At 35.1% G+C, this 70,116-nt stretch overlaps 8 protein-coding genes and 3 pseudogenes across 13 annotated transcripts in view; 6 read left to right on the top strand and 5 right to left on the bottom strand.

Moving 5' to 3' along the window:
- The window catches only part of LOC108660624 (putative DNA helicase MCM9), a 6,613-nt pseudogene extending 4,482 nt beyond the window's left edge, over positions 1-2,131 (top strand). The window contains exons 9-14 of the transcript XR_016024545.1: positions 125-247; positions 362-429; positions 660-769; positions 853-900; positions 1,012-1,164; positions 1,645-2,131. The product of XR_016024545.1 is annotated as a putative DNA helicase MCM9 (transcript). The remainder of the gene's footprint in view (positions 1-124; positions 248-361; positions 430-659; positions 770-852; positions 901-1,011; positions 1,165-1,644) is intronic.
- Positions 2,132-2,474: 343 nt separating this feature from the next.
- On the bottom strand, positions 2,475-4,272 carry LOC108660623 (phytosulfokine receptor 1-like; annotated as a pseudogene).
- Positions 4,272-9,734, top strand: LOC108660622 (uncharacterized). The gene is made up of 11 exons (XM_088803351.1): positions 4,272-4,286; positions 4,457-4,543; positions 4,629-4,767; positions 5,243-5,333; positions 6,571-6,635; positions 7,085-7,260; positions 7,700-7,830; positions 7,923-8,010; positions 8,680-8,893; positions 8,983-9,089; positions 9,243-9,734. Exons 1-11 carry the CDS (start codon positions 4,272-4,274, stop codon positions 9,705-9,707), a joined length of 1,578 nt encoding a protein of 525 aa, XP_088659477.1. The 3' UTR covers positions 9,708-9,734.
- A 7,110-nt stretch (positions 9,735-16,844) lies between these two features.
- On the bottom strand, positions 16,845-20,341 carry LOC108660894 (putative serine/threonine-protein kinase PBL1). Its single transcript, XM_088803350.1, has 6 exons — positions 20,071-20,341; positions 19,017-19,258; positions 18,789-18,933; positions 17,858-17,985; positions 17,716-17,767; positions 16,845-17,200 (listed from the first exon to the last, which is right to left on the bottom strand). The coding sequence occupies exons 1-6, from the start codon at positions 20,339-20,341 to the stop codon at positions 16,845-16,847; spliced, it is 1,194 nt and encodes a 397-aa protein (XP_088659476.1).
- A 3,441-nt stretch (positions 20,342-23,782) lies between these two features.
- MCM9 (minichromosome maintenance 9) lies at positions 23,783-34,630 on the top strand. Of its 3 annotated transcripts, none has more exons than XM_007042838.3 (20): positions 23,783-23,954; positions 24,052-24,154; positions 24,469-24,568; positions 24,671-24,809; positions 25,870-25,936; positions 26,107-26,281; positions 27,623-27,722; positions 28,678-28,775; positions 28,959-29,024; positions 29,120-29,212; positions 29,790-29,906; positions 30,903-30,975; positions 31,364-31,430; positions 32,259-32,340; positions 32,623-32,744; positions 32,863-32,930; positions 33,161-33,270; positions 33,354-33,401; positions 33,513-33,665; positions 34,146-34,630. In XM_007042838.3, exons 1-20 carry the CDS (start codon positions 23,818-23,820, stop codon positions 34,226-34,228), a joined length of 2,001 nt encoding a protein of 666 aa, XP_007042900.1. In that variant the 5' UTR covers positions 23,783-23,817; the 3' UTR covers positions 34,229-34,630. The 3 variants fall into 3 exon arrangements, 2 of the variants coding, with proteins under 2 accessions (XP_007042900.1, XP_088659947.1); XM_088803821.1 differs by having other exon boundaries at positions 23,909-23,954; positions 24,052-24,293; XR_016024680.1 differs by lacking the exons at positions 33,513-33,665; positions 34,146-34,630 and having other exon boundaries at positions 33,150-33,270.
- A 291-nt stretch (positions 34,631-34,921) lies between these two features.
- Positions 34,922-37,359, bottom strand: LOC18608251 (phytosulfokine receptor 1-like). Of its 3 annotated transcripts, none has more exons than XM_018114669.2 (2): positions 35,267-37,359; positions 34,922-35,157 (listed from the first exon to the last, which is right to left on the bottom strand). In XM_018114669.2, exons 1-2 carry the CDS (start codon positions 37,319-37,321, stop codon positions 35,065-35,067), a joined length of 2,148 nt encoding a protein of 715 aa, XP_017970158.1. In that variant the 5' UTR covers positions 37,322-37,359; the 3' UTR covers positions 34,922-35,064. The 3 variants fall into 3 exon arrangements, with proteins under 3 accessions (XP_017970158.1, XP_017970159.1, XP_007042898.2); XM_018114670.2 differs by having other exon boundaries at positions 35,245-37,358; XM_007042836.3 differs by having other exon boundaries at positions 34,922-37,355.
- Positions 37,360-49,918: 12,559 nt separating this feature from the next.
- Positions 49,919-53,100, bottom strand: LOC18608249 (phytosulfokine receptor 1 pseudogene; annotated as a pseudogene).
- A 144-nt stretch (positions 53,101-53,244) lies between these two features.
- On the bottom strand, positions 53,245-56,707 carry DIT2.1 (dicarboxylate transport 2.1). The gene is made up of 4 exons (XM_007042833.3): positions 55,754-56,707; positions 55,184-55,497; positions 53,984-54,432; positions 53,245-53,562 (listed from the first exon to the last, which is right to left on the bottom strand). Exons 1-4 carry the CDS (start codon positions 56,663-56,665, stop codon positions 53,447-53,449), a joined length of 1,791 nt encoding a protein of 596 aa, XP_007042895.3. The 5' UTR covers positions 56,666-56,707; the 3' UTR covers positions 53,245-53,446.
- A 3,346-nt stretch (positions 56,708-60,053) lies between these two features.
- GCH (GTP cyclohydrolase II) lies at positions 60,054-64,658 on the top strand. The gene is made up of 7 exons (XM_007042830.3): positions 60,054-60,213; positions 61,112-61,508; positions 61,620-61,841; positions 62,225-62,547; positions 62,713-62,842; positions 63,087-63,383; positions 64,042-64,658. The coding sequence occupies exons 1-7, from the start codon at positions 60,161-60,163 to the stop codon at positions 64,303-64,305; spliced, it is 1,686 nt and encodes a 561-aa protein (XP_007042892.2). The 5' UTR covers positions 60,054-60,160; the 3' UTR covers positions 64,306-64,658.
- Positions 64,659-65,133: 475 nt separating this feature from the next.
- AGP1 (arabinogalactan protein 1) lies at positions 65,134-65,760 on the top strand. The gene has a single exon (XM_018115963.2). It carries the CDS (start codon positions 65,191-65,193, stop codon positions 65,563-65,565), a length of 375 nt encoding a protein of 124 aa, XP_017971452.1. The 5' UTR covers positions 65,134-65,190; the 3' UTR covers positions 65,566-65,760.
- A 1,024-nt stretch (positions 65,761-66,784) lies between these two features.
- Positions 66,785-67,462, top strand: LOC18608245 (uncharacterized). The gene has a single exon (XM_018114862.2). The coding sequence runs from the start codon at positions 66,926-66,928 to the stop codon at positions 67,316-67,318; it is 393 nt and encodes a 130-aa protein (XP_017970351.1). The 5' UTR covers positions 66,785-66,925; the 3' UTR covers positions 67,319-67,462.
- The last annotated feature ends 2,654 nt before the right edge of the window (positions 67,463-70,116 follow it).

Raw genomic sequence — 70,116 nt, 5'->3', positions numbered from 1 at the left:
CTGTTCGGAACTCTGCTCTCTCAACAGTTCTTTCCCCCAAGACCCTTTTCTCTGGCTTTCACAGTCTTCCCTAAATGTTTCTCTTATTTATGTTTAGACTGTATTTATTCTTAACCAAATCTAGCTTTCGCTGTCAATACGGCACTCTCTGGTCCTTTACTAAGCAGATTTGATATTGTCCTAGTCCTCTTGGATACAAAAAAACCCTGAATGGGATGCAGTTGTATCATCGCATATTCTGGCTGAGGTAATGTGTTCACAAAGTTGTAAATCTCTGACCACAAAAAAGGGAAGAGAGGGAGGGGGGGAGGTGTTGGATTTGACTATAATTGTCCTGATTGCCATTTGAAATTAATTTCAGGGAGAATCTGAAGCAGGCAAGAGGGATGAAGATGTAGCAAATATCTGGCCTCTTCCTATCCTTCGGAGGTAAATATACCTTGGTTACAAGGAACTATTAGATCACTCTGTAAAAGTTTTTTTAAATTTTAAACTATCATCTGTTAGCAACGTCTTATTATTATTTTGGGATGAGGGTTGGTTGGGGTTTCTAGATAATTCTTGTTCGAAGAAAATTTATCCTCAACCACCAAGCACTCAGCAATCTTATGTGTCTACTTGGATCACTTGATTTTGTAGCTTTTGTAGATGTCTTGCAGGTATATTCACTATGTAAAAAAGCACTTTAAACCAGTGCTCAAAAAAGAGGCTGAAAAGGTTATCTCAAGCTATTATCAACTCCCAAGAAGATCAGGAACACATAATGCAGGTTTCTCCTTTAGAAATCCCTTCAACTTGATGATGATTGCCATTATTCTATTCACTTTGATCATACCATAATGGATTATGCAGCAAGAACAACGGTGCGCATGCTTGAAAGCTTGATACGCCTGGCTCAAGGTATGTTGGAGAATTTGTTGATTTATTATCCCTATGAGCCAAAACTCTTGTTTGCAATGTTGCTGCAGTATCCAATCATCAATGCGGGTGTTGACACTTATAATGTTGCAGCACATGCAAGGCTTATGTTCAGAAATGAGGTCACAAGATTAGATGCCATAACAGCCATTTCATGCATTGAATCGTCCATGACTATCTCAGCCATTGTAGACAGCATAGGGAATGCCCTGCACTCCAATTTCACTGAGAACCCTGATCAGGAATGTATCCTTGCGAGCTTTCTGCTTGCTTTATAAATAATCCATGATGAATACATGATATGCATATACATGCCAAAAGTGTGATAGGGTGTTTAATGCTTATAGCCACTAAAGCAATATAATTTTTTCAAGCAACAAACAAACGGTGCAATTACATAACTTAAATTTGGGGAGTTAATTCTATCACAATCTGGATACCTATTTTAGACATATCCGGAAACTAATGCTTATAGAAATTTTCTGCAAATAAGTAGAGCCACTTAGCCATATTTTTATCTAAAATTTTCCATTAAGAGGACAAATATCTGATGCTCTTACTGAAGTGTTACTTTGGAACTTTGTAGTTTGGAATTCTTAAAAATTATGGTAGAGCCATAACTTGGTTATTGCAGTGTCTCTGCGTGAATGATTAATGTTTAGTTCATACCCTTGAAAATTTATTTCATAGAGAAGATTTTTTGATTTCTTGACTTCAATGGAATAGATGCCAAGCAAGAAAGGTTAATTCTTGAAAAGTTGAGTTCAGTTGATGGGATCCAAGAATCAAATGGCTCGGAAGGTTTGTGATGATGAAAATGAGCAGGAAAACAGAAGCATCCTGGTTGAACGAGCTCTTTTGAGGTTTCAGCTAACAGCCATAACCGTTCACTATAGAAATTTTATTATTTTGCTTTTTGATAGGACATGTAAATGCTATTTATATTTAATGCAATCAGCCTTAAGTAGATGTTCTGAAAGTTTAGAGGACAGAACTTTTGAACGGGGCTTTATTTGAAAAGCCTTGTTGATGGTGATCTGATGGGATATCGGGATTATTTGTCTGTAAATTTAGAAGGATTTGTTTGTAATTATCAAACACTTGAAGCATCTCTTTATGCCTTTGGAGGCTTGAAGCCCATGCTTGTCCCGCTTTATTCTAATGCAGGGATACGGGTATGGGAGACATTTTAAATATATTTTTCTCTTTTTTCTTTCTTGGATGATGAGGCATTTTCTTCTGTACTATTATACAAGAATATGGACACTATTGTACCTCCAACTATTTTACCCCAGTGCAATGCTTAAGCTGTGTCTTGAATGCTTATAGTTGCTTTTTGATAGCAGAATATAATTGTTGGGCAGCGTTCAAAAATATATTGACAGATGTAATAAGACATTTTATTTTTTCTGCTCTTGGAGTTTCAGACTAATAGATATTGAAGGCTTGAAGCTGAAAAGATCCGGACGGTGTTGCTGTTAAAAAAAAATGTCTCATCTCTGTTTTTAAACTTCATAAACTAGAAGTATATTAGAACTTTGATAGTATGCTTTATGGTTTTTCATTGATCATTACATTCCATTTAAAAGAAACTAAAGTAAGAAGAAAGAACCGTGGGGAGGAGCTAAAAAAAAAAGATTGTCCAAATCTAATTTAACAAGCTTGTCAATAGCTAGCACTATGGAACACCCAGTTCTGGATTTAGTATTTGTTGCATCTTTGATATGCTTCTCATTCTTTGGGAAGACCCAGCCTGATTTTAAGCAAAAGCTGACAGTGAGAACAAAACCAATTGCCGCTCCAACGCTAAATTTCCAATCCACAATCATCAATTTTTCACCTGGAGTTACACGTGGAGGTACCTGTTCTATTTGGCATGGTCTTAACATTCTAGAGCAAAGAGCCTCGTTCCCCTCCAAGCTTGATCGTAAACTGACCTCCTGAAGGTATATCCCCATAGAGCTCATTGTATGATGCATTGAATTTTGACAAAAAGCTGAGATGTATCAGGGAATTAGGTATTTCGCCTGAGAGCTTGTTACGTGACAAATCCAACTGTTCTAAGCTTGTCATCTCCGACATACTATCTGGAATGGTTCCTGAAAGGTCGTTCCCATTCAGACTCAAAACATGGAGGTTTTTCAAATTCCCAAAGCTTGGCCAGATTGGTCCTGTAAGCTTGTTGCAACTTAAGGCGATAGTCGGTGGAAAGCTCCATATATTTTTATACAGCAAGCGCCCACCGTGCTCCGTGCCTTTCACCAGTCGCAAATCTGCAGGGAGTTCTTTCAGTAGAACAGTATTGTGAACAAGACTTTCTAGTCCAGTTAAACTTTCTGGTATCTCTCCCGAAAAGGTATTATTAGACAAGTCCAAGTAAAAGAGATAGATGAAGTTGCCTAGCCAGAATGGAATGGACCCGCCCAAAGAATTCCAAGACAGATCCAGCAATTGCAACATGTTGCAACCACTCAACCAAAGTGGAAGGGAACCTCTAAGGTGACAATTTGGAATAATAAGTGCCTTGAGACTTCTGAACTTCAAATTCACGTTGCTAGGCATCTCTTCGTGATAAAAGTTCAAACCAAGGACCAATATAGTCAAGTTCTTGCAGTGTTGTAGAATCTCAAGTGCTGTGGATATATTAATAATGCCAGAGTCTTGGAGAGTGAGGAATTTCAGTGCCTGGAGATTTTTAAAGTGGAATGGAACCTCACCACCAAGTTTGTTGCGTGCAAGATCCAGAGTTCTCAAGCTCTGGCAAGAGGATAGATCAGAAACTGGCCCCTGAAAATTATTGGAAGCAAGACGAAGCGAAGCGATACGGGTCATTGCAGAACAATTTATATTGATCGGACCATCCAAACTATTGTTGCGCAGATCAACTATGGAAAGCGAAGGAGAATTCACCAAAGAAATAGGCAATAAGCCAGTTAATCTATTTGAGCCGGCAGAGAAGGAATCCAGCTTTCTCAGTCTCCCAACAACATCTGGGAGACTTCCATTGAACCCATTGGAGGAGATATCCAGTTCAACAAGGTTAGGGAGGTTACTAATTCCGTAATGCAGAGGCCCTGAAAACCTATTTTCTTGAAGGTGCAGTATTCTAAGATGTTGTAACCGGAATAAATTCTCAGGGAAAGTTCCTGACAGTCCATTGCCATTAAGGTGAACATAATGCAATGAAGTACAGTTCTCCAAATGTAGTAAAGCTTCTCCAAAGAAGTTATTGGCAAGATTAATACACCGGATATGGGATGAAGTTTTACAAAGCTCTAAACTAAGCAAGCTAGAAAAATGATTCTTCGAGAGCGCAAAATACTTTATTGAGGGTAACCATAACAAATACGGATATGTTATTGATGCTTGTCTGAAAGCAAAAATTTCAAGACTTGTGTCAAATATCTCCAGAATTGTTTTATTATTGGAACATTATTCTCTCTCATATTCCAGTTTATTATTTCTAATTCAGGTTGCTAGAGATAACTTTGAGTTATTATCTTTTTCCCTTCACAGCTAATGAAGGTGCATTTGACAGGTTGCTCAGGCCACGTCAAATCAGATATCGAAGCGTGATCCTTTACGACCGTACATGAATATTATTGATAGCATGTTGCATCAAATGGTGCTCCACTTCTGTCTATGGTCTGTTTAGTCTCAAAGTGGAATTTTATGTGATTTCCTCCAATATTTTATTTCCTATTTTGCAGTTAAAAGAAGATCCCTCCTTCAAACCTCAAGGTGGGAGGTTTGGGGAGAATGATATGGGCTATGACACTGATGAGAAATCAATGGCGACACTTAGACGCTGGCTTAGGATAGCAAGAGAGGAGTACTGTCGGTATCGAAGTTACACTGTAATGTGGTTAGTTAAAATTTTTAATGGCTGGTATAGTACTATATTTCAGAATCAAAGGAGTACTGTTGTTTGATTGTGTGTCATTATGCTAAATTTTTCATGGCAATAATGTACTTTTAAGACATTTTGTATTGGCGTTGTGAAATTAACTGCCTAAATGTTTGCATTGCTCGGAAGAAACCTGCAGATTCATGTGAATTTGTCTATTGATATGTAATTTGCACATGATGAAAAACAATGCTAAACTTAGTTTCTGCTCCTTGTATTTTTAGAAGAACTGCTGCTATTTTCTCTCTTTTGACATCTCTTTTAGGGACAGATCAAATATGGTAGATTACTTATAAGTACCAATTACTTTCTCTGTCAAGCATGGTTTTTGTATCTTAAAGATTTATCAATGAATGATGTTGCTGTACTTTGCTTCCAAGTGAGTTTTTTCCAGTGGTAATGAAAGTTAACTCTTAGGCTTTTGCAGTGAAAATATGAGCATTGTCTTGGAAGCCCTTGAGCTGGAAGATACGGTCAAAAACTATGAGCGCCGTGATGCAACTGGATGGTTTGCACTTTGCATCTAAATAAGACTTGCATGCTTATTAAGTTATATGCTTTTTTTTTTTTCTAATTTCATATGCAAAACATCAACTTTAGACTCAAATTCTGGAATCATTACATGTGTCTGAATTTGTTCTTGCTATGGGGCCCATTTCCTTGTCTGACCTTTGGAAACTGAATTGTCTTAAAATCCTTCTAGCCGCCCCCCCTTCTCCCTCCCTCCCCTTTGTTCTACTTTCCTGTCAACTTACCTTTGATTAAATTTCTCTCTCTCTCTCTGTGACACACTCATGGCGGAAGTTGCATTTACAACTTTCTTTTGCGCTTCATTCTGTACTTTTAAATTAGCAGTTATATTTTAATTTGGTCTCTCTCTCATAGTCATTTAGTTGTATGTTCAACAAAAGGTGCATTTACAACTTTATTTTGTGTTTTACTTTGTATTTTTCAGCTAGTAGTCATGCTTCCATGTAGAATATTTCGATATTAGGGGCATTATAGTTATTTGCCCAGCCTTTTCTGATTTGTTCATCATCATGTATGCATTAGCATATAAGTGAGCATGAAAATGAGTAGCTGATTTATTCAATAAGATGTTCTCAATGTTTCATGGCATAAATAATACAGGTAAGCATGCTATGGAGATTTACAGGATGTAGTATTGAGAAAGAGACAAAGCTCTAGAAATCAATCATTTCTGTGTAGGTTGTCAAATAACCAATTTATATGTGCATAACTGTGAATGAGGCTTGCTCAAGGAAGGAGAGCCCACTTGAAATAATAATTGAGGTTAGTTTTACTAAGAGTAAGAACTTGTTTGGAGGTATTCATTGATATATTTTATTCAACAAATGATTCCCCTTGAAATTGGAGGGAATATTAGCCATGCTCAAAAATGTTTGATATTGAGAGTTATTGCATCTAACCATTTACCTAAAAGGTGGACCAACATTAGACTGAATAATTTATCTAAATAAGGTTCTTGTATTCTTCATGGTAGGCATGCTAAAAAATGTTTAATATATTGAGAGTTATTGCATCTGGCATTTTACCTTAAAGGTGAACCGAGATTAGACAGAATAATTAATCTAAATACATCTAAAATATAAGTTTAGAAGTCAGTTTTATATTTTGCAGTGTTTGTGTGCTATACAAGTCCTCTATTTATTATTGTTAAAAGTGTTTTTCCTTCTTTTTCTTCTTCTTGAAAGTGTGCCAACATTCATTTTAAAATGTTGCAGGAAACTTATTTCAAGCTTCAGGCCTGAACGAAAGGGTAGACTAGGGGCTTCTCTGGATATGCTTGGTAATTACTCCACTCTGAATCCTTTCCTTTTTCTTATTTTTATTTGGGGCTGGGGAATTTATTAGGTGCCAAATTGACCTACCATCTAGGTGCTTAAGATTTGCTGTTTAAGTCTTTCTAATGATTTCCTTATGGCAGACTGGATCTGCATAAAACAAGTTGATCTGTCTTCTTTCACCTTCAAAGGTCTTTTTCATCTCCTTTAAGTTTGGAATGCTACAAACTAATTGTCCTTATTCCAGAATAGTACTCAATGGTAATTAGTGAGCTGAAATTGAAGTCAATTTTTGAAATCCTACGTACATAATATGCTTAATCATTTGAATTTATCTAAGTTATGAAATGGAGTACTTTTTGTGAACTTGCAATGATGGTTCTTTGTTAAGTTGCTCTTATATCATTTATCATCAAGTTAGATAATGTTCAAACTAATTATTTATTCCTTACAGAGTTCATTTGGCGTTGTGTTCTAAGAAAGCAACTGGAGAAACTCTTGGCTATTATTCTGGGTTGCATGTCAGCTGCCCTTCTTTTAGCAGAGGCTACTATATTGCCCAATGGAGTTGATTTATCTCTTTTCTCCATTCTCATAAACTCTGTGGGAAAGCAGGAAATGCTTGTGCAGGTAATATATTGAAACAAATTGGACTATTTAGAGTCTCAAATGAGTAAACTGCTTGGAGCACAAGCATAAGAACAGAGAACTGAACTGTAGAAATCGAGTGAGCAATTCGATGTTACCATTTTATCCTAAACCCCATTGTCCCTATATTTGAGGAAGAAATCCACCACTTAACATTTTGTTTGCCTCCTTCATGTCCTGTTTAAAACCAAGAGTTGGAACAACAAGTCCACTATATAATCAATCATCCATTTGCTAATTGCTATGAACAAGAAATCCAAAATTTGTATTACTTGAATGACTTCTTGATGTCCACCAACCCTTGGTCAATCACCCTACTGTATTTAAGTTAATAAATGGTGAATTTGAGTGAAATCTTAAATTCTATTTTCACAATCAGCCAAAGGGCTTGGTATTATCAAATTACTGTGTTGATTTTCAGGTTGCTGCTTTCTTCCCTCTGATGTATATGTGTGTCTGCACCTATTATTCCTTGTTCAAAATTGGAATGCTGATGTTCTACTCATTCACCCCCAAACAAACTAGCTCACTCAGTTTGCTTATGATATGCTCGTAATTCTTCCTTTTTCTTCTATCCTTACAACTTTTACTTGGCCTTTCATTTTTAGAACTTGTAATGGATCTTACTCCTAAACGTCTATCAGGATGGTTGCACGATATGCTCCACCAATTTCATACAACTTTCTCAACCTTATCCATCTCCCTGGTAATAGGAAAACCATCTTTGAGAAGGTCAGTGGTTTTTCTACTTTGTTGTGCTTTTCTTGACAACATCCAGCTATACTATGATATTAATGTTTCAATTTTATCCATCAGTTCTGCAAAATAATTGATGGTGGTTCTTATATTGTACCACTGCTATTGTGATTTATATGATGAGCACAGGTAACGGGGCATCTAAATGATTTTTATTATGCCTCATGCCCATGCAGCACTGTTCCTTTCGAAGAAAAATTTGATGTTGATCAAAAGGGTGCTACTCTTAGAGTAATGTTGAAATATTATTACTTCACAAGATGTTTGCTCACACTAACTTTTTTAAGATGCAGAAATTGTGCAATATTTTCTGCTAAGAATCTTGAAATAAGTAGAATCAGAAATTAAGGATGAACCAATTTTATACCATAAAAACTGTATGCATTTTTTTGGCATGAGAAATTAAGGATGCAAGTGGGATAAGTTCTTATAAAAATTTGTTGAATAATTACCTATGGATATGAAAGTTTGTTACTGTGGCATGTATATTGGAATATTTTAGTTTCTTAAACCGTGGAAGTCCCTGTCTCAGAGTCATTTAAATCTGTCATTTTTACTAAACAAAAATTTGGTTCGGGTTAATCTTTCCGTTAAGGGTTTTTTATTATTTTGCTTGAAGTCTCATGTAACATCAACTAAATGCAGAGAATGGGGAACATAGATGATGCTGTACCTTTCTTTGGTAAAGGATTCAATAAAATTTATCCTCTCATCATGGTTATATACACACTCTTACTTGTGACAAACTTCTTTAACCGGGTCATTGATTATTTCGGGAATTGGAAACTATTCAAGTTTCAAGATGAAGTTGATGATACAGATGGATTTGATCCCTCAGGACTAATTATCTTGCAGAAAGGTGATCACTACATATTGCCATCAGCAAGCACAATGTCACAGTTTCTTCTTCGTTCTCTAAGGTTGTAAACATTTCCACTTCTTGTTTAGAACGGTCCTGGCTAGAGCGAGGGCTTAAAGTTAGTGAGCATGTTATTCCACTGGCAAGGAATTTCAACAGCATGAGCATTGACATTGAACCTGGCAGTAATAACACAGTATGTGTGCTCTGGTATTGAAAACTGCTATCTTATTATATGCAAAGCATGCCAATTACTTTGTTGCTGCACACTTTAAAGCATCTTCGATATTTTATTTCTTTTTCCTTCTTTTTATCATGTAATTGATCTTTTACTTGAAAATGGTATCAGGATAAGGCTGCTACAGATACAAGAGCACAAAGTGCCATTGAAATTGGAAAAGGAGATCAACTTACACCTCTGAAAGAAGAGGCTCAGCATGACACAAGCAAAGAAGCCATTAGCAAGAAATATTCTGGAATAAGGGCACACCAGAACACACAAGCATCCAACGAGAATTCAACTCAAAAGGACTCGACATCCTTAACGGTTGATGCTGGCAACTCTGAAAGTGCAATGACACCACCATCAGGGGGATTAGCCTCAAAATGGGAATCAATGAAGTCTGGTCTTCTAAATTTCAAATCTGACTTGGAAGCAAAGAAATTCCTCCCTTTACGATGGACTCGAGAAAATACAATGTCCGCCGGTGCGTCCTCGTCTGAATCTCTTGATGAAATTTTCCAAAGATTGAAACGACCAACTCTGGACCTTAGAGACTATGGTGCTGAGAATGATCTTCTTGAACATGACTAGGAATTCAGTAAATTTGGTCCATCTGGATAGTCGTACCGCACATATAAACACAGCTATTCCTGGAACAGACTTAGCAGAAGACTTGTTCATTTCACACCAAGTCTAAAAGATGTGTGTTTATGAGGCAAGCTGAATGCCAACTATAATACAATTTACATCACCTACAGCAGTAAAGTAGCATTCAGTGTCTACCAAAGCCACACAATTTTGCTACCACTCTCCTTCTCAAGAAAGAAAACAGTTAAAACAGCAGATACCATATGCGATCCGTGGGATACTGTGCACTTGTAATAGTAAACATTGTAAGGTTGATCACTGATTATGAATGTTTGCATATTATTTGCTGAATCGAATATATTTAAATTTATATAAATTAATACTTAGACGATTATGATATTTGGTAATTAATCGAGATATTATTTAATCTATAAAATGTTATTTATTAATTTATGTATTAATTAATAAAAAATTGATTTATCAAGGTATTTTTTATTTTTTTTTCAAAATATTAAACTTAATATGTATGTATTATGTATAATTTTCTATGCAATACGAAACATTACTTTCTTAATGCATTAAAAAAAATTTAGAGATGAAATTTAAAGAGAGATGGGATTTAAGGAGACATCAATTTCAAGACTTGGAATCATATTTTATAAAAATTTCAAGAGAAAACAAATAACATTGAAATCATATTTTACAAAGATCTTGTAATTTAGTCATGTGATTATGAATGTTTGCATATTATTTGTTGAATCGAATATATTTAAATTTTTATAAATTAATACTTTCGGGATTACAAAGTTTATTAATTAATCGAGATATTATTCAATCAATAAATTAATAATTTATTAATTTATACATCAATTAATAAAAATTTAATTTATCAAGATATTTTTTATTTTTTTCAAAATATTGAACTTAATATGTATGTGTTGTGTATTTTTTTCTCATGCAATACTAAACATTAATTTCTTAATGCATTAGGAAAAAAAAGTTACAGAAGAAATTTAAAGAGATATCAATTTCAAGAGAAAATAAGTAACATTTGAATCATATTTTACAAAGACCTTTTATATATAATTAATTTAGTCGTTAATTGAGGTTCGAATCAAAGACTTCTAGTAAATATGCCGAGGTCATTGCCACCGTATCAAAGCCTTTGCTGTCTATTAATTCTTACTTTTGTTTCTTTTCTTCTTTCTTTCTTTATTCTCCCAAAATTACGTCTTTTTGGGTTTTTTCACACTCTCAAAAACCTTAGTTATAAAATTTTTTTTTTCACATTTTTTCCTTTCCCCTCTCTCTACCTCCTCTTTTTTTTTTCTCTTTTGAAGGGAAAAAAAGAAAAAAAAATACTTTTATGATTAGGGTTTTTAAGAGTGTAAGAACTCTTAAAATGATGTAGTTTTAGAGAAAAATAAAAAAAATAAGAAAGAAAAAGAAAAAAGAAAAGAAATAAAAGCAAGAATTAATCAAAAGTTATGACTTAGGTATGGTGACAAGGACTTACATATGCTTGTTAGAAGTCTTGATTTGAACCTTGTGAGCACATATTTTTTAGGTGAAGAGAAAAAAAAGGTTCATAAAAAGCGACGTGGTAGTCATGTCAGTACCATGAACCTAGAAAGTGATGTGGTCTTATCAAATCACCTTTTGATTTTGGGTAGAGGAATAAAATTAGACAAAATTCACAATTACAAAAAATAAGTGGGTATTGACTATAATTTTGACCTATAAGGAGATTATTAATTTATAGATCAAGTGAGACTTATATGTTTTTTTAAATATATTATCTTATAAATTTAACGAATTATTAATTTATCATATTAATCTCAAGTCAAGACTGGTCAAAAGTATTATTTAATTGATATTATTAATTTATAAAATTATATTATATTTTAAGAATTTTTATCATTAAATATACCAACTAATGAACCAAATACTCGAGTACTTCAAATGATTAAGGTTATTAATAATCGAGTTCACTTTTTAAGTGAAGATATAGACTCATAAGGAGACATGGCCTCTTCTCACTTCAAATGATGCATTTCCATCGTCATGAACTACATTCAATTAAAAATAACGTAAGTGGCTTCTCACTTCAAATGATGCATTTCCATCATCATGAACTGCATTCAATTAAAAATAACGTAAGTGACATCCAAATATTTGTCTCATTAGTTGATGTATAATCTCCCTACCTAAAGAGCAGAGTTCAAATTCCCTTCTCCAATTATAAAAAAAAATAATAACATAAGGGCAAAGGATAAATCACCTACTGCGAACCAAAGTGCATCACCATTGAATGCACGGTCTTTTACCAAGGTCATCTCGCCAATAATTCCTCCACTAATCAGTCCAAAGTCAAACAGAATGGGATTATAGTCCTGTGAAAATAAACCACGTCAAGCATTATATGAGTTGTATCAATATTGTAGAGCACATACGGCTCAACTCGACAATGTAGAAACTTCGGAAGACACGCAAATGCAAGTGCCACCTTAATTCTTTGGATCCAAGAAAAATCATCTGTACACGCAATACAAATCGGTCGGACAATTAACTGCATAGGTTTTTTATCTAACTGCCACCCCAATAATTTTAGATCAATCAAATCATTTGTGCCTGAAATACAAATCAAATCATCCGCTACTGTAAAGTTTTCCATCAATGCAAGCATGTACACATTGAAAATCAAAACATTAACTTCCTAGAAATGTAACTTACACATGCAGGCACCCCACTCTTTTCCATCTCTGTATAGACTTCACAAATTAATTATACTGAAAAAGTATTTCAATTGCTTGCCAGCAAACCTATGTTACTTTGACTCAGACTCGGTAGTGATCTAAGAGTCTGACTTGAAAAAACTTAATATTCAAGATATATGGATGTGAATCCAAATACAGGCACGGGTACTGAAATCTATTACTTTACCAGATAGACTTCTAAATCTACAAAAATAATGGATTATGCATGGCGATAATGTCAAGAACCCATCTATTTTTTTTTTTGGCCCAATGTAAACGAAGAAAATCGACGATACAACTAGACAGAAGCCCAGCAACTAGGTGCTTTCACCAAGAACCCACATTTGAAACCAAAACGAACAAAGGCCAAAAGCCTAAGGGACTCCCTCTGTTTCTTATATTCTCTGGTTCTTGATCTCTCTCTGGTTTCCTCCACCATTTCATTCGTATCTACTTGTTTCTTTTTCTTTTTACACTTTAGTTTTAGGAAGCCACATCTACATGCAAAGCCTCCAGAGCAAGTCAGGAATATGCCCACATTTGTCAGGTCAGTTGGACACTGACACTTCCTGCTAAATTGCCGAGTTGGAGCAACAGAGGAGAAAACATATCTTTCATTTCCCTACAATAAACTTTAGTGGACTTTCAATCTACATTATTCCCTTACCTTTACTAAGCTTCCTCAAACAGAATAACAGCATAGTTTCAAACCACTCTACAACAAAATCAAACTTTACAGGTAGAAAGAATAAAAAGGGTTGCAGTAGATTCAGATATAAAACTTAAAATGAAGGTACCCTCGTCATATAGTTATGCAGAGTATGCAGGGGATTCAGATCATAAACAGCAGCCTTCATCTGTTTGTCACGGTAACCACCAATCAATTTGACTAAGTTTGGGTGACCCTTCATGCTTGGATGAGTTAAAAGCATCACTTCTTCCTGCAACACAGAAAATACAGCCATCATGAACAATTAAATAGAAGAAAAAATATCATCTCAGAAGCATACCCTGAGCATCAAACCCTTATTCGGAGGGTACCAGAAACGGGTCTGATCTCTCATCCCATGTCTTTACTGTAACAAATCGAGCTTCCTTTCCTTTCTCAATCTTCCCACGGTAAAGTCTACCAAATTGAGTTAATCCAATCAAGTTATCTGCATTGAAGTCGTTGGAGAAGACTCTTAAATCAGTGGAGGAGTACACAACTGGCTTTTCAAAATTGCTTTTTCCAGTGAATGGTTTTGCAGTTCCTGAGCAAGAACAATGTTCACTAATGTGCATGAAGCTTGAAGTCAAAATTACCAGCAAACTGGGAAAATAAAACAAAGAGAAACAGAGCAAATTTCTAATGCAGATTGAATCAAAGATCCAATCAAAACCAAGAAAAATAAGTTACACCCATAAATTCATTCTCGATATCCACCATTCGAAACCGAGAAATGTACATTAATAAACCCCAAGGTATAACAGACAAACAAACAAACAAAAAAAGAATATGAAGATTACCTGACCCACCACTTTTCTCGTCATCAAGGCTGGGGAGCTCGTCCCCTGGCGAATCAGACGCCACCACGTCATTATCCGCATCAGAGTCAAGCGGCTTGTGGACAGGGCCCTGGGGCTCAAGCTTCCGAGTCTGATCGGACGAAAAGGTGTTGGGTGCAAACGTTACGACCTTTTTCCTCTCCATCCAAGCATACCGACATAAGCAATATGGGTTTCCGAAGGAGAGCACAAATGCAAAGCAAAAGAAAAGAACTTGAGTTATTTTTATTCATGAATTATTACAACGAAATCAAACCAAACCGAGCCACCAAAGAAAAGAAAAACCTACTTATGCTTTTATTTTTTAAAATTGGGGTTAACAACAGAATTAGCACGACATAATAAGCAAATGCTCAATTTCGCACCTGAAAAAAATGTGTTGAGTGACCATGATACTTTAAAGCTATAAAAATGCTAGTGAAAGCAATCATTTTGTTGACACACAACAAAGTATTAGCCAGACCTGATGAGATAATATTCCATCACTAGAAACGTGCTGTATCTTTTTTGCCACCATTGAAATTGATCTTCAATCAACTTTTTTTATTAAAGTTCAGTTTTTTTTCTTTTATTTCATGATTCAAATTCGAGATCTTTAAGATAAAAATTTAAATTTAACCATTAAGATGTTTTTCTTTTTTTTGCTGTTTTTAACCACTAAGATGTTGCTTGATGATATTTACAATCAATATATATAACTATTGTAAAATATGTAAAAACTTAAATATCGCATATTCATCACTGATTGAATAATTTTGTGGTTTGAAAAATTCAAGATTGAATCAAAATTTAATTTTGTTAGGCTTTAAACTAAACAATAATAGAGAAACGATCCTAATTTTTCCATTTACTTAGAACAACGATCAAATTTATCATGCACTTTTAATTGAAAAGTCAATTGTATTTTTAATTTGATTCAAAATTTAAAGATAAAGAAATTTTTCGTTTAAAATAAAAAATTACTAATAATTTCACCACAGTTGATATTTTATAATATTGTTGGCATAAAGTATTATACTTTAAATATTTATTTTTTTAATGACAAAATTGCTCACAATTTAATTTAATGAAGAAGGTTTTTTTTTATATATTAAGTTCTAGTTAACTTTATTTTTTTTCCCATTTTTCTACCTTTTCATCCCAAAATCCTTGTGTTTTGTTGACGTAATATCTTCGTTCTAGCAAACGGAAAATTGTGTTGTTGGTATACTAAGCGTGCATGTCATAAGGCATCCTCTCACTTTTGTATTAAAAAAAAGGTATAATATGTGAAAAATGAATATTTGAATTATATTAAAAAATTTAACTTAATCTTGACATTTTTATTATATTTAATTAAATATTTTTATTTTCATTTTCATTATTAATTAATGACTAATTATGTTAATCAAGTTGGTAAATTATTTTAAAGTTTAGCCTTTCGATAAAAAAAGTTATTTTAAAATTTGATATTGTCACACAGTCTATATGGTAGATGACATGACCAATAATATTATTGATTGGATTTTTAGCGATTGATTTAATTTTTTTTCTTTTTCACAATCACATATCTTAAAATTATTTATTTATATTTTTAGAATAAAAAGAACTTAAAATAACCTAAATCTAATTTGATTTATTGTTGTTGCAAACAAAGATATTAAATGTTTATCAAACTCCCCACTCTACAAAATTCCTAAACAATCTGAGAAGACAAAATTTTGATTAAAGCCGTTATAACCATAATTTTGATTGAACGAGAAAAGTGTAGAGATTTCATCTAACTTGCTCTATGGGTCTTCCTTTTTGGTGAATTTCATCTCCATTAAATTTTTTTTGGTTGCGTATCCCAAATGTCGCAGACCATGTGGGACTTGCAACTGACATAGGTGGTCGGCCACAGGAGATCGTCGCCTTCCAATAACGATTTTGTCGACATGGTGGAAGGTATACATCTTTTGGATTCTTATGATGACGGAAATGATAATTTGGGAAGTATGAAAAACGGTCTAGGAGGACTCCTTGCGAGATTAACGAAGATGATGTGTGCAACCTGCACCAATTCCGTAAAGTTTTAAGCATTACGTGACTGACTAATAGGACATTGCATGATTAGACATTATCTAAAAATCAGTCACACAATGCATACAAACCTAATCACGTAATCTCTAAAACCAATCACGCAATGTCTAAATCAGATAATGTCTGAAAACAAAAAATGTAATGATCAAGTCACACTATTAAAAATCAGTCTCACAATATATAAAAATCACTAACACAATACCTAAAAACTAATAATGTAATACCTTCTAACTAATTGATTTGTCTATTCGCAGTTAAGTTTAAATTACTAAAGTCAAACAATATTCTAATTTACAGATATAATTAATCAATTGTAATCTGTCAACTTTGAGATACGAAAAAAGTTAAATCACGAAATAAACAATATTTGACAAGAAAAACAAATCAAAAATTTAATTTTAAAATTTTTATTTAAATAGTAAAATAGAGAAAATCAAAATTATTTTAATTTATTTTTAATTATTTAAAAAATATTATTGTCAAGTAATATCAAAGGTTGATTAAAAATAATTAAAATTATAATAACAGATATTTTTAAATTAAACTTATGAAAAGAGTTATTTTTCTTAATTTCCTCAAACGATTATTCTTTTTAGTGCTAAACAAAAAATAGAACATACCACAAGTAACCCTAATAGCGAAATGAACAAAGAAATTCAATGCAAAAAAGTTAGGAAGTACATGATTTTCCAATGTACTGGGTTGCACGGAAGTAACAGGAATTCTTAGCTCATCTAATAGGCCAATACAGAAGGAATTCCCAGCAAATCACATACTACAATCCATGCAATAGCATTTCTCCACCGTGGGTTTTGACAACTGACAAATTTTCTAGACACTCAACTACCCTTTCCATTGACGGTCGCTCACTGGGGTAATATTTTATACACTGCATTGCCAACTCTGTTATAGTCAGTCCATCACTAGCACCATAGCCGGACTGATTCTGCAAGCTCTGGGGCACAAGAGAATATCCAGGCTTATATTCTTTCAGAGCCCAGTTATCTGTGAATTGAGCATCATCACTGCACCCCTCCTCTTCAGTAGTAATTCTTTTAGATATCAGCTCCAGGAGAACCACAGCATATGAAAACACATCATTCCCCACACTTGGCTTTCCAGCAGCTCCACCTACAAGAATAATCATATCAACTTTGAACAAGCACTCCGATGCAAGAGATTAAGGCTTAGATCTAGAGGCACACTAAGGCCATACTGTAGATGCTAGGGTCATTAGTTATCATTATATCAATTTAGCAAAGTACACAAGATTTTTTGCAACCCACAGTGGTGAAACCATGGGTTGAAGCAAAGTCCATCTGTGACTCAAATTCATCAAAATGAGTTTGTGGGTTTTATAATATGTAAAAGTGTCTTCATAGATTTTTTATGTAGAAATCTATCAAGCTAATTAATAACCAAGCAACCTGAACAAACATCACCTATCATTCACTTTTTAAAGTGAAGATGCAGACTCATATGGAGACATGGCTTCTTCTCACTTCAAATGATGCATTTCCATCATCATGAACTACATTCAGTTCAAAATAGCATAAGTGCAAAGGATAAATCACCTATTTTAAACGAATGTACATCACCATAGCAAGGAGTCATGAATGCGCGGTCTTTTACAAAGCTCATCTTACCAATAATTCCTCCACTTATCAGTCCAAAGTCAAACAGAATGGGATTACAGTCCTGTTTATTAAAATAAAAGCTTTAATATAATGTTGAAAATAGATTCAACAATAAATACGTCATATCTGAAGGTAAGCTGTGAAAATAAACCTGATCAAGCATTATATGACGTGTATCGATATTGTGGAGCACATAAGGCTCATCTCGACAATGTAGAAACATCAGAAGATGGGCAAATGCAAGTGCCACCTTAATTCTTTGGATCCAAGAAAAATCATCTACACATGCAATACAAACCAAACAATCCAAAATTAACTGAATAGGTTTTTGATCTAACTGCTACCCCAATAATTTTAGATCCAATCAAATCATCTGTGCATGAAATACAAATCAAGTCATCTGCTATTGTATATTTTTCCATCAATGCATACATATACATTTTGAAGATCAAAACATTAACTTCCCAGAAATGAGAGTTACACATGCAGGCATCCCACTCTTTTCATCTCTGAAAAGACTTCACCAATTAATTATACTGCAAAAAGTATTTCCCTTGCTTGCCAGCAAACCTATGCTGCTTTGACTCAGTGTTGGTAGTGATCTAAGACTCTAGCTTGTCAAAACTTAATATTCAAGATATATAGATGTGAATCCAAATATGGGCGGGGGTACTGAAATCTATTACTTTACCAGGTAGCCTCCTAAATCTAAAAAAAGAGAATGGACTATGCATGGTGATGATGTCAAGAACCCATCTATTCTTTTGGCCGAATATAAACAAAGAAAATTAACGAGACAACTAGGCAGATGAAATAATGCCCACATTTGTCAGGTTGGTCAGACACAGATTCTTCCAGCTAATTTGCTGAGTTGGAGCAACAGAGGAGAAAACATATCGCTAATTTCCCTACGATAAACTTTAGTGAACTTTCAATCTACCTTGTTCCCTTACTTTACTAAGCTTCTTCAAACAGAATAATAGCATAGTTTCAAACCACTCTACAACTAAATCAAAATTTACAGGTAGAAAGAATAAAAAGGGTTGCAGTAGAATCAGATATAAAACTTACAATGAAGGTACCCCTTTGCATATAGTTATGCAGAGTATCCAGGGGATTCAGATCATAAACAGCAGCCTTCATCTCTTTTTGGCGGCAACCACCAACCAATTTGACTAAGTTTGGGTGACCCCTCATGCTTGGATGAGTTAAAAGCATCGCTTCTTCCTGCAACACAGAAAATACAGCCATCATAAACAATTCAGTAGAAGAAAATGCAATGAAGAAAAAATATTATCTCAGAAACATACCCTGAGCATCAAAGTCTTATTTGGAGGGTACAAGAAACGGTCTGATCTCTCATCCCACGTCTTTACTGTAACAAATCGAGCTTCCTTTCCTTTCTCAATCTTCCCACGGTAAAGTCTACCAAATTGAGTTAATCCAATCAAGTTATCTGCACTGAAGTTGTTGGTGAAGGCTCTTAAATCATTGAAAGAGTATACAACTGGCCTTTCAAAATTGCTTTTTCCAGTGACTAGTTCTGCAGTTCCTGAGAAAGAACAATGTTCACTTATGAGCATGAAACTTGAAGTCAAAATTACCAGCAAACTGGGAAAATAAAATAAAGAGAAACAGAACAAATTTCTAATACAGGTTGAATCAAAGATGTTTCAAAGAAGCCTTTATATAATAGAATGATATATCTTTGGAACTAGGACTTATATTTATCCCTAGCGTTTGATGGCTTTGATTGGAGTAGTCATTCCTGGTTTGGCATTATAAAATTAGTTTGGATGTGCAACTAAAAAATCTGAACTGATAAAAAGGTAAAGTGCCACTTAGAGCATGCAATTCTTCCTTCAAAAGAGAAAGAGATTACTGCAAGAACAAAGAATTATGTAAGCGCCCATCCTTTATAATGTGAGCTTCATACAATATTTTGATAGTTCCTTCCAAATCATGATTGTGATTGGCTAATTTTAGTACAAAAATTTTAGCTGATTTTTGTTGGTCTCCTTCCTCTTTCTGCAGCACTCTCTTTTCTTCCAAGACCTCTCCCACTCTTTATTCCCTGCCCTACGGGTTAAGTTGATGAAAGGGCCCTCAGTTTTCTCGCTTCACGTTCAACTATTTTACCCCTATAACCCCACAATCTTCTCCCGAACAACTCTTCTGTTCCCGAAAGAACGTCTTCAATTAATCAAAAGCATCACAAACAATCACAAGGAAACCTTAGAAATAAAATTACACCCATAAATTCATTCTCGATATCCACCAATCGAAACCAAGAAATGTACATTAATAAACCCTTAACCTTAAGCAAACAAACAAACAAACAAACGAAAAGAATATGAAGATTACCTGACCCACCACTTTTCTCGTCATCAAGGCTGGGGCGCTTGTCCCCTGGCGAATCAGACGCCACCACGTCATTATCGGCATCAGAGTCAAGTGGCTTGTGGGCAGGCCCCTGGCGCTCAAGCTTCCGCGTCTGATCGGACAGAAGGTGTTCGGTGCAAACGTTACGACCTTTTTCTTCTCCATCCAAGCGTACAGAAATAAGCAATATGGGTTTCCGAAGGAGGGCACAAATGCAAAGCGAAAGAAAAGAACTTGTGTTATTTTTATTCATGAATTATTACAAATAAACCAAACCGATTTAAAAAAAAAAAGAAAAAATAAGGTTTTTTTTTTTCACTTACGTGTATGATTTTTTTTTCACATAATACCTTATTTATTGCACTGCTAAGGAAAACTCTGATTTTTAGAATAACTTTTTCGATTCTTAAATGTATTCTGAAAGATACATATTCAAGTTGGACATAGAGAAAGCTCCCCACAACCCTTTAGACTGTTTTCATTTGTATAATAATTTCAGGCAACAAATAACAATTTGATTTTTTTTCTTTCTTTTCCAAGTAAAAAGAAAAGAAAACACCTGCACTTTGCATCAAACATATTTCTTTTGATATGACTACTGCATCTATGCCTCGAACCTATGTAGGATTTATGTACATGATAAATTAGCAAGCTCCTCCCACCTTTGCTGGATGAGAGGCCTAACTGCTGTGCATCAATCCTGAACATATTTGTGCATTTCATGTAAGCTAGCCAAGTCACTTTTTAGCATTTGTTTCAATTGTGCGGGTGCGTGGTGATGACTGTGATCCACCACCCAGAGCAGCAGCAGCAGGTTCAATATGTGTAAGTAGATACTTGTACATAGGCCCCCTCCTCCCCTTGCCTTACATCACAAGGTTTTATGTAGGAAGAAAATAATTTCAAAGTGCTATGTGAGAACATATCATATTATAAAAAATTCATGTGAAGTTTATCTTTTATTTTTTATAATTAAGATTAATTAAAAAGTAACACCAAAGAATAAGCCAATGTTCAATTTAGCACCTACAAAAAGGTGTAATGTGACAATGATCCTTTTAAAGTTATAAAATATTAGTCAAAACGAATTATTTTTTGATACTATTAAACAATTAACCAGAATTGATGAGATAATACTCCAACCTTCAAAAAATGTATATTTCTTTTAAATGAAGCAATTTTATACCATAAAAACTGTATGACATTATTTTGGCATGAGAAAATAAGGATGCAAATGGGATAAGTTCTTATAAAAATTTGTTGAATAATTACCTATGGATATGCAAGCTTGTTACTGTGGCATATATATTGGAATATTTTAGTTTCATCCACTATGAAGTCCCTATATCAACGACATTTAAATCTGTCATTTTTACTGAACAGAAATTGGTTTGGGTTAACCTTTTATTTTATTATTTTTTACTTGAAGTCTCATGTAACATCAACTATATGCAGAGAATGAGGAATATGGATGATGCTGTCCCTTTCTTTGGTAAAGGATCAATAAAATTTATCCTCTCATCATGGTTATATTCACACTCTTACTTGTGACAAACTTCTATGACGGGTCATTGATTATCTCGGGAACCGGAAGTTACTCAAGTTTCAAGATGAAGCTGATGACTTGCCACAGATGGATTTGAGCCCTCAGGACTAATTATCTTGCCGAAAGGTGATCACTGCATATTGCCATCAACACGCACAATGTCATAGTTTCTTCTTTTTTCCCTAAGTTTGTACACATTTCCACTTCCTTTTTAGAACGGTCTTGGCTTGAGCGAGGGCGTAAAGTTGGTGAGCATGTTATTTCATTGGCAAGGAATTTCAATAGCCAACGAAGTGGTGGACATAATGAAGAAGAATGACACCGGTGGTGTTTTCTTGAAAGTTAATTTTGAAAAAGCCTTTTAACAGTGTTGCATGGAGCTACCTTGAATTTGTCATGAAGTTGATAGGCTTTGATGAAAAGTGGTGTATGTGGATAATGTCATGTATCTCTACTGCTTCAATCTCCGTCCTCGTTAACAACCCCCCAACAAGAGAACTTAAAATGAGTAGAGGCTTTCGACAAGATTGTCCCTTATCCCCCGTTTTCTTCAATCTTGCCGTCGAAACTTTTGAAGCGTGTGTCAATAGTGTAGTGGACAGGGGGTTGTTTAAAGGGATAGAGGTTAGCTCAATTGGTGTTTTTATGTCCCACCTTCAGTACGCAGACAACATGGTAATTTTCTATAAGCCAAACCTTATCTTTATTCTAAATGTTAAATGTTTGCTGAAATGTTTTCAAGTTGCCTCTAGTTTGAAAACAAATTTCCAAAAGAGTTTTTATCTACGGTGTGGGTGTCCAACACAGCTTAGTGAACCAGGTGGCTAAATTAGTTAATTATAGAGTGGGCAGCCTCCCCACCGCCTATCATGTACTCCCCCTTGGGGCTACTCCTTACGTAAATAGTCTATGGTAACCGGTCATTCAAAGGTTGGAAGGAATTTATTACGCTATTTGGACAACATCCCACCATATTATGGTATTAATGTTTCAATTTTATGCATCGGTGTTGTAAATTAATTGATGGTTCTTACATTGCACCACTAGTATCGTGATTTATGTGATAAGCACAAGGTAACAATGCATGTCAATGATTTTTATTATGCCTCATCCGCACCGCATCGATGTTCCTTTTGAAGAAAAAGTTGATGTTGATGAAAACGGTGCTACTCTCATAGAAATGTTGAAAAATTATTTTTTTTCGCAAAAATTTTGCTCACACCAATGTTTTAAAGATGCAATAAATTCTGCTGGGAATCTGGAAGTAAGGGAAAATCGAGAGATCTAAGTAGTTATAATAAAAAAAAATGCATATTTCTTTAAAGTGAAGCAATTTTATACCATAAGAACTGTATTGGCATTTCGTTTGCCATGACAAAGTAAGGATGCAAGTGGGATGAGTTCTTACGAGATCAAAGTTTTGTTGAATAATTACCCATAGATATACAAGCTTGTTACTGCGGCATGTGCATTGGAATGTATTAGTTTCTTGAACTGTGCAGTACCTCTTTTAGAAACATATAAATTTGTGATTTTGACTGACTTGTCAAAAATAGAATTTATTATAGCAATATTAATAATTTATTATTGAAATATTAATAATTTAAATTTTTTATTAATTCATATTTTAATAATAAATTATTATCTATAATTTAATAATAATGCATTAATAAATTAATAATTTAAATAATAATGAATGAATAAATTATTGTTATGGACAAATTATTAGTAATTTTATAATAATGGAAGAATAAATTAATTAATTAATAATGTTACATTAAAACATTAAAAAATTATGATTTAATAATTTATTACAATATTACTTAAGGTTAGTAATTTATTATTAATAATATAATAATTTGCATTACTTAAGTTTGCTTAATCATTTCTTAAAGTGAGCAGAGGTAGATTCCGCACTGAGCAGAATAGTTAATGCTAAGAGGAGATCGGTATTAATTATTTCATGTTTTTAAACAATTGCCATTATTTCTTGATTCAAGGATGAACTAAATGAGAATGATTTAACTGTTTTGTGAACCAAACGTGCCTCAAGCCCTCAAGCCCAAACCGGCCCAGCCCATGATGGGCCATCTCCAAAGTATTTAGAGCCGTTTTCCCGCCCTTCCATGGCTGATAGCCCTTGGCTTTTCTCATTCTATGATCATAATCAAACGAATGACGCCATGGATTCGCATAAGGAAGAGGTGGTACCAATAAGGCTGCATTCCGCGGTGGAATATCTGCTACGCTGCAACTCCGATCAGCTCCACTCAATCGCTCTCTCTCCTGACCCTAAACTCCACTACCCTCTCTTCGTTGAGTAGGATCCCTCTCTCTCTCTCTCTCTCCTTTTCTTTCTAAGCTTTTGTTAGTCTTTTTCTCATTTCCATTCTCTCTTTCTCTTTTTTGCTGTATAGTTATGCAGAGCTGATGGATGCCGATCCTCCTCTAGCCCGCCTCGTCTTCGCCAACCCAACAGACTACTTGAGATTCTTTGACGAAGCCGCCATTTTGGCTCACGTAATCAAATCCACACACACAATGTATTTAGTTTTATGCTTCTTATAAAAAGCCTCCAGAATTAAGGATTGGATGTGGGTTTTTGCTCATATTCTTGCTTGCCCGATTTAACCTTCCTAAATTCACGAATTTCGAGTGGGTATGAAATGTGTACCTCTTTATGTAGTTTTTGCCTCTTTGGACCAAGACCAGGAAAATATCTAGAAATAGGGATTTTGATATGGCTATGGGCAAATATATTAAGTTCTCTATGAAATTTTCGCAGCTGTAATTTAACTACATATTTTGCCTGCATTTGATATGCGTATGTACAGAAAAGAGTACTGAAGGGCATGGCATCACATGAGAAAGGGGTTGAAAAGAAATTCATTCATGTTCGATTCAATGTCAGCGGTTCCCCTCTTGAATGTCCTGGTTTGCTTCTATTCAATGCGCTCAGTTCCTTTCATATATATTCCTTTTGATTGCTATTTGCTTTGTATCGTCTATTTATGGGTGACTTTGCATGTGGCACAGAGACTTTTCCTAGTATTGGGCGTGTGAGAGTGAAACACCGAGGAATTCTTCTTACGCTCAAGGGGACTGTAATTCGGTCCGGAGCAGTGAAGATGTATGAGGGGCAGAGGACATATCAGTGCAAGAAATGCAAGCACATGTAAGTTCGTTTTCTAGCACATACAATAAATACGTATGTCGACTGTACAGTGTACTTGTAATGTCAGAATTTTGGTTTACTTTGATTATATAGCTTTGTTGTATATACTTGTGGCTAAATTACTTGGTACAGATTATAGAATTATGGTTAGAATTAGTACCTTCTGTCAATGGCTCAATCTTGGCTTTTCTTTTACTCGTATTAAGGAAGGGGTATGACTTACTGAATGAAACATGCTATCTTAAGGGATAGAAACAGGGAGCTTCTGGCAGAGCAAGGCCAGTCAGCAGTAGCCTTGCTAGCTAAAGGTGGCATAATCTAATTCTGGGGGCATCACTCCTTTAGTTTCTTTCATAAACAAAGTATCTTCAAGTTAAGAGAACTCTTTTGAGTGATTGAAAGCTGGTTGTTTGGAAAATGTTCTAGTCAGTGTCTGAGGCTTGTGGTGATCTTCATATTGTACTAGTTATAAACAAGATTGAGCAAGGCTATCAACTGAGCATACTCAATAGTTGCCAAGCATTAAACCCAGAGTCTCTTAGTTTCCTTGCGGAATGATTACTTTATTCTTGTTTATGTCAGTATCAGTGCATGTTACGTCTAATTATGTAAGATGTGCTGGTTGTTAGAAGTTAATCACACTCTGCTTGGATTACACTGCTTTTGCACCAGATTACTTTTGTGGTGGGTAGAGGTCCAAAATATTTTATTTTTCGATGCAATTATTACTCAATATGTCAAAAAAAACCTGGATAATTGCAACTTAATTGCTTTATATTTGTAATTCGGTAGTATGCATATACATTCAGTTAATTTCAAATGCAAAGTTTTAGCTCTTTCATTCTTTTATATCTTTGAGGGGCTAGATTTGAGTTTCACACTCAAACATATTTTCACGATATCTAATTTACTTTTATATCTTTGAGGGGCTAGATTTGAGTTTCACACTCAAACATATTTTCACGATATCTAATTTACATGTCACATACTTTTTCCTTTTGCAGCTCACATGATATTCCTACTTGTAAGCTGACTATAGTTGGGTTGAAAATATTTGTAGGTTTCCTCTTTATCCTGAGCTTGAAACAAGAAACTCGATAACACTTCCATCAATCTGCCCTTCTCAGGTTTATTGCCACTTTAATTGATCTTTTGTCTTGCAAGAAAGAGTTTTGATTCTCTTTTCTTCTTAGTTTTATTACTTTAAAATGTAGTTTTGGAAGTATTTTGTCTGCGGTACATGTTGTTATTATAGAATAAATATACTTTTGGTAACAGATTTCTTGTTCAATAACAGAGGTCCAATCCTTGCGAAGGCACTAAATTCCAGTGCGTAGAAAATACTACAGTCTGTCATGATTATCAGGAAATTAAAATTCAAGAAAGCACACAGGTGTTGGGCGTTGGTGTGATTCCTCGTTCAATTCTAGTCATTCTTCAGGACGATCTTGTTGACATTGTTAAAGCTGGAGGTACCACACTATGCAAAGCCTGGTTTTTCATTTCTCTCTACATTTTTTTTTTTTCTGAACATTACCAATGTTTGATTCTGTCCGCATAGGGAACTTTTCTTATTCTGCTATGGAATGTACTTTGTCTTTTTAATGTTATGCATTCACTGAGGTTTAAGAGAAACAATTTAACCATAAATTACATATTAAATCCAGTCTTCCATTGGATTTAGTAAGTTGCATTATGTTTTTCTAAGAAGGAAAATCTAATAGAAGGTTAGTCAGGGTTGAATTGAGATAGGATCTTCTCTTGTGAAGAAGTCATTGTTTAACAGCTCGACTTCAATTACAAAGATCTGGTACTAGTAATATCGCTGGGAAACACTGAAGCCTACATTTCAGGCTAAGTTAGCTACAACAGCCAAAATGAATTTTTATGGTGTTTAATGACTTTAACCATTGCCTGAATTGAATAGATAGGATTGTTTCGGTCTGGGTTGTAGTTGTTCAAGGTGGCAAATGGAAGATCCCCTCTTCAGCAATCTGGCTAAAAATTTCTTTCAACTTGCTTTTATTCAACTAACTTAAATAGAATTATTGATCATTAAAAGAGGAATTACGTATGGTAAAAACATGAGGGATTGAGAGTAGCTGCGGAATAAAAGTTGTGAACCTGCAAGCAATACTGAACTTTTAGAGGCAGAAGGAAGCAAGAACCAAAGTCAGAAATAATTTAACATAGTCTAGTATGTGCAGCAATAACTTGTGAATATATGATTTTCTAGAGTCAACCACAAATTTAATAATGCAAGCTTATGATTAAGACACATCTTGGACAAGAAAGTAAATTAAGAGGTTGAGGAGGTCGTTCAACCTACTTAGTTGCTTTTTTTAATTTAATTTCCAAGATATTATCTGGAAATGTTAATGCCCTAACAAACTTTTCAGAAATCTGCAATGACAGTGCTCATAAGTTAGTTGTACTGAATTCAGAGCTTGCCTGCAATGAGCGAAAATGAATTAGCATTAAACCTATTATGACTCTAATGCTTATGATTGTCCTGTAACAAACCTAACCTAAAGGAGTCTGGGAAATAAGGTATCACTAATGAGAAAGCTATATAGACGGCTGCCAGCTGTTTTCCATGCCCTTCTTGGAGTATAACACGATGTTTTATCTTATATTTGCAGCTTCTGCCTTACCATGCCTTATGTTTCAGTATACCATCTGGATGTCATGGCTAGCAATCCATTGTAGATAAATGCTTCGTTTTTGTTTTTTCTCTTTAATTTAGTTCATACTTGCTTTTGGGTTTTTTAATTATCTAATTTTCATCGGGCTATAAACTCTTGTTTGTCCAGATGATGTAATTGTTACTGGGATCTTGACTGCTAAGTGGTCTCCTGATTTAAAAGATGTGCGCTGTGACCTTGATCCTATATTAATTGCCAACCATGTGAGGTAACAAGAATCAAAACCCTTGATTTTGTTGCCTTTCTGTAATGCTTCTATCATTATAAAAACAACTGGAGAGAGAAGGAAGATTATCTAAAACTCTTAAGGTTTAAAACATTTTATCTGTTTGAGACAACATAGTTGTTCCTTAGTAACTTGGTCTGAAACACAAATTGATTATCAACTGAAGGGGTTACTGACCTATTATAATTTTGACCTCATGTAATTTAGTTGAGCAATATATACTGAAATTCCAATTCAGATAATTAGTTGACACTAAATGATGGCAAGTTATAGACCTTCTGATGATGTGACTTTCCTGTTCAGTGCCCTTGTTAATCATTTCTACAATATCATGTGCCATATTGAAAGGTCTCCATTTTGAAAATTGATGAGTTCTGCTGGCCAACATGGCAGCATCTGTATTTTGGCAAATGGTTTCTAATTACTGAATCAATTATTTTTTAGCACACATATCAAGCTGAAAGTTGGAAAATGAGTTTATAGTGACAAGAGGGGTAGATGGAGATTAAATGACATTCACATATTTGATAATGAGATTATGTTCCCAATAACATTTATTTATGTAAAAGCCTTGCGTACTTGGCAAGTCAATTAATTGTACTCTTTGATTCTCAATCCTTCCTATATTATCTACGGGTGAAAACAGAGTACAAAACAATCACAAGAAATGCATTTATCAACATCTGGGTAAATGTTAACCTGTTTCACTTTTGTAACTTGTCCCACCCCCTTTCATCTGTTTATAGCTCATCAAAAGCTTTACTTTGAGTTTATGAGCTCCTTAAAAAACAGCTATTTGTTCTAATTTCCTTCATGCTTTTGCAAACTAATTGTCTTATTCTAGTCAAAACAGTTCGTTATTCTAAAGTACTTTAAAGTGGAAATTACAATAACTGCACTTGCTTATTTTTCTCTTAATTTATTTCTGTCATCTTAGGAGAACTAATGAGCTGAAATCAGACATTGATATTCCTGATGATTTTACTATGAAATTCACGCAATTCTGGTCAGACTTTAGACACACTCCATTGAAAGGTAAGAATAGTTGGTCATGTATTTTTTCACTTACAAAATGTGCATGTAGAAATGAAATTTGTCTTTGTGAACATTTGGCGGTTTCATACTTTCTTTCTTCCCTTATGGGGCATGTTTCATTATTTTCCTATAATTATATATTTACTTACGTGAAGCTATTCCTATTATTTACTCTACACCCAGGGAGAAATGCTATTCTACGAGGAATTTGCCCCCAAGTTTTTGGGCTCTTCACCGTAAAACTGGCAGGTGCTCTGTCGTCCAATATCTTCTCTCTCTCTCTCTCTCAAAACATGTGAATGCATGAGTAGGCACATACTGAACTTTTACTTCCTTGATCTCAGTTGCACTAACACTGATTGGAGGCGTTCAACATGTTGATGCTTCTGGGACAAAGATTCGAGGAGAGTCTCACTTGCTTCTGGTTGGCGACCCGGGTAAAGTTTTTCTTTTTAATATATTATATGATAGGCTTCTTTCTTGAATGTTCACTTCTTTAGCTTTTAAATTTATCTACAATTACAATTTTGCTTGGATTGATTAACCACTTTCATTGAGACATTTTCCTTGAAAGCAATTGAACGAGGTGTTTTCTTGGAAATATGGAAAAATATCATTCATCTGCATCATGGCTGATGATTATTTACCTACTTTATTATTTCATAAGCAAGGTTTCAATATCTTGGCACTAGAGACTTATAATTGGTTGCAATCCTGTGCAGTACTTCAAGTGTTTATAATCTGAGAAAGCATTTTTTGTCCAAAGCCCCAACCCCCTGTGCGGTCAGTCCCCTAATTCAGACCATAATTCAGTAGAAGGACCTGGTCAAACCTTTCCCAAATAGTTGAGACATGGACTTGTTACATGCATTTATGTATTTATGGACTGTTTCAGCATGCTTACTCAACTTACATTTCTCTATGATTTACAAAGATTCAGGATGTGCATATCTTTGAATTGTTAGAATAGCAAGATTGATGCCATGTAAAAAGTATTAAGTAAATTTTTTACAGGTACTGGAAAGTCTCAGTTCTTGAAATTTGCGGCAAAATTAAGTAACCGATCTGTCATCACTACTGGCTTGGGAAGCACTAGTGCTGGACTGACTGTTACTGCAGTCAAGGATGGTGGTAACTCTCATTTCACATTTATTTGAACTTTCACTTTGCCTTTCGGAAAATTTGTCATTATTTAGGTGATAGTAATACAGTGTGATTATGTAACATGATTAATTTTGTGAACTCGAAGAAAATCATGAATTGGATTCAACAATGTGAGTTATAGTCAACATGGAATGTATAACATGATTAAAGCTCATTCTGCTGAAGTATATCATATACTGGCTAAGAGTGATATTTCTAGAGCACATGAAAACTGGCAAAAGTTTGGCTGCAGATACAGTGCTTTGCCCTTGCTTGTTCAAATAATTCAAGAGAAACTAAAAAAAAGATGATTTCATAATTTAGATTTTGATATGTAGAAAACAGAAAATTTAACCATGCTCACAGTTCACTGAAAGGGGATTCTATGATGATTATGTTATTCTGGTGGCTGGTGTAACAATTTAATGGCAATAACAACTGTCAGACCATGGTGTAGAAAGGAGGTGAGTGAGTTATTTGAGCTAGAAAGTAGGATATATGTTGAAAGTACATTAAACAATTCAGACTGTCTAACTTTGAAGGTTCATGAAAGTGGAACTTGTATTTGTACTATGTCCTTATGGTGTTGGTATCACTGTCTGTTTAATTCATTTCTTCAACTTCTTTACCTAAATATTATTCTATAATGAACCATTTGATTGTTGATATATGTAAGTACTTGTTGAAGGTAACAAACTATGAGTTATTATTATAAACTCGTGCTTCCCTATTTTATCTTTTTTTTTAAAAAATATTATTGCTTCAACCATCCCCAAAGTACTTAAAAAAAAGGGGGGGGGGGGGGGTTAAAGAAGTTGTTTGACCGAAGTTTTGCGTGGTAGAGCTGGCATGGCCTTGTGGTTTTGTCATTTTTTTTGTGTATTGAAGGACAAGCACTTGATACTCATGGCTTTTGCTTGTTTTATGTCAAATTATGCAAGTTTCATCTTGTTGGAGGGCTAACTATATCTATGATATTACTAGGGGAGTGGATGTTAGAAGCTGGGGCCCTTGTTTTAGCAGATGGAGGGCTTTGTTGTATTGATGAATTCGATAGGTACTCCTTTGAATCATTATCATGAATTTTTTTTTTGTTTTCCTTTGAATGACAATATTTAAACCCTCCTTTTTCCTGTTCAAAGCTGGCTTTGTTAGGAACTATACTGGGACTCAATGTAGTTTTTTCATCTTGTACATGACACTGGCCATCATAATTGTATTATTATCAATATATGATACTAACAATTATGTATACATAAATATACACTCTTATGATGCTGCTTTTGATGTTGCTTTCTTTGGTCATTCAAGAGCCTGCTCTTTCAGGAGGCAACTAAAATTTGTTATTGATCTGCACCTTTTTTTTTTGTTTATTTATGTTTGATTGTATTTCTTCTGTTTTTTTTTTTTTTTTTTTATTTGGGGGTGGGGGGTGGGTGGGATAGTATGAGAGAGCATGACAGGGCAACCATACATGAAGCAATGGAGCAGCAGACTATAAGTGTTGCGAAGGTAGAACGTTTTTTCCACTTTGCATTACAATAACTTCTGTTAGAATCCATTGCAAATCTCTATTTTGGCTGACATTTCTTTTCAGCATATCTTTCCCCTCTGTTATAATTAAACCTAGAACATATTTTTCACTCCTGCTTTAGGTATTTCTAGAATAACCATTGGTGTTGTTTATCCCTTATTTATTTATTTTAGCTAGAGCAGGCTAGAGGATCTGTACAATACTATTTCTATATCCATCTTGAAGTGCATAACTGCCCTTGCAACTTCATTGAAATCTTCACCGCATGTTTATTTTCTTTTACCTCTTAGAAAACATCAAGAATAGCATATTTGGTTGCATTATGCTTGGAAGCTATCAAGAAAGATTAATAAGTTCATTCAGCTTTTGCAATATTCTTTGAGATCATTCATTTCTGTGTTTTGCATCCAGTTGATGTATTAGTGATTTTGTTAAGAGCCTTTTTTGACAGCTAAAAGCTAAGCCTGTTAATCAAGTTCCCTATGCATGGGCCTGGATCATTCCTGCCCAAATCTCATGTCCCACATTATATTCTGCAGTAAGAATACTTGGAGAAAGTTGAGGGTTGAATTTTATAAAGTTCATAGTTGATGTCATTGCCTCCTACATGGCATAAGCAGTTTGCTGACCAACTTATACTTAATGTTACCATAAGCTGTTGTTTTTCCATGATTGTTTAAATATTGTTATGTGGCATCCATTTTTTGTTCTTTATTTAGTTTTAATTGATTGCTATTATACTCTACTTGCTGGTTGGTGTAAGCATGGCTGGTAAACAAGTTTTGGCATTTTTCTATTTTTTTCAGGCTGGCCTTGTTACGACTCTTAGTACTAGGACAATTGTCTTTGGTGCAACAAATCCCAAAGGACACTATGATCCTGATCAACGTATCACTTCAATTTAGAGAACTAGTTTGATTGACCTTTCAAAATTGAATTGCTTGATTGTGCTAGTTATTATTCACCTTTAAATATGAAAATTACAATTTGTCCTCCATGTTACCTTATTCAGCATTGTCTGTAAATGTGGAATATAATTGAACTCACTGTTCGGAACTCTGCTCTCTCAACAGTTCTTTCCCCCAAGTCCCTTTTCTCTGGCTTTCACAGTCTTCCCTAAATGTTTCTCTTATTTATGTTTATACTGTATTTATTCTTAACAAAATCTAGCTCTCTCTGTCAATACGGCACTCTCTGGTCCTTTACTAAGCAGATTTGATATTGTCCTAGTCCTCTTGGATACAAAAAACCCTGAATGGGATGCAGTTGTATCATCGCATATTCTAGCTGAGGTAATGTGTTCACAAAGTTGTAAATCTCTGACCACAAAAAAAAGGGGAGAGAGGGGGGGTGGGGGGGGTGGGGGATTTGACTATAATTGTCCTGATTGCCATTTGAAATTAATTTCAGGGAGAATCTGAAGCAGGCAAGAGGGATGAAGATCTATCAAATATCTGGCCGCTTCCCATCCTTCGGAGGTAAATACACCTTGGTTACAAGGAACTATTAGATCACTCTGTAAAAGTTTTTTTAAATTTTAAACTATCTTCTGTTAGCAACGTCTTATTATTATTTTGGGATGAGGGTTGGTTGGGGTTTCTAGATAATTCTTGTTCGAAGAAAATTTATCCTCAACCACCAAGTACTCAACAATCTTATGTATCTACTTGGATCACTTGATTTTGTAGCTTTTGTAGATGTCTTGCAGGTATATTCACTATGTAAAAAAGCACTTTAAACCAGTGCTCACAAAAGAGGCTGAAAAGGTTATCTCAAGCTATTATCAACTCCAAAGGAGATCAGGAACACATAATGCAGGTTTCTCCTTTAGAAATCCCTTCAACTTGATGATGATTGCCATTATTCTATTCACTTTGATCAGACCATAATGGATTATGCAGCAAGAACAACGGTGCGCATGCTTGAAAGCTTGATACGCCTGGCTCAAGGTATGTTGGAGAATTTGTTGATTTATTATCCTTATGAGCCAAAACACTGGCTTGCAATGTTGCTGCAGTATCCAATCATCAATGTGGGTGTTGACACTTATAATGTTGCAGCACATGCAAGGCTTATGTTCAGAAATGAGGTCACAAGATTAGATGCCATAACAGCCATTTTATGCATTGAATCGTCCATGACTATCTCAGCCATTGTAGACAGCATAGGGAATGCCCTGCACTCCAATTTCACTGAGAACCCTGATCAGGAATGTATCCTTGCCAGCTCTCTGCTTACTTTATAAATAATCCATGATGAATACATGATATGCATATACATGCCAAAAGTGTGATAGGGTGTTTAATGCTTATAGCCACTAAAGCAATATAATTTTTTCAAGCAACAAACAAACGGTGCAATTACATAACTTAAATTTGGGGAGTTAATTCTATCACAATCTGGATACCTATTTTAGACATATCCGGAAACTAATGCTTGTAGAAATTTTCTGCAAATAAGTAGAGCCACTTAGCCATATTTTTATCTAAAATTTTCCATTAAGAGGACAAATATCTGATGCTGTTACTGAAGTGTTACTTTGGAACTTTATAGTTTGGAGTTCTTAAAAATTATGGTGAAGCCATAACTTGGTTATTGCAGTATCTCTGCATGCATGATTAATGTTTAGTTCATACCCTTGAAAATTTATTTTATAGAGAAGATTTTTTGATGTCTTGACTTCAATGGAATAGATGCCAAGCAAGAAAGGTTAATTCTTGAAAAGTTGAGTTCAGTTGATGAGATCCAAGAATCAAATGGCTCGGAAGGTTTGTGATGATGAAAACAAGCAGGAAAACAGAAGCTCTTTTGAGGTTTCAGCTAACAGCCATAACCGTTCACTATAGAAATTTTATTATTTTGCTTTTTGATAGGACAGGTAAATGCTATTTATATTTAATGCAATCAGCCTTAAGTAGATGTTCTGAAAGTTTAGAGGACAGAACTTTTGAAGGGGGCTTTATTTGAAAAGCCTTGTTGATGGTGATCTGATGGGATATCGGGAGTATTTGTCTGTAAATTTAGAAGGATTTGTTTGTAATTATCAAACACTTGTAGCATCTTTTTATGCCTTTGGAGGCTTGAAGCCCATGCTTGTCCCGCTTTATTCTAATGCAGGGATACGGATATGGGAGACCTTTTAAATATATTTTTCTCTTTTTTCTTTCTTGGATGATGAGGCATTTTCTTCTGTACTATTGTGCAAGAATATGGACGCTATTGTACCTCCAACTATTTTACCCCAGTGCAATGCCTAAGCCGTGTCTTGAATGCTTATAGTTGCTTTTTGACAGCAGAATATAATTTTTGGGCAGCGTTCAAAAATATATTGACAGATGTAATAAGATATTTTATTTTTTCTGCTCTTGGAGTTTCAGATATTTTTACAAAAATATATTGAAGGCTTGAAGCTGAAAAGATCCGGACAGTGTTGCTGTTAAGGAAAAATGCCTTATCTCTGTTTTTAAACTTCGTAAACTAGAAGTATATTAGAACTTTGATAGTATGCTTTATGATTTTTCATTGATCATTACATTCCATTTAAAAGAAGCTAAAGTAAGAAGAAAGAACCATGGGAGGAGCTATACACAAAAAGATTGTCCAAATCTAATTTTACAAGCTTGTCAGCACCATGGAACACCCAGTTCTAGATTTAGTATTTGTTGCATCCTTGATAAGCTTCTCATCCTTTGGGAAGTACCCAGCCTGATTTGAAGCAAAAGCAGACAGTGAGAACAAAACCAATTGCCGCTCCAATGCTAAATTTCCAATCCACAATCTTCATTTTTTTACCTGGAGTTACAAGTGGTGGTACCTGTTCTATTTGGCATGGTCTTAACATTCTAGTGCAAAGAGCCTCGTTCCCCTCAAAGCTTGATTCAGGGAATGTCGTAAACTGACCTCCTGAAGGTATATCCCCATAGAGCTCATTGTATGATACATTGAATTTTGACAAAAAGCTGAGATGTACCAGGGAATTAGGTATTTCGCCTGAGAGCTTGTTACGAGACAAATCCAACTCTTCTAAGCTTGTCATCTCCGACATACTATCTGGAATGGTTCCTGAAAGGTCGTTCCCTTCCAGACTCAAAACATGGAGGTTTTTCAAATTCCCAAAGCTTGGCCAGATTGGTCCTGTAAGCTTGTTGCAACTTAAGTCGATAGTCGGTGGAAAGCTCCATATATTGTTATACAGCAAGCGCCCACCGTGCCCCGTGCTTTTCACCAGTCGCAAATCTGCAGGGAGTTCTTTCAGTAGAACAGTATTGTGAACAAGACTTTCTAGTCCAGTTAAACTTTCTGGTATCTCTCCCGAAAAGGAATTATTAGACAAGTCCAAGTAAAAGAGATAGATGAAGTTGCCTAGCCAGAATGGAATGGACCCTCCCAAAGAATTCCAAGACAGATCCAGCAATTGCAACATGCTGCAACCACTCAACCAAATTGGAAGGGAACCTTTAAGGTGACAATTTGGAATAACAAGTGCCTTGAGACTTCTGAACTTCAAATTCACGTTGCTAGGCATCTCTTCGTGATAAAAGTTCAAACTAAGGACCAATATAGTCAAGTTCTTGCAGTCTTGCAGAATCTCAAGTGCTGAGGATATATTAATGATGCCAGAGCCTGCGAGAGAGAGGAATTTCAGTGCCTGGAGATTTTTAAAGTGGAATGGAACCTCACCGCCAAGTTTGTTGCGTGCAAGATCCAGATTTCTCAAGCTCTGGCAAGAGGATAGATCAGAAACTGGCCCCTGAAAATTATTGGAAGCAAGACGAAGCGAAGCGATACGGGTCATTGCAGAACAATTTATATTTATCGGACCATTCAGACTATTGTTGCGCAGATCAACCATGGAAAGCGAAGGAGAATTCACCAAAGAAATAGGTAATAAGCCAGTTAATCTATTTGACCCGGCAGAGAAGGAATCCAGCTTTCTCAGTCTCCCAAAAAAATCTGGAAGACTTCCATTGAACCCATTGGAGGAGATATCCAATTCAACAAGGTTGGAGAGGTTACCAATTCCGTAATGCAGAGGCCCTGAAAACCTATTTTCTTGAAGGTGCAGTATTCTAAGATGTTGTAGCCGGAATAAATTCTCAGGGAAAGCTCCTGATAGTCCATTGCCATTAAGGTGAACATAATGCAATGAAGTACAGTTCTCCAAATAGAGTGAAGCTTCTCCAAAGAAGTTATTGGCAAGATTAATATACCGGATATGGGATGAAGTTTTACAAAGCTCTAAACTAAGCAAGCTAGAAAAATGATTCTTCGAGAGGTCAAAATACTTTATTGAGGGTAAATGAATAACGACGGGAAGTGAACCGACGAAATCGTTGTTACTCAAGTCAAGGACCTCCAGGTTCTGAAAACGAAACAAGGTGGTAGGAATTTTACCATGGAGAAAATTATGAGAGAGGTTCAGGATTCTTACTTGCTCTAATCCAACCAAAGTCTCACATATTGTTCCTGCAAGTCTTTTGTTCCCAAGTTCTAACCCAACAACTCTTTTATTTACAAAAGAGGAATTATCACAAGTGATGCCCGTCCAGGAGCAGCAATTGAAGCTGTTCCAGTTCCACCCGCCAATATCTGATCCTAAACACTTGGAGAAACCTTTGAGGGCCGTTAAGTCCTTCGAATTGCATGCCTGTTCTTGAGATCCCTGGATCCTCTGCCGAAACGTGATAACCAACAAAATGAAGGCCAAAGAGACCTTTGAGATGCCCATGAAGGTCGGTTTAACAAAGGGAAACAAGGAATTGTTACTAGTTTTCACTGAGCTCTGATGTAATGACGACTTATAGTGAGCCAACACGCGTTTTCTTTTCTTTTCCTTTCCTTTCTTCCTGTTCTTGGTAAAAGACTCCATGACTTTTTGGCGGAAGCTGGACAATCTATAATCACTGCTTCTTGACTGCGGTGATATGACAGTCTACTTATTCATTAATAAACCCTCCGTCAAAAAAGGAAAACAAAGACCATTGGTGAATTCTTCACGCGCGCAAGTGAGTTGTTGCTCCGCGTGAGGGTTTTCAAATTTGACTTAGTAAAATGCATTAATCTGATCATTTCAGTTTCAACCATTTGAATATATTCAACGGGGGTTGTTGCTGACTTTGGGCACTGGCAAGACAACAAATTGAGGTGGAATATCAGTTTTTGGAGGGCCCCTTTGATTGGGAAACAGATCACTGGGTTGCTTTCATGGAAACAATTACCGTCCCTCGTCCTTCACCGAAGCTCACCAATCTGTTTTCTGTCCCTCAAGCAACGTTTGGAAGCTTTTATGGTTGAGGCTCGCCCCTTCGAAGGTTGAGGTTCTTTGTTGACAAATCGTCTAACGAGAAAATGGCTGTCAAATCCGAACTACTCAAAAAAAGGACTAACCGATATAGACTCTGTCAACTGCACCCTCTATAGTAATGCACTTGAAACCCCTCAACATTAATTTTTTTTATTGCGATTATGCTTAGAGAGTGTGGATGTACAATTACAACCGTTGGGAAATTGATTGGGTCGCTCCGGGAAATGCTGCAAGCTTTTTCTTGGCATGGATTAATGTTGCCCCTAGTGACATATGGAAGATGCTCTTTTATGTTACGATTTGGTCTCTTTAGTTGTGTGGAAATCAAATTCTCTTCCAAAACAAGATCTTTGATGTTTGCCAACTCCAAGATATCCATGTTAGACTTCAAAGACATCATTGATGCCTTTACATATACACATTAACAAAATTAACATACAGAAAATCAAATTATGAAATTGAATAATTACCTCAAATCATTGATACTCACGGGAGCGAGCTTCTCTGTATAAGGACACTTTTAAACTCTAGCAATCTCTTTTAAATGGTGTGTTTTTTTTTTTTATATATAAATGTTGAGCTTAAGGACCCCATACTCAATTTATATATATATATATAGTCTTCTCATCAAAGACGTAATCAAAACCAAAGTAAGTGGGCATGCCAAAGTGGTTACCATATTTCGAGGAAAGTCGATGATATGCAGACCATCAATTGGACGTGGGTAACTAACATTCTCCAACTTGGCCCGTATATTTTACTTATAATAATATTGAAAATCCATGAATCCTTCTTCTTAAGAAAAGAAACAAAATACATGAATCATGGTTATAAGTCTTCTAAGAACAAGTATTATCTTCCATGCATCACTATGCATTCTATATCTTTAATGTCAGCCCATCATAACTTAATGAATAAACCTTATGTTTATTCTAGGTCCAATAATGATTGTTATTCTCAAAATAAATGTGCACACAAAGATAAGAAAACACACAAATGAATAAGAGTTTCATTACAAATGATAAAAATCCATACAAAAAAAAATCACTTGATGGAGCCAAGTCCCATTTGTGCTGCATTATCCTTAAAATTCATTGGTGGCATGCCTTTTGTTAAAGGATCAACAATCATCAATTCAGTGCTAACGTGTTTAATGACTACTTTGCTCTCCCTAACATATTCTCTTATGACTAAATATTTGATGTCAATGTGTTTACTTCAACTACCACTTTTATTGTTTTTAGCCAAGAAAACCGTAACTGAATTGTCACTATACATCCTAAATGGCTTAGAAAGGAATCCACAATTCTAAGCCTAGATATGAAACTCTTCAACCATACAGCATGTGAGGTAGCTTCAAAACAAGAAACAAACTCAGCCTCCATGGTAGAAGTAATAGTTAAGGTCTACTTTGCACTCTTTCAAGAATGGCTCCTCCAACAAATATAAAAACATATCTAGATGTTGATTTTTATGAATCTACACACCTAGTGAAGTTCGAATTTGAGTAACTAACTACCTCTAGATTGTCAATTTGCTTATACATAAGCATGTAATCTTTGATCACTTTAAGGTCCCTTTAAGGTACCTGATCACCTTCTTTGCAGCTTTCTAGTGGTCCATACCTAAGTTACTTTGATATCTTCCCAACATTCCAACAGTAAATGCATTGTCAAGTCTTGTACAAACACAAGCATACATTAAGCTTCGTACAGCAGAAGCATACAGAATGTTTTGCATTTGTTTCCTTTCAAGCTCATTTTTCGAGCATTAGTTCAAATTGAACATGTCACCTTTCACAATGGGTGTTACACTCGATGAACAATCCTTCATCCGAAACCTCTCTAAAACCTTATTGATATAGGTTTCTTGAGATGGACCCAAAATGCTTTAAGATTTGTCCTAATGGATCTTAATGCTAATGACATAAATGCCTCACCCATATCCTTCATATCAAAAGTCTTAGAGAGAAATTATTTCACTTTATGTAGCAACCCTTTATCATTGGTTGCAAGTAGAATATCATCCACATATAGAACAATAAAACAAATTTTACTCCAACTAACCTTCTGATATATGCATTGATATATGATATTCTTTATAAAACCAAATGAAAAGATGACATCATGGAACTTCAAACACCATTGATGGGAGGCTTGTTTGAATCCATATATGGATTTCTTGAGCTTGCACACTAAATGTTCACCATCAATAAAAGAGAATCCTTCTGGTTATTTCATATAAACCTCTTCCTCTAGGTCTCTATTGAGGAACATTGTTTTCACATCCATTTGATGTAGCTCCAAGTTGGAATGGGTAACCAATGCCATTTACATCCAAAATTTCCTAATAAATCCCTTAGCAACAAGTCCTACTTTATATTTCTCAATGTTGCCTAGTAAATCTTTTTTTTTTTGAAAGACTCATTTGCATCCAATGGCCTTTGCACTATCAAGCAATTCAACAAGATTCCAAACTCCGTTAACTGCCATAGAATTTAACTTATATTTCATGGCATTATACCACAATTTAGATACTTTGCAACTTATGGCTTGTGAAAATGTTTTAGGATCATTTTCGACTCCAACGCTATAATCAGTTTTTTATAGATACACAACGTAATCACTAGTGATTGTTGATTTCTTCATCATAGTTGATCTTCTTAATGTTGTATTAACATCTTCCTGAGAAGCACGTTGCACAACTGGTTGCTCAACAATCTCTGGTAATTGTTGAACAACCGGATCTACTAGATTGTCATCAGTAGCGTATAGAACTTCAACGATTGGTTATACAACACCCATTTGAATTTGAAAGGTGTTATGAATGACAATTAATTTGTCACTTGAAGTGGGAGTTTAAATATCACAATGATTCTTCTCATAAATTAAGTTCTGAGATTAATCATTCCCACTGATAAAGTCATTTTCAAGAAATTTTGTATTTCTTGATTCCACAATCCTAGTGCTACGAGATGAACAATAAAATTTGTACCTTGTAGATCTTTCAGCATATCCAACAAAATACCCATTTAAAACCTTGGGTTTAATTTCTTTTCTAGTGAATTATAAGCTCTTACTTCATATGGATATCCCTAAATACGTATATGTTGCAAACTTCTAACCTTTCCATAATTCAAATGGTGTTTTTGGAACAACCTTGGTAGGAACTCGATTTAATATATGCATTGCCATTTTAAGAGCTTAAGTCCATAAGGATTTAGGAAGCTTGGAGCTGCTAAGCATACTTCGCACCATGTCTAACAATGTTTGCTTTCTTCTTTCTGCTACACCGTTTTGGTCTGAACATCCAAGCATGGTGTATTGGGCCACTATCTCATGCTTTTTAAGAAACTTCGGAAATGGACTAGGTGTTTGTCCATCCTTAACGTATCTCCATAACATTCTCCACCACCATTTGATCTCACGATCTTAATTTGCTTCCCGCATTATCTCTTTACTTTAGTTTTAATTACCTTAAAAGGATATAATGTTTCGTTCTTGTTATGAAGCAAGTAAAGATACATGTACCGTAAATAATCATCTATGAAAGAGATGAAGTGTTTCTAACCACACGAGTTCATATCTAGACTACAAATATTTATATGTATGATCTCAAATATGTTTGAACTCCTCTTGGCACTTTTTTTGTTTTGTTAGTTTGCTTTCCCTTTATGCAATCCACATAAGCATCAAAATCAATAAAATCCAAAGTACTAAGAATTCCATCATTCACCAATCTTTTAATCTATCACAACCCAAAACTAGAGATCCATGACTGGTGCAAGAGTTAAGTAGGCAAAGCCCACGAGACCTTAGCAAGCCTTAGAAATATTCATCTGATTACAAATAGCCGTAAGTTTTCATAACCATCACACATGCATTTCATAATACATTTGCATAATTTACAATATTGCCCCTTGGCACATTGCTAGTACAACAATGTTTTCACAATATTCATAAGGCCATACATTTACCGTCAATGTAAGTTAATACCATACAACCCTTAACTCAACAATATACGGTAACACAGTGCCTACGCAAATCCCAAACTAACATGGTTGGGAAATCAAAATCGGAAGTAGAAGCTATTACAACTTGAACTCAATGAAGTGGACCCATCGAATAGGAAACCTACCATATGTCAAAATTCGTCTGTCTAACGATAACACTAGCCATGTGAATCCCATAACTTTACTTATCTGCACATGGTACAAATAAAAGGGTGAGTCATTTAATACTCGGTGATGGAAAAGACTAACATAGCATAATAAATCACATATAATTACATACATATGTATAGAGACATATCTAGTCATAAAGCTATCATAGCTATTATCAACCATCTCCAATTTAGAGATATGAGAATCATCTTAATATCTTATGTGCACATTTCATCTTTCTATGCCTTGTCGTAATCACATCTTAACGACACATCACATTTGTGCTCAATCAATTCCATGTCTCCATAACAAAGCGTATCAATTAAGGCTTACCTTTTTAAAGCCATCATCAAACTAGGTTCCATAGACACACCCTAGTTGCCAAGCACAGCCTTAAACTCAATATATGATTTGCTTCCCTCGAAGCTTTTTGTCAAATGTCGACCTCATTTCAATTATATAATGACCACCACATTTCAGTTATATATCAATACCCACATATTCACATATTATATCATCAAAATCAAACAAAATCAATGAGTGGTTCTATCCTGGATATAGTTAAATCACACTCGATGGCCAACCAATAGAGAATCAAATCATACACAGGGCAAAGTCGCTAACGGAGAAACAAATCACGCACGTGCCGAAACAACAGGCGGAGAACAAATCACGTACAGCTCCTGAGCAACTGATGGAGAAATTAAATCGACCGGAGTAATCTTTAGACAGTCGACACCATAGCACTACAAGTGGGAATCACAAGTGGGACTTCTACTATCAACCCTACTTATTGCCATCTTTGTAGGCAAAGAACATAGTCACAGGGAAAAGACACCACTTAACCTTAAATCAATCAATGTCCGGAATTCACCCATCGGATGAAACATCATCAAATCTATGGGCCATCAATGCTGCTAATAATCCGTGTACCATAATTCACGTTAGTCATCCCAACTCAATAGCCACACAAGCATCAGTAGTTTCACATCAACTATCCATACGTTCGCACATATCGAATGTGCATAAACACAATAATCCTCCAGTTTATTCATCATATGCTATCACTTCCAAATACATATCATGATCTCAAATACAGTTAGGCAACCTAGTTCCCATAATGTAGCATAAGTATTAGTTCAATCTTTCTCAAATCAATAATTTAACATAATAAGTTCCTCCCACATGGATGACATAAACCCACATATGCATGGCAAGCTCCAAAAACATTAATGTTATGCATTATTCATTTCATTTATCACATAATCACGGACAATAACCCTATAGCTAGGAGGACTAGAAACACAAGCATACATGCCACCATTTGGCCTTTAACATAACACACAAACATTTATATATATATATATATATATATATATATATATATATATATATATATATTAACTCATATTAATAACATACTAGTCTAGGCATAATCATCAATACAAAACATTTAAGTACCATCACAACGTTTTAAACAATGCGTGATGCATCACATGCATTATTCAAAAATAAATCTCACTCACCTCATTTGGTGGGAATTCTCACCAATTACTAACCACTTCCTTTGACTTTATGTGATTTCACTAAGAAATTTTCAGCAAGCTTTTAAAGTCTCCTACGAAATCTATATGCCAAAATATCTAATATTCTAGCTTAATTTCCAAAAAATTTAGACTAATTCGATGTAACATTTCAACATTGTACTTATATTCTGCATTTCCATACCTAAATCACTCACCTTTGACAGTTTCAATTCGGCTCAAATAAGCCTTTATTTCTAGCCTTCTAATGATGTTCCCACGACTTAATTCTCTTCCTTGTCCCGCATCCTTTTTAAGGTTTCAATTCATCTTCTCGACAATCCTCCCAATAGTTTTCTAGGCTGAATCTGCATCTTAATTCACACAACATTCACGCTTAATTTCTTTTTTTTTTTTACTAGCTTCTAACTAACATTTCATCGTGCAAACGACACATCACTTAATCATGTCTATTTTTCTTAGCTTTAAAAACCAACTAATTCCAACCAAACCTTTAATTCTAGACTTTAAATTATGCCTTCCAGCAAATTTCTGTTTTCTTTTCAATCCTCCTTGCAACAATATTTACAACAAAATTCATGAATTTCAAATCAAACTATTAAATTTTTTTTCTAGCAATAAAATTATACTTTAATCCACATCTTAGCTCACGGTTTCTTACCTTTAAACTTGAATTCACCTCCTCAAAAATATCTTCCAATAGCTTCCAAAATCGTAAAACAAATTTGCTGTCACAAACAATTCATGAGATTTTAACCGATTAACTTTGAGTATAATAACCAAAAGTCAAAACTTCATAAATTCCACAGCTTCATATCACTTTTATAGAGTCTAAAAATTGAAGGAGAAGGGTTGGAAGCCTTGGGTTGGAAGGAGAATATAAAACACAGCAAGTTTTCCTTCTCTTGGTCGAGGGCTAGACTTCCAATTCCTCCACCCGAATTCTTTTTCTTCTTCCTTCACTTCCTTCCCATTGACACTTCTCAAAACATCTTTTTGAAAAAAAAAAAAAGCAAAGCCCTCTGATTACACCTGAGAGAAATGGGTCAATGGAGTTCCAAATGATTAAAGACTAATGAAAGCTCAGCCAAATACCAAAGAAGAGTTCTCGGGTTGCAAGAAAAGCTAAGGAGCAGAGAGCTTCCAATTTACAAGAAATGGGCGGAACTTGGATTTTCCAAGTTCCAAGCTCATTTTATTAATCTTGATTCTCTTTTAGCTCATTTTCTTGGATTACAAGAAAGGCATATTGTAATTTTTGGGTTTATTATACATATGTCATTTATAATTTTTGGTTAGCGGCGAGCCCACTTCCATTCTCACAAATATATTACTTTGTATGTCGATTTTTTTTTTTTGCAATTTAGTCCTCAAACATACTTTGTCATTCCATTTAGTATATTAAATGTGAAATGGGGATTAATTGACTCCAAGAAATTCAATTTGACTCTTATAAAATTTTTCTAAGTGTTAATTTACTCTTCCATTTGACTCTTGTAAAATTTTTCCAAGTGTTAATTTACTCTTCCACTTTGGCCAAATCCAACTCCTTGATCGACTTTAGATGTTACACTATCTTATTAATTTGTCATCAATAAATTAATATTATTTTATTATAAAAATATTATTTTAATTCTATGTCGACTTTTCCACTTTCACAAAACTTTTCGTCATCGATAATAGTCACAATTCATCTTTATTGGCAATTGATATTTTAATTTAATTAACATCCCAAGGGACAGGATGTTACATAATCCTCTTTATGGATATATGTCTCAATCTTTAGTACCACCAAATAAAAGAACTCTCATTCATAACGCATCGTTTAATACCAACATTACCATGAACATGCATTATATTATAAAAGGTATTGTCTTAAATTAATTTAGAAAAGACCATCAGACATTGTACCATTCCCAACAAGATCATATTTATAAAATAAATTAAAGGATGTATTTGAAAAGTTAAAGGAATAACCAAATGGTACAAATCTTGAAACTGAAATCAAATTTCTAGAGAAACTTGGAATATAAAATGTTCTTTCCAACTTCAAAACAAAACTAGAATCTAAAATCATTCTACATGCTCTAATTGCTTCCACATATGAATGCATCTTCTTCCCCTAATAGATGCACTATTCATTACCCACCCGTTTCTTTTGGTTTAGAAAACCCTACAAGGTATTCGAAATGTGGATTGTAGAACCAGAATCAATCCATTAAGTGTTATGACAGACATAAACCATATTAGATTTATAACAAACAAGTGAGATTGAATTACCTCTCTTCTTAAGCCAAACTTTATTTTTGACATAATCCTTCTTTATGTGCTCCTTCTTTTTATAAAAAAAACATTTGGATTCCTTCTTGATGTTAGTTTGGATGGGTATTTTACCTTTCCTTTTTTGTTTGGCTTGCCATTTGTTCTTTCCTTGGGTTGCCATATGTGCACTTTCACCCAATTCCACAATTAACCTGTTTTCCTCTTAAACACGTATGGTCAGAAGTTCATTAATTGACCATTTATCCTTATGTGTTATAAGAATTTTGAAAACTCCATATTGGTATGGAAGAGAATTTAGAATGAAGTGCATAAGGAAAGATTAAGACGTCTCAAACTCAAGAGACTTCAACTGAGCTGTAATGTCCCTTATTTGCATGATGTGCTCACACACACCTCTAATACTAGTGAGCTTCGCTGATGATAACTTTATCGTTATGGTGCTGGTTAGGGGCTTATTTGGAGACTTAAATTGTCCATCAATAGCCTTTAACAATTCCTTAACATTGTCACACTCTCTTATTGAACCACGTATACTAGTAGAAATTTTTATTTTTATGAACATCATATTGAGACGATTAGATTGCTGCCATCATTCATAAAGAGCAATTTCAACCAGAATGCTAGTATCAGTAAGTGTAGGTGGTTTGTCCTTTCGAATAGCATAATCAGTGTTCATCCACCCTTCCATATTTTATAGTTATCACCATTTAAATCTAGAATATCACATTTGATATAAGAAAAATTCACAAGTTGTATAACTACATAAAAACATATATGATTATGTCATAGAAATTGAGGCAAATAAACATATATCATATTTTACCAATCTAAACCATGCTTAAAATATGAACCAAATAACAAATTAAAAAAAAATTGTCTGTGGGCTGAGTTTTATTTAAAAGATTTATATACAAACGTCATGATGAAACTATCAAATTGTATGCCTTTTCTTAATTCCTATAGGTAAATTAAGAAAAATAATTTATTATTCCATCATAATTAATCATACAGATAAAATAAAAATTCATGTGAGATAAAATTTATTATATTTAAATATGATTAATCACAATTGATATCATTTTTCTATATGTGATCCAAGGATACTTAATTTACAATTTAACATAATCAAAGATGCTGTGACCAATCTCTAATTAATTAAAATTATATGGATCACATGACATCCAATTTTATGCTAAAAAAAATTTAAGCAACATGCATGTATCAACATAAAATAAGTAGACAATAAAAAATACATACATTCATTAATTTATGCATAAAATCAAGTACCAAAAATAAATTTGTCAAAAATTTCGATTTCAAAATTGGTAGTTTTTTTTATTTGACATTAATTTGTTAATGGTTGGATTAAGTGACATATGTATGTCCCAAAAGAATGATTGTTTGGGGTTTGTTGGAGTTGGCTGAACCACTTAAGGCCCAACTATCAATTTAGTTAAAAAAAACATGGCTCATGCCCAAAACCTCTTAAAAGGAAAAGAAAAAATTTAATTTTTTTTCATTTTCTACCTCTAGATGAGAAGACGATATATATTCATGCTTCCGGACCCTTGTAGAGTACTTTGTGGTAAGGTTAACAAAAAAGAAAGGCTCATCGAAGGCTGGTTAAGATCACTCCAAGTAGGGGCGGAGCTAGTTAATTTTTATTGAGGAGGCCAAAGGTTAAGAAGAATAAAAGTTAAAAATTTTCAAAGCTAATATATTAAACTTAACTATTAATAATCAAAAGATTTATAATAGATAATAATTTTATATAACATGTAAATAAAAAGAAATAAAAAGAAAAAAAATTATAATAGTGTTGTAGGAAAGTTTTGTTCAATGATGGTAATATCTTTTTTAATATAAACAATTAAATTATTTGTAAGAAACTTATCATCCATTTTGTTTTGAAGTCTTGTCTTTTTCAATATAAACGACTAAAAAATTAATATTGTCAACATCTAATATTCTTATTTTATTATATTTAAGTTTATAATACTAAATATTAAACTATAATGCATAAACTATAAATAGTTAAATATGATATGTAGAATTAATAATTTCTTCTTATACTCAAAATAATTTTCTTTCAACTAAATATAAAACATAAAGCACATTAAAAACATATGCTCAAGATAATTTTTTTCTTATATAATTAGGATTAATAAAAAATAACATATTAGTGAAAATTTGAACAACAACCAATAATGTAATACTAGAACTTATATTTGAGAATTACATATACAATAATTTTTTAATTTTTAAAAATTAAAATCATTAAAAATAAAATTCACATAACAGTAAACAAAAACAATGACAAGTAGGAGATATAACCTATATAACAAAAAAAAAAAGAATGTAGTTGATGATTCATAGAAATTTAAAAAAGAAAATTTATAGAAACTTAAAATATATGAGCAAATAGAATATAATTGAAAAAAATAATAATAATATAAATAGAAAAAATTAAATAAAAACTTTACTTTTTTATAATTTCACAATACAAGGATAAAGAAAAAAGAGAAAAAGATGAGTGGAGAAACTTACAAAATTTAAAAAAATTAAGAATTTGAGTAAAATTGAATGAACTTTTAATATCATTTTATTATTTTTTAATTATATTAATTATTTAATAACAAATTATTTGAAAAAATTATTAAAAAATATATAATATATAAAAAATTTCAAAAAGTTTGGGGGGCATGGGCCCCGTTACAAAGGGATGCTCCGCCCCTGACTCCAAGGATTTATGAAACTGAGTGTTGATGGATCAGCATTGGGGAAGCCTGAATCTACAGGTATTAGGGTGCCCTAAGAGACCATGAAGGCTTCAAGGGTACTTTCTCTCATCCAATTGAGACTGAGGATTTCGACTTCGCAGAACTAGCTGCCATCAAAAAGGGTATCAGCTTCTTTCTTTCCAATCCATGGTCTAGCAGTCACTCTCTCATTATACAAGGTGATTCCCGAAATATCGTCAACTGGGTGAATAACCACAGTTCAGTCCCTTTACGCATGAAGAGTTTATCAAACAGTGTTGAAGTTCTCAAATGTGATGTCAAAACTATTATATTCAAGCACATTTTTAGAGAAGAAAACAACCTTGCTGGTGGACTTGTCAAAGCAACTATTATGCAACCGAGTAAATTCTCTGCAATGTTTTAATGCTTCGCCTGTCATTGACTTGACAATAATGATATACGATGGTTTGCAGTTCATTCCTACTTTTTCCTTATTTTTTAGTATGGAAGATGGATATTCATTTTGGGAAGTTTATTGTAAATCGCTTGTGCCCACTGTTCTGTTTTTTATCTATTTCATTTCTGCATGGACAAGTGGGCATGAATAGTTTCTGCCCCTTTGGTTTTTTCTTTTTTTTCCTGTGTTTTAGTGGCTGAACTGTGTTGCCATTTAGCACACTTGTACCGGGGGACTTGCTGCTTTTTCGTGGCTAAATTGCGTAGCCTATTAGGACTCTCTGTAACATGGGATTAGCAGCTGAAGGGATATTTCTCTACCCTCTCAGCATTTTTTCTGGCAACCCCCTTACCAGCTCTTTCAATGAAATGTTCTTGCCCTTTAAAAAAAAATTGGCAAAAAGATACTTGAGACCAGTCACGTAAAGAGGCTGAAAAGATTATCTCAAGTTATTAACTCACGAAGTGATCAGCAACACATTATAGTACATTATATTTACTATCATTACTCTCTCCTAACTAGTAATTAACAACCTTCGAGATGTTTTAAGATACATCAAAGCAGTAGTTCTTCAATAAATAAATCTTGTAGCAAATTCAGTGCTTCAGGTGCTTCGCCTCTTCCTTCTTTTTCAGGCTAAGATGGTTCTGGTTTAGTTTAGTTTTGTGATATTTTTCCTTTTCAATTTGCAAGATATGTACTAGAATTATACAATTTTAAAACTATGGTAGATAAAGAAGTCAGACCTTACAAACACCTTCCAAGCAACTTGTAAATAGCAGTTGCCGGTTTCAACTCCAAGAACTCACATGACGAGGCTCCATAGAAACGCTGGGTGTTCAAAAGCATTTGTCAAAGTGATTGCCCCTTGCATTACTTCTAGTGTTTCAGAGCTCCTCTCCTTATCACAAGAATCGTTTTACAGATCCCTTTAATAAATAATATAGAAAGAATTCTTTTAAAAACTTACAAGTATTTTAAACTTAACCAAGTAAAATCGTACTTTATTCCTTTGTAACCAACGAAAGAAAGGGTGTGCATAATCTACAGTCTACAACTTGAAAAAATATAAAGCAGACAGAAAAGAGGGCAACAGCCGATAGAGTCTAAAGAAGCAGAGAGATCACTCGCTTTTCTTCTAGCCATGGGGACTAGATTTACTTCTAGCTGGTATCAGTTTGTCTTGGATTCAGCACTCCAAACGGTGCCCCTCTTGGAACGATCCAACCGGACATAAAGCAGATGGTGACGGTGAGAAGAAAACCAGTCACAACTCCATATGCAAATTGAGAACCAAATATTATCATTTGTTCACCACGAGAAATGGTAGGAGCATGTTCAGGCTGACATGGTGTATAGATTCTACCACAAAGGCCATTGTTCCCTTCAAAGCTTGAATATGGGAAAGTCATGAACTGACCTCCTGCTGGGATTTCCCCATAAAGCTCATTATATGCAACACTGAACTTTGACAGAAAACTGAGCTGCACTATTGAATTAGGTATCTCTCCAGATAATTTGTTATGGGACAAATCCAAAATTTCCAAGTTTGTCATTCCTGACAGACTCTCTGGAATCGATCCTGAGAGGTGATTCTGATTGAGATTTAGAACATGTAGCCTTCTCAAAATCCCAAAAGTGGGCAAAATGGGTCCACTTAGAATATTGTAACTCAGGTCCATAGTTGGCGGAAAGCTCCAAATTTTGTTGTAACCAAAAGTTGCACCATCTGTAGCAGTCCTGAATAATGGAAAGCCCAGAGAAGGCCCTTCCAGTGAGATGTTCATGTCAATGAGACCCTCTAGTTCAGTTAAGCCTTTTGGTATCTCACCAGTGAAAGAATTATTTGACAAATCCACCTAAAAGAGATATTTGAACCCGTTGAACCACAAGGGAATAGATCCGCTCAAATGATTCCTCGACAGATCCAAGAACTGTAACACGTTGCAACCACGCAACCATAGTGGAAAGGAACCCCTTAGTTCACAATAGGCAATGCTGAGTACCTGGAGGCTTCTGAATTGCAAATTCACATCAGTGGGCATTTGCTCCTCCGGGAAGTTTTCACTAAGGATCAGAACAGTTAAGTTGTTGCAATATTGTAGAATCTTAAGGGTTGATGATAGATTGACAAGATTGGTCCTCGAGAGTATGAGGACTTTCAGGCTCTGGAGATTCTTAAATCTGTAAGGAACCTGACCCCGAAGGTTGTTGTGGCCAAGATGCAGCATGCTCAAGCTCTTGCAAGAGGACATGCTATGGGCGATTGGGCCATGGAAATTATTAGAACCAAGATGAAGGGACATGAGACGAGTCATCACAGAACAGTTGAGATTAATTGGACCATTCTGAGTGTTGTTGTGGAGGTCAAGCTTTATAAGAGATGGAGAGTTCACCATTGAGATGGGCAAAATTCCAGTGAATTTATTTGAACTGGCAGAGAACTGCTCAAGCTTTTGAAGCTTCCCAAAAACATCAGGAAGAACTCCCGTAAATGAATTAGAGGAGATGTCCAATTCAACAAGGTTAGACAGATTACCAATCCCGTCGCTTAGTGGCCCAGAAAAACTGTTCTTGTGAAGATGCAATACACTAAGATGTTGCAGCTGAAAGATACCCTTCGGTAAACTCCTAAAATTATTCCCAGCAAGAATGAGATTCTGCAAAGAGGTACAGTTTCCCAAAGCTGGTGAAACTTCCCCGAAGAAGTTGTTACTTGATAAATCAAGATACTGGATATGAGGTGAGGTTTTACAGAGATTTTTATCCATCGGACCAAAAAAACTATTCTTGGAAATGTCAACATACCGGATAGAGGATAAATGACTTTCTGCTGGGATTCTACCAACGAAATCATTGTCACTTAAGTCCAGGACCTCCAGGTTCTGCACGTGAAACAGCTTGGTTGGAAGGGAACCACGTAGCAGATTATGAGAAAGGTTCAGAATTCTCAGTTGATGTAAACCTGCCAAGGAATCACAGATTTTTCCAGACAGTTTGTTGCTCCCAAGTTCTAAACTGACCACTCTTTGGCTTAGTGCAGTAGAATTGTCACAAGTGACACCAGTCCAAGTGCAGCAATCAGAAGTAGAGTTACTCCATCCAACAATATCTGATTCTAGACAGCTAGAAAAGCCATTTAGGGCTATCAAATCATTCAAGTTGCATGTTAATTCTTGAGATCTCAAGATCCAAGAGTGGAAACTGAAGACTAATAAGATTAAGAGCAAACAGAGGTTTGCGGAAGACATAGTGATTGAGTGTACCCGGGGGTGAACGTGAGGGTAGATAGCATAGCAGTTGAAGTAATTAAATCAAATAGTTTATTTTTCTTTTGTCCTGACGGAAAATATCTAACCACTAAAACGGCAGAGTCAACTAAGTGACTAATAACCCTGCATCCTTGCTTGTTTCCTCTTGACTTATTGATCAATTATTTTTCAGAAAACGATCCTATGGACAGGGATTTGTATCACTTCTACCACTCAGCCATTGGGATATAGAATTCAGAAATGAGTAAACTAGAGAAAACATTCTGGCATTTTTATATCTCTGCCATCCAACCATTGACAAAAGCTGTTAGATGGGCCACAGTTTGTTGACTGTTGATAAGTTGTACCAGAGAAAATATCCAGGGTCTTTTTCTCTATTTATGTAAAAATACCGACTGGGGGTAATGCTACAATGCCATTACAAAGAAGTAGGTCTGATTATACTGTATCTAACCATAAGCATTAAATCATTTTGGTAAAATATTAAAAGTCATCCTTTAGTAGCACAGCATAGTGTACATGCGATGGCAAAACTTGTTTCCAATCAGAATACAGTCTTAAACATTACACTATCCTCATTTTATAAATCGGTTTTTATTGCATTTCTTCATGTATTACATACTTTTGTCTGCAAAAGAAAGGAGAAAATCTAAAACCAGCTGGACCTGACACTTGTTTTTTCCGTGAACTCATCCAAATTATCTCATCTCATTAATTTGGCTGGCGCTCTGATATTTTTTCTTTTTCCATTTTTGAGGGTTTTCTACCCGTCTTCCCCTTCTTTTTTTCTATCTCGATGTTTTCAAACCTAAAATAATTTTCCAGGTAAATGGTCACTTTTGTTTTCTAAAATTCTTACATGGCAATAGACCAGCAATTTTTTCACTGTCAAGCTTGGAGTTCGCCAAGATCAACAAAACTGGGCAGATTTTATAGCAGAACAGGGAACTGTTAAAAGTTTGCATCTCAAGTAACAGAAACAAAGAAGATATGAAAGAACAGAAGTGATGGATTAAAAAGAAAAACAGATGCCTCTAAAAAAATAAATCATATTTGAATAAGCTACGTAAACCAGCTGAAATGTTAATAAACTGTTAAAACATAGAAAGAGACGACAAAAAAAAGCCAAAGCTGTATCTATGAAAATTTTCTTTGAAGAAAATTGAGCTCAAATTTTCCCCAAAATATGGCTTCTTACAACAGGGAAGATGACACTCACAGGGTAAATTAATCAGAAAAGGCCCAAAAATTTCCACCAGAAAGTTCCAACAACACCCCATATGATGGCATTAATAGATGCCATTACAAAACCCATTTTGAATACGTCAGGCAGGTCTACATATCCAGCTGTAAATAAAACCAAAAGAACTCATCAGTAACCCAAGCAAATCTTTAACTAAAGAACACTATTAAGATATTTTCCTGGATGAATTGCAAATGCTTTTCAAAGAAATTCACTATTCTTGTCTATAGGAAAAAGGAGGAACAAGGAAATTTGATGGGAATTTCAGAATGATCTCTTGCCAAATGGCTATTGTAAGTATCCGAGTTATTCTCTTGTTTTTCCTACCTCATCAACCCAAGGCATGGACATGTACACACCCACACAAGGAAGCTAGGTAAATTTAGCAGTAGTAATTGCAGACAAAAGCAGGCTTTGTGGTTGTGTGCAAAGGCATGATGCTCATATGCATGTGTACACAAATGCATGAAAGAGAGAGAGAGACTACATAGTCCATAGAAAGTTAGTGCAGAAACAGAAACGCACCTCCATAGTAGACAGCAGCCTGACCACTGCTATAATGTGTTATGGCACCAAAAAGATTTGTGTTGTAAGCTAGAGCCAGCGCTGCTAATACACCAGGCACTCCAGCCGCCAAGTGCATAGCAAGAAATGCAGAATATAGTGCTCCCACATGACCAGTTTGACTTGCAAATAGGTAGTGGATGAAAAAGTAGGATGCCTGAAGAACACCAAATGCAGCCAGCCAGCTCAAAGAAAGAGATTGAAGGATCTTAGCTACACAACCAGACATCCAGCTCACTATTCCGAGATTTGTTAATTGGCCTGCCATGCCTACTAAAACAGCAAACCAAGCCAATGTATCCCATGCCGATTTTTCGCTTAAGCAGTCATCCCAGTCAAGCACTCCTAACAAAAGGAGTATTGACAAACCAATCATTGCAGCCACAACACTCGGAATACCAAGAGTCTCTCTGTGTATGGTTCAGGAAATATCAACAGATCAGCAAAGTAATAAATTTGCTTGCTCTAAAGCAAACACCAAACCACAAAAATCATAAATTCAAACTTGCAGCTTTTGTATTGAATGGATATTGTCCTTCAATGGTGAGAACAATGGTTCAAGGATTAGAGCAATACACATCAAGTCTAATCTAAGAATCTAATTCGTGCTGGAGAAAACCAAAACCGGCAGAAAGTTTTATATTGCCTTAAACTATTGGAGGGCAATATAGTATGCAGCGTTTAGAAAGAATGACTTTCCAGTTTCAAATATTTAATGGCACTGATACAAAATGCCTGCTGCTAGCAGAACTGGTATTTTTGGTTGATGTTTAACCCGAAGAAAGTTTTATATTGCCTTAAACTGATTGACTTTTAACTTAGTTGATGCATCTACAACTACCTCCACCTATTTTTGGTGTCTTGGTGTCCTGGTTTTATAATCAACATGTCATATGTGTGATAAAATATTTCAATTCATAATAAGCATCAAAAGTAATAGATGTTATCATCATTATGATATTCACATGACAGTAGAATCTCACAGGGGCACAACTTCTCATAAAGGAAGGGTAACAAGTAAATGGAGTCGAGGAATATATAGGTCTTCCAATAGATACGCATACACAAATTTTGTCTATACACAACCGTTAGATGTGAAGAAATAAATTTCTCAGCTCAAATCCAAATAAACTTGAATCGGTATGATGAGATGCCACTTACCCACAGACCCACAGAGTAACTGCAAAAAGCATCGTTGCAACCATGATCCATTCATTTCTTGTGACAGGGCCCATGTTCTCTAGTTTCTTTGCAGCCATTGCCGGGGCATCCGGCGTATCTTTGATTTCGGGAGGATAAAGGTTGTATAAAATAAGCGGAGTAGCCAGTAGAGAAACAAGTGCTGGTAAACTGGCAGCCTTAAACCAAGAAACCCAAGGATTTGAAATAATAATTCCAAGCTCCTCAGCTAGTTTGAGGCACAGCAAATTTTGCGCTGCAGCAGTCAGGAAAAGAGCACTAGAGTTGCCAGTACACTGTCATACATGATCCACGTGTAATGCATGAGTCAGAGGTACTAATGCACGAAAAACATAATCATGGGCTCAAATAGAACAGAGAAATTACTTAATTATAACTCGAAAATCCAAATTAATCTAAAAACAAAAGCCTTCTTGCACAAGTTAACAGTCTAAAACTAACTATCCCCACCCGTAAATTAAAATTACCAATTAAGAAAGATAAATGGATAAAGTAGGTGATCATCACTAATAAACTAGAAATAACACGAACCTGAAACTGTGATTGAATTAAATAACTCCCAAGCTTCCGAGATGATGAATCCCCAGGCCGACTCCCAGCAGACAGAGACAACGATTTAATAATAGGCAAGAAAACCCCACCAGCTCTAGCAGTCGTACTAGGCATCGCCGGCGCGATCAAGGCCTCACTTAAAGTCAGCCCATAAGACAATCCCAAAGTGCTTTTTCCCAAGCATTTTACGAAATAGGTAGCGATCCTATCCCCAAGCCCCGTCTTAACGAACCCACGAGCGAAGAAGAAAGAAATGACAATCAACCAAATGACTTCGTTGGTGAAGGCACTGAAGGCGGTCGTAAACGGCAGCGTTCTGGTCACGATAGAAGTTGTGAGGCCTAAAAAAGCCCATGCTCCGACGGGTAAGGGACTCAAGACGAGACCGGCGATCGTGGACAAAAAGATGGCGAGGAGCTGCCAGGCTTGCGGGGTTACGTCGACGGGTTTGGGGACGAGGAAACGGACAATGAGGCCAATGGAAATTGAGACAAAGAAAGGGAGGAGTTTGGCTCCTTGAGGAGGGGATGGGGTTGTGGTTTCAGGGTGTGGGGAGTTGTCGTTTTGAGAATTGGAGCAGATAAGGGAAAGTAGGGGCTTGGGTTGTTTGGAAAGTGGGGAAAATAAGAGGGGCTTGAGAGGGGATCGGAGGGTGGGGAATGAAGAGGAAGGGAAAATGGATGGGTGGGATGACTTGGAGATGGGTTTAGAGCGGAGGTGGAGGGAAGTGCGGGAGGAAATGGAGAAGGAAGTGGTTGTGGCGGTGGAGAAGGAGTGGAGGGCTAAGCTCTCCATTGTCTGGATGGAGAGAAAAGAGAAAAAAAAAAAAAAAGGAAAAGAAGAGAGAGAGAGGAAGAAGAAATGGACAAGGGAAGGGAGGAGCGTGACCATTTGATGTAAGGAACGGAAATCCCAAAGACAGCGGTGAAGCTGAAACTGGTGATTGGTGGTGAACCGGGTCGGGTTTGTCTTGGTCTGACGGATGGAAATTTTTCTTTTTTTTTTTTTTTGTTTTTCTCTTAGGTTCCATATTTGAGGCTCTGTTTGTTTAGAGGGAACCTTTTCGTAAATAAAACTAGAGTGGTGCCCCGCTTTGCGTGGGTGTTGATTTTTTTATTAAAAGTAATTTTAAATTATATAATATTATAAATAAAAATAATAAAAAATGATTTTAAATTTAAAAATATTTATAAATAATAGTAATAATAATAAATTAAAGATAATTTTTTAAAATTTTTAATATTTTAAAAATATATTTTATGTCTTACTAAGTAAAATTTTTTATTTAAGTAAATTTTTTTAAAAAAAAATAATTTTTTATATCTTAATATATGCTAATGTTGATATAATTATATTTTATTAATTACATGATTCTAATAGTAAAATAAAATTTATGTTGAGAAAATATAATATTTATAAAGTAATCATTGATAAGTTACATAATTTATACAATAAAATTATTAATATAAAATAAATTTTTTTTAAAGTTAAAATAAAATAAATATTAATTACACTTATTAAAATTTTATTATTTTTAATGATAAAATTTTCTAAATTAGCTTCAATTTTAATTACTACTTTCTTATCTTATGTTTTTATAATTATTTAGAATTAATTCACCCTGAAAATAGTTTTGAGATCCTTCAATAATTTTGATAAGTTATTATTACCTTTATTCAGTTAATTGTTTATTTTTTATTATTTATCAAAAAAATTGTTTTACTTTTTATTCTTATCCTATTTTTATAAATTTAATTCATATATAAAAAAATAAATTAACTAAACCTGGGTTGGACTTGGATGAATCCAACCCACTTCTTTTTTTTTTTTTATCCTTCATAAATGATTTTAATTTTAACCTAACCCTAATTGCCAACACTTTCTCTTTTCGTCATTTTTTCTCTCTTCTTCTTCCACTGGCAGCAGCCAACCCCTTTCTCCATCACTCAATCCCCGGCGTCGTCGCCCTTGTTGGACTAAGCCTTTCCGACAGCAGCTCCCTCTTTCTTTCCCTTTCCTCTTTTCTTCTCTTCCCCTTCCTTCTGCCGCCAGTTTCCTCTTTATCTAAAAAAGCCTAGCCACCGTTCTCCTCCTGGGTTTTCTTTTAGAAGTCCTGCCACAAATTTAAAACCCCATTTAAAACTCCTGTCCTCAAAGTTGGGCGTGGGCACCCTTTAAGAGCATTCTTCATTGTTTTTGTTTGACTCATTCAGTGATAATTTGTTTTTTTTAATCACGTTGTAAGGTGCCACGTGCTAAAATAAGAAAACTGAAACGTGGCAAACTGAGGAAGCCCCAAAAGGGGCTTCCTTTTACTTATGTTATAGATTTGTGGTACACTACATGGCTTCACCATCAAAAAATAATTTTCTTAGAAAGCCGCACATGTTTAGTTTTGCTTCCATTCCTTTGTCCTGTCCCTGTGGTCTGAAAATAATAAAAATTATTATAGTATTTGTTCGTCTATGGCCCAAATAATATAACCCATCCTCCTATATTTGCAATTGCATTCGGCATTGGGCTCTCTCGTTAAATTTGGACATTGGTTTAAGATCTGCTAGCTTCATGGCCCAATGAAATAAGCCACCCACATATCAACAAGGGATTCATATCTATGACTATGAATAGAGAATAGAGATGAAAATGATCTCCTCTCAGCTCATGGCTGGCATCATTATCCATATCCCCACGGCTTCTGACTTTTAAAGGCATTGCCTTTGCCTCAACCACTTACGTAGGTTAATTGAAAAGACTTTTAAAAACTTTATTGCAAATCCTAAACTCCACGGATTGCCATTCAAGACCATTGGGTCAACGCTTTTGAAGAGAAAAAAAAACGTGGTCAAAGTCAAGGAAAATGGTGCGACGGCTGCATGGAATTCGGAAACTAAAAAACGGGAAAACAGTTGAGGCTTAGGCAGCTTCAGAGAAGAAGCTTAAAGAAAGAAAGAAAGAGGCTAACAGCCAGCCGCCCTCCCTCGGCTTATGTTACAAAAAAACTTCAACATTCAATGTATAGAAAAACAGAGACAGAGAGAGAGAGAGAGATGCGGACGCAATTGCAAACAAATCCTTTATTATTTTTTGTAAATAAAACAAGTTGGTGGGTTGGAGGTGGGGCATGCTCCTCATTCTCCGCGATTCCTAGCCCATCGTTTCTCTCCGCATTCCATCACCCTTTCGAGTACCCAGCTGCATCACCCGCTTCTCTTTAGTTTTTATTACATATGCATTCCAATAATATCCTTTAATTTGCCATTAACATTCACACTGTCTCCTCCACCCAATTTTGGCTAATTTTACCACTCCAAAACATAAAATCTTGGGAAAATAAACAAGGAACTGAGATGAATCACATGCCCGTCTGTCTTTTGTCTGCTCATGATTGAATTGGACCATACTGCCATGTAAACCTCGACAGCCCCCCTCTTTCTTTTCTTTTTTATTTTTTTTAGTTTTTATCTAATTTTTATATTAATATGTTTTTTTTCAAACGTATTAAATAAACTTTAAAAAGATTTGAATTTAACATTTACAATTTGAAAGAGAATTTAATTACAACTTTTAATATTACATTATTATGCATTTATGAATATAGCATTATTATTAGTTAACAAGTAATTATGAGTAAATGTTATATATATATATATATATATATAACGTTACAATTGGTCTAAACCCCAAAACTTAAAAGATACAAGAGAAAAGGGTAATTAGCCTTTTTCTAATCCTATAACACTGAAAACCCATTTCTTAACCCCTTAATTTGAAACTTTTAGACTCAATTTCCTATTTTATGCTGTAGGTATCAAGAGGGAAATAAAAAGAAAAAAAAAAAGGCATTTGTAATAACACCAATATATTTAATGATTCCGTTTCTAGTTTTTAGATAAAAATAGTACATGTTCATTTGTAAAAAGAAAAAAGAAAAAGCATTTTCCTCATTTTTTATTTAAAACATTATCTAATAACTAAATGACATATTAAGTAAATAAACCTATTATTATATATTTTTGCCAAATCATTTTTTTTCTTGCAGATGATATTAGAATAGATAATGAAAAGGACACATCTCATCTTATATATTATAAATAAATAGAAATCAAATGTACAAAACCTTAATTATTTACGAAAATAACGTAATGCCACCCTGTCAACCAGTCGAACAAACCAACCAAACCAACTTTCCGCTAGCTCACCCGCGGGTGACAGGTCATCTAGACAACTTCAATTCGCCGCTGCTTCTTAATTCACTTTCCGCTTCTTCCATTTGGCTTCCTCCTCCTATGACTATAAATATAATATAGACGTAAGAATAAGAGAAAAGCCCATTACAATTACAAGATAAAAAACCCCCTTAGATTATAGCTTCTCCTCAGGCTGCTCATGGCTTCTCTCAACGTTTCTTCTCCTTCAACGGCGGCACTTTCTCGACCTCAGTAAGCTCTCTTCTTTTTTTCTTTAATGGCGATTTGCTCGGATTAAATTCTTACCTTATGAATTCTTCCTTTCAAGTGACCAACCGTTTTGGGTTTTTTGTTTTTATTGGGTTACCTTTGTTATTTCATTGGTTCCAATGTGATTTGCTTCTTTTTGTTATTTGGTTTTCTAAAGAAATTTCGATGGTTTAATGGTCAATGGTTCCGTTTCGATCTTATATACACGCTGTGATTAATTTTGAATTTGTCTTTGGTTTTTGTTTAAACAACCCAAAGTTTCTATCAACCGGTTGTTGTCGGATATTGCTAACTATGAACTCAAGCCTCAGCCATTTTGACGAAAAGCTCCTGTCTTTGCATCAAAAATTCGCCTTGGCTGGAAAGAAATATGGCGATTTTCTTTGCTATTTCTTTAAATGCTGAAATTTCCTTGTATCTTGTTGATAAGAAACGGGTAGAAGAATAAAAGGTCCAACTTTAGCTAGTATAATCAATATACGGCCTGTACAGGACTTGTATGAGTATAAACTTTTCAGATAGAACAGTTTGTGTAGCTATTTCAGATTTGATTAGTTTGATAAACAGTCGTCATAACATTATACTTAATTTTTCTATTTTGTTTCTAAGATACTAAGTTTGCTTGATTTCTGCCTAAAGTTACTAAGTTAGATTTGGCTACAAGCATTTGCTTTTGTCCTTCCAAATTTTTTATATTTAAGATTTTATTCATGGTCAATTTAAATGTCTGAGTTTTTCCTAAGAAATGATCAGGGAGATTTTGTACAGACAGATGCCTACTGACTGAAATAGAATGCCTTATACAGAGTTCTAGTGCAATCTTTAAAACTATCAGTTATTTGATTGTATGAAATTCTTACTGGCCTTTCTTTCGGTGTAGGGCATCCAAAAGCTTCAAATTATTTAACGGTTTACACAGCACAAATCTATTCTCTGCAAATGGGTACATGGCTGATTTGGCCTTTAGACAGTCAGGCAGCAGATCATCCTTTGTTATCAAGAATGTTGGCAAAAGTAGAGCTGCACTCATATCTGGAGAAGGTGACCTCCTGTCCTATTCGAATGGCAATGGTGCTTCCACAAACGGTACTCTCTTCAGTGATAAATCAGTTGGGATTGAAGAGCAACAAGATGCAGTAGCATTTGGAACACTTTCAGCAGATACCGCTCCCACAAGTAATGGTTTTCCCATCGATAATGATGAGTTTGATTTGGATAGCCCCACTGAAGGTTTTGCTTCAGTCCCTGAGGCTATTGAGGACATTCGCCGGGGCAAGGTTAGTTTTTTCCTTGGGATGCTTTTTTTCCTATGAGCTGGTAACACTTGTATGTCGTTTATTGTTCTGCATGTTAATCAATTTTCTTTGCTAATCTGAACTAATGTGCAGATGGTAGTGGTCGTAGATGATGAGGACAGAGAAAATGAAGGAGATCTTATAATGGCAGCTCAGTTGGCGACACCTGAAGCTATGGCCTTTATTGTGAAGCATGGAACTGGGATAGTTTGTGTGAGCATGCAAGAGGAGGATCTGGAGAGGTTGCAGCTTCCTTTGATGGTGAACCAAAGGGAAAATGAGGAGAAACTCCGCACTGCATTCACAGTTACAGTGGTACTTATTTTGTCTGATATCCATAAATTTGAGTCATGAATAATTTCATTTATCCCATGATTCTAAGTTAAGTTGTATATTTAATTGTTTTATTGTTCAATTGCATTTACTGTACAATAACATATTTGAAAATTATAACCACCTACTGGAGGTTGAATCTGAATGCTGAAAATGTTAATGCCTGGAAGATAGTGATGATTGTGATTGCCTATAACTTTTGATAAGCTCAAATTACCATTTTGGATAAATCTTTTTATGATACGTAGAACAAAAAATTATTAAGGGTTAATTGATTTCCGTTATAGAAGGATGGCTTCTGTAGTATCTAGTTTGATACTTCCAATGGTTCTCAACTTTTTTTGTTGCATGAAAACCAATTTCAGGATGCAAAACATGGTACTACAACTGGGGTGTCAGCTCATGATAGGGCAACAACAGTATTGGCCCTCGCTTCTAAAGATTCCAAACCTGAGGATTTCAACCGCCCTGGTCACATTTTCCCACTGAAGTACAGGGAAGGTGGTGTTCTGAAAAGAGCTGGGCATACCGAAGCTTCTGCTGATCTTGCGATGCTAGCTGGACTGGACCCTGTTGCAGTTCTCTGCGAGGTTGTGGATGATGATGGATCCATGGCTAGATTACCAAAGCTTCGTCAATTTGCTGAGCGTGAGAACTTGAAAATAATATCCATTGCTGATTTAATCAGGTAAATTAATAAATATGATAGAGCTTTGCTTTCCACTTATCTTACATGAATCCTACAGTTAAGTTGTCCAATTTAATTCTTGCCAAAACTATTGTTAATTGTATCTGGCATCTTTTAAAGAAGATAAAGTAAAGGACTATTTCTAATACTGCTTATGATTGGCAGGTATAGGAGAAAAAGGGATAAATTAATTGATCGTGCTGGTGCTGCACGGATACCCACTATGTGGGGGCCATTTACGGCCTATTGTTACAGGTCAATCTTAGATGGGATTGAGCATATAGCAATGGTTAAGGTAAGGATATAGCCATATTGTTATAGCTTGTTTCACCCTCCTATATATATCTGAGTACCTCAGCATCCATATGGATCTTACATAAAAATTTTTCCTATGCTCAATCAAGTAAAATATGTTTCAATATACTGCACACTTGTATTATTTTTTTTTTTTTTGCGTATATTCATTTAGACTTTAGGTTTTCTTGGATTAAGAACCTTCCCCAAAGAACATGGCATGATTCTTTCCATGGTGTACACAGGGTGAGATAGGAGATGGGCAAGATATTCTTGTGAGGGTGCACTCAGAATGCCTCACAGGAGACATATTTGGATCCGCTAGATGTGACTGTGGGAATCAGCTTGGCCTTGCAATGAAACAGATTGAGGCTGCTGGCAGGGGTGTGTTGGTATACCTTCGTGGGCATGAAGGCAGGGGCATTGGTTTGGGCCACAAACTTCGTGCCTATAATCTGCAGGATGCTGGTCGTGATACAGTAGAAGCAAATGTTGAGCTTGGGTTGCCTGTTGATTCAAGAGAATATGGCATTGGCGCACAGGTACTTCCCCATCAAAACCACACTAAATGAATATATCTAGCATAATTCAGTTGAATATGGTATATTTGTTTGTTGCTGTCTTCCTCTTTTTTGGATAAATATGGTTTTCATGATTTTCTAATTCTACTGTGCATCATTAGTATATTAGGTTAGCACCTGTGACATAATTTGTCCTAAAGTTTAGTCCTGTTACCTTTAATCAACCATAAAACAAAGAAAATTTTGAAATTAAAAAGCGGGTAAGTATATATTGATTTGATCATTGAATCTTTCTGAGGGTTCAGATTATTTCTAAAAGCAACGGGGAGCTTTGTGTAAGTTCTACTGGTTAAAAGTACTTGTGATGGAATCTTCATGTGTTGCATAGCTAATTAGAAATTAAAAAAAAAAAAGAATTCTTGGAAGTTGGAAATCAGCCTAGTAATAATACTCCACGCCGAAGTACTTAGGTAGGAATGATTTCTTTTCTTTTATTAGAACGTACATATGGAAGAGTGTTCGGTAGTAATAAATGGAAAGGATCAGAACCCTGGTCTAGGGCTTGCTAAAGGTTTTACTGCATGACTGGCACGTCTTGTTGTTTTCTTATGATAGATTTTACTTTCTTCTCACCTGTCAAAGAAGTTTGTGAAACTCAAAATATGATTCTTCCTTGCAGATACTTAGGGACTTGGGTGTGCGAACGATGAAACTGATGACAAACAATCCTGCAAAATACAGTGGACTCAAGGGTTATGGATTGGCGATTGTAGGCAGGGTTCCGCTACTAACTCCTATTACAAAGGAGAATAAGAGATACTTGGAGACCAAACGTGCGAAAATGGGACACGTATATGGCTTAGACTTTAATGGCCGTTTGAACAGCCTCATTATTGGTGGCAATGGTAACACCACTCCAGCGGATGCTGCAGCTGAATCCTAGGACCTGGTGCTTCCGGCTTGCTTTAGATGCTGGTAACTCCTTGCCGACATGATCCACTTAGTACAACTCGTATGATAATCGGAAGAAGACACCATCTCTGAACTTGGTTATAGATATAAAAGATTTATTCTTTAAAAATTCAATGTTTACCTTGGCATTGCTAAAAGTAAAAAATTTGTGCGGTTTCCTACCTAAAACGATACCCAAGGAAGAGCCCTCCATTCTTTTTCTCTGACCTGTGAATTAGGGACAAAACAACTTCATTCCTAGAATTTGGATTTGCTTGACCTTGTTGAGGTCATGTTGTAATTACGACTTTATACAATAAATAGATAATAAAAAACTTTTATATATTTGCATTTCTTTTTATATTTTCTCGTGTATTTACATGGACGAGTGAATTTTATTTTATTTTTTTGGATAAGATAATTAAAATGGTAACGGACTGGTATTTCCAAATCAGTGGTTCCAAGGTTACATTTCCCATCAGACTATAGTAGATCAGAAACCGCCAGATATTTCCAGTTCTCTACCGTTGCAAATATATAAAACATTTAACAAATATACAACAGTTCTGATTGCATCCGGATCCCAAATTGTTGACCCCACACCAACGTCCAAGATGCAAAGGACGACCTCGCTTTTTTATAGTCGTTATGAAGAACAAAATCAAAGTAGAAAAAGCGCCAAAGCAACCCCTGGCCCTTACCTTTCTTTTAAATTATTAAAGCAAAATGCCAAACGTTCGACTTCTTCGAGAGCCGTGCGAGAACCAATCCAACGGTTACTAATGAATTCTGATCTCTTTATATACCCTCATCTTCTCGTCTTCCTTGTAGGCTCAACTCGCTCCATTGTTTAATTTCCTCTTTGAATTCCAACGCAATGGCTCTCTCCCGTTTTCTCTCCTTAATTACAATGGCATTGCTGTTTTGCTCCGTGATAGCACAATCTCCAACGCCATCGCCTGCGTCGTCGCCGAAGAAATCCCCGTCGTCCAGTCCGACGCCAGTCTCTTCACCACCGACGGTGTCTGCACCGTCTCCATCGAAGACTCCGACAGCAACTGCACCATCTCCAGTAACTGTTTTATCACCTCCATCTTCTTCACCGTCTCCGGTTACCAGTCCCTCGTCGATTGCCGAGACTCCCGCCGAAGCTCCAGGACCATCGGAAAATAGTGCCGTTTTAAACTTGAATAGGTTTGGTGCCGCTGGATCTGTTGCGTTTGGACTGTTGACAGCCGTGATGATGGCGTAGGGAATATGAAGAGAAGATTACCCAGCTTTTTCCCCCCAAAATGAGAATTATATCATTTTATGTATTCCCTTAAAATTTATAAAATTGATTCTTTAATTTTAAATATACCATTATTGTTCACCACCTATATATGATTGTGTACTGTATTCATTTATTCCATGAGTTGAATTCTAGAACTAGTAATATTACCACAAACTTTTCCTTCTCTTTGTTTCATTGATAAAAAAAAAAAAAAAAACTGAAAAGTAGTAGTGGAGCACAAGTGATGAAACAAGTTAAGAAAATCAAAGGAGGTTGGTATATTAACAGCATTACGCAGGGAATGTGCCAACACTTCAGATTTTACTTTACCAGCCATAAAATTAAGAGCTTAACGCGGTTGGGTCACGCAAGGAAAGTGCCAACTAATGCTAATATTTATGGTAAAGAAAGCATTTTTTTAATTTTTGAATCTCAAAGATTTATGATTAAGTTCAACTAAGAATTAAGTTAGTAGCCAGCTAGGACGCGGAGAGACAAAAAGGAAAGCTTGCATCCTATTCCTCTACCTCTAAATGGGCTGTACTATTGCCAATTCATATACAAACACAAAAAGGGTTTTATTATTATTATTATTATTATTGTTATTTTTGATAAATCAGACTGACAAAGTTTAAACCTCAATCCATTGTGACACAAAGATTTTTATTATTTGATGTCTTATTTATCAATATTAAATTATGAAATCAAATTTTTGATCAAATGGTGTATAACACTAATCTAATTTTTGGTCAAATATTAATGATTATTACTAGTACCAAAATTTATCTACCTTTCTAGCTGTATGATGAGCAATTGGCCCGTGGGAAAAATGCTATAATTTGGGAACATGCCCTGTTGCTTTACTGGTGGACTACACAAACTCCTCATGTTTTCACATGATGACATGTTATGTTTCTTCAAACTTAGTGGTGTCCCCAACTCCCACAACGCATTCCCAAATCCCAATCTTCAAGGTAGATTTCCTCTACCGTCTGATCTCCCAATGCACCCGTTACACAAAGAATCCAACGGTTGACAGCGCTTCCCACCCTGTACATACCAAAGATCCAAATCAAACCGAAAACAACTGTACCTTAATGCTCACGCGTGAAACCAAATCAAAACCGACCTGGTGGCTGGTTGGACTGTTTCTCAGCAATCACCCAAAAACCGTGTTTTCGAAATTTCGTCCCAGTTGGCCACTCATTTCTGCCCCTGATCCCCCCCTTCTATAAATACGCTGTTCTTTTTCTCATGATTTTCGCATTGCACTCAAAACTTTCTACACTAATCTCTTTCTGGGTTTTCTCTTGTTTTGTTGCTTTTCAATTTCACTACGATGGCTAAGTCAACCATTTTTTGCTTCATGCTGATCGTTTTGTTGGTTTCTACCACGGCACAGTCCCCTGCATCTTCACCTTCGCCAACCTCATTGCCACCATCAACTTCTCCACCAGTCTTTGCTCCTGTTCCTTCTTCTCCCTCGCCTGTGGAGGAGCCACCGGTTTCTGCTCCTTCTCCGATGACGACTCCTCCAGTGGCTGCACCATCTCCCGCTAATGTTAACGTTCCTCCACAGCCTTCTGCCGCTGCTCCACCAAACCCTCCGTCCTCAATTTCCACTCCACCATCTGTGGCACCAGAGCCGTCGCACAACGGTGCCGCTTTGAACAGAATTGCTGGCTCAGGATATATTGTTTTTGGGCTGATCACTGCCGCTTTGATGATGTAGAGATTAGAGTGAAACACTGTGCTTCATTCTTTTATCAGTCGGATTTACATTTTTGTTTTTCTCTTTTATTTTTTGATTTTTTAAATACATAATACATGGAATTTTATGTTATTTATTTATATAATAAAAAAATTTTCCTTTTAATTTTTTCAATAATCAAAGGTATATGATATTTTTCAAGCGTTTCATATAATTTGTGGTGAATCAAATCGCTCCATAGCAAGCATCTCAGCATTACTTTGCACACAAACAAACAAAAATTCGCCAAAAGGCATTGCTAATAAAAATTAATTGAAGAGGCATTGATGCCCTCTTGTTTGATAGTAACAAGAAAGAAGAAAAGAGGGAAGAAGTAAGGGGTATGGCCGAGGGGGTTCATTATGTTAGGCCCAATAGCCAATGATATATTTCCTTCATTAAAACGAAAATCTAAAGTATTTCTGAATATAAATCGAGGGATTATTTTTAATTTCTCATGTTTAATAAAAAAAATTTCATAAATGAGTACATTTTATTTTTAAAAAATAAAAAACAAAGAAAAAAACTTAATATTTTAAAAATCCTTTTAACTATTTAAAAAAAATTTGTCACGACCCGATACTCCTTTCGAGCCCGTGACAACTGCCGCAAGGCTTAATATCAATATCTCATTTCCCTAGTGAGTAACCGTTGCCGAAAATCATGTTCTAGAAGATTTTAAGCTGTTTCCAACTCAAAACAAATAAAATAATAATTTTCGTCTCACAGGGGTATTTTAGTTATTTATTTTCAAAAATTTCGAAACCGGCTAAAATGTAATATACGAGTACAAAACATATAATTCATAATCAAAAGTGAGTTTTAAAGTCTAAAATCTTCATTTAAAACGAAATTTCGATTATTTGAATATAATAAAAAAATAAAAAAATGTTAATTAAAATATTTTATTTTTTTTATAAAATAATATTTTTAGAGTTATACGTAAATAATTTTTGTAGCATAAAAGTTAAATAAATTCATACATACTGTAATACAGTAAGCCAAAGTATTTAATTTAATTTACAATAATAAGTGGGCTCCCGAATAAACAAAAGTAAAGAGGACTATAAACCTACAGTTTGAAAAATAAAAACCCAACGGTAGTCCTCGATGAGATTAGCTATTTACAGTCTAATCTGAGCCTGAAATAGAGGGAAATGAGGGTGGTGAGATTATAAAATCTCAGTGAGTAAACAAATATTATTCAAAAGATCTAAAGTCCAAGTAAAATGAGACTATTAAAACATTTCATCCAAATAAGTTTTTCATAACATAAGTATTCATTTCATTTAAATAGTCAACATGGCTTATGAGTATTTTAAAAAAAAACTTGGTTCTTGCCAAAATCATTCTCTGAGATACCTTGGCCGAGGCATCTTACCGAGTCCGTCAAGGCTGTAAAAATTTCGTATACACGAAAACATATTTTTAGTTTGAAAAACACAGTCGTTCTTTGACGTTAGCGGAGTTCATCGTCACGAGGTGGTTCGACGTGACGTGGACTCTAACCATACCTTAGGAGATACCCTACGCGCCTCTCCGACCGAGGTACATATTTATATCCGGATTCTGTGCCCCTCTAATAGGCTGGTCCACAGAATTTGCTTACTGCAACAAGCTAAACCCACCATACAATAAAATTTTGACAGTATGACAGAGCTAATATTTTACTACCCAACCTGCAAAGGTAAAATAAAACAATTCATACAATTCATAAAACACAACCCAGCCAGTCATGCCAACACAATAACAATATAACATAAGCCATCAATTTTCAATCATAAGTTTACAGCATACCGATGGTCTCCAATTACTCTATTTTCAAAATCGTTATTTCGTTTTAAAACAATTTATAAAGTCTTTTCATTTAAACACATTTTGTTTACAAAACATAAAAATTTACCATTTGAACTCATTTTCATAAAATTCACCACAACTGAATAAAAATATACTTTAGATAATTAAAATGATGGTAAGGTTACTTATAATGTCTAGAGTGAGGATTTTCGAAATACTCAAACTACTGGTCTTTGGGTACAATTCCCTTGCCTTTATCGGAGGACTCACCACCTTGACACAGTACAAAATCGAGAAATTCACCACATTGGTACTAAATTGAAATTAAACTAATTTAGATTACTAATGCATGATATGGAATGCAAAATGTCCGATTAATCGCTTAAATGTAATATTCGACCTAAGTCACACTATACTCGGTCTAATTGGCTAAAGTCTCTCATTTAACTCCAAATCAATTCTTTTCACTTTCTACACTCCAATTATACCTAAATTACCTTAGTGACTGTGAATGAGATTCAATTTATCAGTCTCGGGTCCATAATCACACATGTCTATACATTAAGCAAAAATTCAGATTTTCACACCAAAATTTTCCATTTAATTTCTAGCCTCACCAAATATCAAATATCACCAAAATATCATGAAATATCATCAATTTCAAACTCAATATTCTCCCTAGAAAATTCGGCCTTTTATGGGTAATTGGAGAAAATGAATTTTTTTCTTGTTGTTTTGTTTCTAAATATGCTAAACTAACTAAAAACACTAACATAACTTAGAATCAAATCAATCCAACTTCATTCTCTCTCCATACCCATTTGGTCAGCCATGAATTCACCATGAAAATATGAAATTTAATCATGAAAAATAAGGAGAAATGCATGGGAAGGATAGATCACAAGTTAAAATCAAGAAATTTTATCTTTGATTACTTGATTCCTTGAAATCCCACACTTTTTCTTCAATTTTCCCACCTAGGT

The sequence above is a fragment of the Theobroma cacao genome, chromosome 2, assembly GCF_053813885.1.
Source record: "Theobroma cacao isolate CCN51 chromosome 2, ASM5381388v1, whole genome shotgun sequence".
NCBI lineage: Eukaryota > Viridiplantae > Streptophyta > Magnoliopsida > Malvales > Malvaceae > Theobroma > Theobroma cacao.
Note: the sequence above shows the minus strand (reverse complement) of the source record. Positions and strands in the feature narration are given on the sequence as shown.

Bases quoted from the DNA above. Each gene is read 5' to 3' on its own strand.
- LOC18608251 (XM_007042836.3), bottom strand. From the start codon at position 37,321: ATGGAGTCTTTTACCAAGAACAGGAAGAAAGGAAAGGAAAAGAAAAGA.
- LOC18608245 (XM_018114862.2), top strand. From the start codon at position 66,926: ATGGCTAAGTCAACCATTTTTTGCTTCATGCTGATCGTTTTGTTGGTT.
- LOC108660622 (XM_088803351.1), top strand. The intron at 7,261-7,699 runs GTAATATATTGA...GTTGATTTTCAG, and splicing joins AGCAGGAAATGCTTGTGCAG to GTTGCTGCTTTCTTCCCTCT. The intron at 8,894-8,982 runs GTGATCACTACA...CTTCTTGTTTAG, and splicing joins ACTAATTATCTTGCAGAAAG to AACGGTCCTGGCTAGAGCGA.
- LOC108660894 (XM_088803350.1), bottom strand. From the start codon at position 20,341: ATGAATAAAAATAACACAAGTTCTTTTCTTTCGCTTTGCATTTGTGCC. The intron at 19,259-20,070 runs GTAATCTTCATA...GTTCTTTCTCAG, and splicing joins CGAGAAAAGTGGTGGGTCAG to GAACTGCAGAACTAGTCACT. The intron at 17,986-18,788 runs GTACCTTCATTG...TTGCATGTGTAG, and splicing joins GCATAACTATATGCAAAGGG to ATGATTTTTCTTGGATCCAA.
- DIT2.1 (XM_007042833.3), bottom strand. From the start codon at position 56,665: ATGGTCACGCTCCTCCCTTCCCTTGTCCATTTCTTCTTCCTCTCTCTC. The intron at 55,498-55,753 runs GTTCGTGTTATT...CATGTATGACAG, and splicing joins TAATTCAATCACAGTTTCAG to TGTACTGGCAACTCTAGTGC. The intron at 53,563-53,983 runs GTGCGTTTCTGT...TTTTATTTACAG, and splicing joins GGCTGCTGTCTACTATGGAG to CTGGATATGTAGACCTGCCT.
- GCH (XM_007042830.3), top strand. From the start codon at position 60,161: ATGGCTTCTCTCAACGTTTCTTCTCCTTCAACGGCGGCACTTTCTCGA. The intron at 60,214-61,111 runs GTAAGCTCTCTT...CTTTCGGTGTAG, and splicing joins GCGGCACTTTCTCGACCTCA to GGCATCCAAAAGCTTCAAAT. The intron at 62,843-63,086 runs GTAAGGATATAG...TGGTGTACACAG, and splicing joins AGCATATAGCAATGGTTAAG to GGTGAGATAGGAGATGGGCA.
- MCM9 (XM_007042838.3), top strand. From the start codon at position 23,818: ATGGATTCGCATAAGGAAGAGGTGGTACCAATAAGGCTGCATTCCGCG. The intron at 23,955-24,051 runs GTAGGATCCCTC...TTTGCTGTATAG, and splicing joins CACTACCCTCTCTTCGTTGA to TTATGCAGAGCTGATGGATG. The intron at 27,723-28,677 runs GTAACAAGAATC...CTGTCATCTTAG, and splicing joins TTAATTGCCAACCATGTGAG to GAGAACTAATGAGCTGAAAT.
- AGP1 (XM_018115963.2), top strand. From the start codon at position 65,191: ATGGCTCTCTCCCGTTTTCTCTCCTTAATTACAATGGCATTGCTGTTT.